The sequence below is a fragment of the Cibotium barometz genome, chromosome 50 (assembly GCF_041138505.1).
Source record: "Cibotium barometz isolate CiBa-2024 chromosome 50, ASM4113850v1, whole genome shotgun sequence".
Classification (NCBI taxonomy): Eukaryota; Viridiplantae; Streptophyta; class Polypodiopsida; order Cyatheales; family Cibotiaceae; genus Cibotium; species Cibotium barometz.
In genome coordinates, this window is record NC_141095.1 from 16,697,722 (window position 1) to 16,769,810 (window position 72,089).

Consider the following 72,089-nt stretch of genomic DNA (forward strand, 5'->3'; position numbering starts at 1 on the left):
GTGGCCAGACGGGCGCCAGTCCAGAGGGCGGCCAGGCCAGCGGGCGGCCATACGGGCGGCTAGCCCTTGATGCCATCACATATGGGCCTGCCCAGCGCACAGCTGGCAACGGGCGGCCAGCCAGAATCGTGTGGACACTCCCCACGGGCGGGCGGCCATGCCCGAAGCGGCGAGGGCCGGCCCGGCCCGTTATTTTATTTTATTTTATTTTTTAAAAAAACACAAAACAACGGTACACCCCACGAAACAAACCCAACACGGCCGTCGCGCCGTGTGGCCGTAGTGCCCGTTTTCCACGAAAGAGACCCACCGCACACGGCCGTAGCGTCGCGTGCAAAGAGAGAGACAAATCCCACGGCCGTAGTGCCGAGTCCTTCGAGAGAGAGCCGTTCTATGGCCGTTGTGCCTAGTGAACACGTCTATGGCCGTAGCGCCTCGAGGGTAGCACATGTGGTGATCACACATTTGGTTCAGAGAGACTAAATTTAAGCTCAGCAGTATTGACCATCAAAGTCACGTAGTTTGGCTATAGTGTAAATGTTGCCATATACATAGGCAGTGATGTGTGTGAACACACTTAGGACCGCCGGGGCACTTTTTCCCTCTTTAGGAGGTTTTTTCCCCCGGCTTGTATATACGCCCATCCTTCTAGGGCTAACTTATCTTTTGTACATTGACACAATCTAATACACTTTGTGTTGTGTGCATTCTTGCTTCTTCTTCTCCAAGCTTTGTGTGCTTTCCTGCAACCCTAATTCCAACAATTGGTATCAGAGCAGGCATCGGCTCCCAGGGCTACGCCGACAGCACCCTCCGACTCACGTTCTCTGATTGAGGTGAGCTTTCACTAGCGCTTCCAGGTCCCTTAACTCTACAAATAAGTCCGTAGGGGCTTTGCGTTCTCAGAATTTACATCTGAGGTCGTTTCGGGCTCCGTTTTTGCATTTCAAGTTCTGCACAGGTGTTTTCGTCATTTTCTGCAGAAATTTCGACAGTGCAGATTTCTGCAAAACAGGCATACGTACTCCATTGTGGACCGTGCTACATAGCACGAGTTGTTTTCTGTTCAATCTTTGCTTCATTACAGGTAGCTTTTGCATTAGTTTCAGTCAGTGGCCATGGCTGATAACAGCAATGATGTATTTCGCATGTTGTCTGCTGAAGACAAACTGGATGGAGACAGCAACTACCCACTTTGGGCATACATGATGCAGCATGTTTTGGTTGCAAAAGGAGTGTGGAACATTGTGCAGGGTACGGATGTACGTCCAGGTTCTGTGGATGTAGGATCTGTTGAGGATGTTGCAGGTTCTAGCAGCTCTACTGTTGCTGCTGTTTTACCCACTGCTGAACAAGCTCGTTGGGATGGTAAAGATGCGCAGGCTCATGCCTTGATTGCACTTTCTGTCAAGCGTAACATCACCCCACATATTCGTTCAGCTAAAATAGCAAAACAGGCTTGGGATATTCTAGCTGGTTTGTATGCAGGTCGTAACGAGGCAAAAATCGCTTACCTACATAAAGAGCTAGAATTGAAGATTATGCAGGAAGATGATGACATGAATGTTTTTCTTGCTGAGATTAAAGATCTCAAAGAACAGTTGATTTCTGCAGGTGAGATTATTCCTGATCATTCTCTTGTGCAGACTGTTCTTGATGCTTTACCTGAGACATATCAGACTTTTGCTTCCACGTGGAGACTTCTTAATGAGGACAGACCTGATGCTGTCAAGTATGATACTTTAGTCAACAAGCTCTTGCAAGAAGCGCAGTCCAGGCAAAACAGGGCCAGGCAGCGTGCAGTTGATCAAGCATTTATGGCTGCCCAGCAGCAGAGAAGAAGTGGTAAGGCAGCCCCTCCCACTGTTTCTTCTCCTATTAGTAGGTCTGCAACTTCTTCTACTTCCACAGGTAGCAACAATAAGTCTGAGAAGGCTCTTGATAAAGGCAAGAAAAAGACCAGGTGCAACTATTGTAAGGCAAATGATCATGTCATTAAGAATTGCCCTAAGCTAAAGGCTAAAGAGGCAAAGAAGAAAGAGTCAAATGCAGCCACAATAGCGGATGCTTCTACAAATGCAGATTCTGCAAATGTTGTGCAGGATACAGAATGGGCGTTTAGCGTGTATTGCCAGTATGACCCATCTGTACATGATGCATGTTTGGCAGTTTCTGTTGACTCTCATGTTTGGTATTTTGACAGTGGTGCTACAAAGCACATTACCTCGCATCGTGATATGTTCACTTCTCTTGAGGCTGTCCCTAATGGGAATACTGTCACATGTGCCAATAATGCTTCTTACCCTGTGAAGGGCGTTGGTAAAATTATGCTTACTGCTGCAAATGGCAGCGCTTTCACACTTTCAGATGCTTTGTATGTGCCAGGGATAAAGAAGAATCTATTGTCTGTCTCTGCGCTTGCTAGACTTGGACTTGTAGTCAAATTTGTGGATGACAGATGTACTGTTCATGATTTGACTTCTGGTGATACGATTATTGTATCTGGCACCTTGTTTCGTGGGCTGTATAGGCTCAATTCTTATGACAAGTGTGTGGAAGATTCAGCAAATGCAGTTTCTGATGAAAAGGCAGTTTCAGATGCAAAACTATGGCATGCTCGTTTTGGTCATCTGAACTTTGCTAGTTTGCTGCGTTTACAGAAATTTGATATGGTTGCTTCATTGCCCCCTCTTGAGGCACCATTGAAACATGTTTGTGAAGGCTGTATTTTGGGCAAAATGCAGCGTTCTGCGTTTCCAAAGGATGGTTCTGTGCGTGCCACTCGCAAATTGCAACTTGTACATAGTGATGTATGTGGGCCTATGCAAACTCCGTCATTTGGTAAACACTTGTACTTCGTGACTTTCATTGATGATTACTCAAGGCATACATGGGTATATCCACTGAAGGCAAAGTCCGAAGTGTTTTTGTGCTTCAAACAGTTTTTTCTTATGGTTGAAAATGTATCCAATTGTACTGTGGGCACCCTCCGTTCTGATCGAGGGGGGGAGTACTTGTCTAAAGAGTTTGATGCATTTCTGGCTAGTCGTGGGATAAAACACCAATGTACAGTGCCATATACCCCTCAGCAAAATGGTGTTGCTGAGAGGAAAAACAGGTCACTTATGGAGATGGCACGATGTATGGTCAAGAGCCAAGCTTTGCCACATGCGTTTTGGCTTGAGGCTGTCATGTGTGCTGCATATGTACTCAACACGTGTCCCACTAAGGCCTTGCAGTCTATTACTCCATACGAAGCTTGGCATGGCAGGAAGCCTTCTATTGGTCACTTGCGTGTCTTTGGTTGCTTGGCCTATGCTTTAGTGCCTGTGCAACAACGCAGAAAATTGGATGATAAGGCTGTCAAATGCATTTTTGTTGGTTACAGTGCTGAGAGCAAGGGTTACAGATTGTATCATCCGCAGTCAAAGCGTATCTTGATTAGTCGAGATGTTGTTTTTGTGGAAGATGCTGTGCAGCCTTTGTTATCATGTACCAAAGAGACAGGTGTGAGCTCACAGGATGTATTTGATACATTGTTGCCTCTATTTACAGGTGGGAATTCAAATGTAAGTCCTAATGAGGCAAATATTCAGCCTATGCAGATTTCAAACGACATCATAGATCAGCCTATTTCTGATGCAGATATACAGGATATAATTCATGAGGATAGGGCTGAAAATGAACAAGCTAGAAATATGCCTAAATGGCTGGTGCAAACCTTGCGTGATAGTAAAATTGATGCATATGTGTGAAGAGGAAGAACCTCTTTCATTTGATGAGGCACAAAATTCAGAAAATTGGTTGGCTGCAATGCAAAGTGAATATGATGCTATAATGAAGAATGGTACATGGTCTTTGTGTGATTTGCCTATTGGTAAAAAGGCCATTGGATGTAAGTGGGTTTTTAAGTTGAAACGAAAGCCAGATGGTAGTGTGGATCGCTATAAGGCTAGACTTGTTGCAAAGGGTTATGCTCAAGAAAAGGGCATTGATTTTGATGAGACCTTTGCTCCCACTTGTCGTATGACTACCATTCGTAGCATTTGTGCATTGGCAGCTCATAATGGTTGGAATGTACATCAGTTGGACATCAAGACTGCATTCTTGAATGGAGATTTGCATGAGGAGGTGTATGTATCGCAGCCTCGTGGTTTTGTTCAAAGAGGGCAGGAAAACAAAATGTGCAGGTTGAAAAAGGCTTTATATGGTTTAAAGCAAGCTCCACGAGCATGGTATGAAAAGATACATGCATATTTAACTGCACATGGTTTTCAGAATAGTCCAACAGAAAGCACTTTGTATGTTAAATGTGTGGATGGTGTACATCTAATCATTGCTCTCTATGTCGATGACATGCTGCTCACAGGACCAAATGAGAGTCATATTGCTGATTTTAAGGCTGACTTGAATGCCTCTTTTGAGATGTCAGATTTGGGGCATTTGCATCATTATTTGGGGATACAATTTAAGCAGTGTGATGGAGGTATTGCTTTGTGTCAGACAAAGTATATTGAGACATTGTTGCGGAGATTTGGCCTTGAAGACTGCAAGCCTATTGCTACTCCAATGGAGACAGGTTTGAAGTTGAGTCTTCATGATGCTGGAGATCACTTTGATGTCACACTCTATCAGACAGCTGTTGGTTGCCTCATTTATGTATGCATTACGAGGCCGGACATTCAGTTTGCAGTCTCACAGGTGAGCAGGTTTATGCATAGCCCAGGGTCTCAGCATTGGAAGGCAGTTAAGCGCATCTTTCGCTACTTGAGTGGCACCATACATCTTGGGTTGTTTTATCCCAAGGGGGGATCATTGCCGCCAGATTTACATGCTTTTTCGGACTCAGATTGGGCTGGTTGCTATGACACAAGAGTGTCCACAAGTGGTTTTTGTTTCATGCTCGGTAGCTCATGCATATCTTGGTTGAGCAAGAAGCAACCTACTGTGGCCACTTCTAGTTGGGAAGCTGAGTACAGGGCAGCTTTCACAGCTACGGTTGAGTGTGTGTGGCTCAGACGGCTTATGGTGGCTGACTTGGGTGTTGGACAGGAGTCTGCCACCTCTATCTTCACTGACAGTCAGAGTGCATTGGCAGTTGCGAGAAACCCAGTTTTTCATGCTCGCACAAAGCACATTGAGGTGCATTATCACTATGTCAGGGAGAGACTCTCAGCAGGAGAGATCAGCTTGGCCTATGTGCCAACACAGGACAACCTCGCCGATCTTTTCACAAAGGCGCTTCCTCGTGAGAAGTTCGAAGCTTTCCGCAAAGCTTTGGGCTTGCTTCCCTTTGTGGACTGATCTACTTCGGGCATGGCACTCCCCTATACATGAGTGCCAGCTCTCGTTCACACCATCACTCCCAGGGGGGATTTGTTGCCATATACATAGGCAGTGATGTGTGTGAACACACTTAGGACCGCCAGGGCACTTTTTCCCTCTTTAGGAGGTTTTTTCCCCCGGCTTGTATATACGCCCATCCTTCTAGGGCTAACTTATCTTTTGTACATTGACACAATCTAATACACTTTGTGTTGTGTGCATTCTTGCTTCTTCTTCTCCAAGCTTTGTGTGCTTTCCTACAACCCTAATTCCAACAGTAAATCTAAAACTGCGGTGTGTTTTACTTGGGCTAAGAGGACCGGCAGTGGCGTCAGTTGTGCCCAAATTAGACGAAGATCACGAGAAATCAAGGTTACAAAGTTCATGTGCGTGTAAACCCTATAAGTCGTATGACCTCTGGGGAATGAGTGGAGCATTTCTAGGATTTAATAAGGTTTTACATGGCAATAGTGAGTAGTATCTCACCCCAGACGAGCCTGGTTGTTGTTAGTATCGGATCCGACATATGTAGTGTACATAAACTCGGGCTGAGTTAGGATAGGAGGCTAAGCCGGAGAGCTTAGTGGTAAATCCTACTGTATCTAGTGAGTTTTGACTTAACTGGAGTGTTAAGAAGTAAACTCAAAGTCTGGGGCTGAACTGGAGTGTTCGGAGGCAGACATATCTTTGGTTAAATCGGAGAATTTAGCAACAGATGAGCTTGGGGTGAACCATGGTACCCAGGAAAAAAGCTCTTCACACTAAAATAGTGCACAATAATTTTAGGGTGATAAAAATCCATCGCAAGGATGTTTTACAACTTTCCATAGATGATAGATGAAGACCATGTACTTTACGGAGTTAAAGTACATAGGTGGTGACTTCGGCGCCACATTTTTTGTAGGAAGTCACCAGTAGTGTGGTTAGGTCAGCCGAGACTCCACAAGACCTATGCACTAGTTTTTAAGTTGACCTCTATGATAAGGACGTCCAAAAATTCGTGTTGTAATACCAGAGATTGTACTGCAATGTGCAATGGATGGGTCAATTTGTGTAGTCACTTCTTAGCAGTAAGTGACTTAAGCATCTTGTTATAGATGGTTGTATATGGTACTCCCACTCGGGGGAGGTACGCCATTGGGTATGGAGTTACTCACAGACTAGTATGGAGCTACTAGTGTGATGATAGTGGGTACGTAGTTACTCACTACTAATACATAGCTGCTAATAAAATTAAGATCCTCGAGTGAAAGATACTCTAGATCAACATTTTAAATTACCGAACCACAATCCATGAGTATCGAGGTACTCATAAATATGTTGACGTTGCTCAAATCGAGGGACCGATTTGTTCGATGGTATGGAATAAGTAAGGAGAGTGGAGTAACTTAAAAGTTACACATCACTAGTCCTAGTGAGTTGTCGAGGTCATCCGTAGTTTGATGATCCCCTCTACCTAACATTCAATTTTGCAAGCCCTAGCATTTAATCCGTAGTGATTATGAGTTTGGTGTGAGATATGGTTATGAAGTTCTTACAAGAGTACTCGTTTATTTGCTTGTCATTGGTTATAGCTTGGTAGAGATTGCCACCTGTGATGGGTACGTAGCTTTGCCGCTATAATGAGGAGGCAGCAAATAATGTTCTCATAGTTATACTTCATACCAACACCAAACAGGGATAGGATGAAATTCCTAAGTTCATCATCACGAAGTACTATGATGTTTGCATTTATATTGAATGTATGATGTAATGAGACATTGGGCTTGTGTAATTACCATCAATTATCTAGCAACCTATGGCTTCGCAGCAAGCTCAGTCATTATCTGTGGATTGATAATGTGGTTATTAGTAGTTTGGAATTTTTCTTGATAGATGGTACAACCCACCCAAATGATTCATAAGTGTGTAACCGCTTATGAAGGGTAATAATATGCAACAATGAAGCACTTTGTTACAAGTGTGAAACCACTAATCTGTTGCAAAGCAGTTTATCAATAGTACCACCATATGTGCGTAGACACTATACCACATCTTCGTTGCAAGATGTTTAAAAGTTTCTTGGAAGGACTCAAGAACATAACATATGATATTAAACACGGTCTAGATTTGTTCTTGGACCTATGACACTAGCGCGTAGTCCGCTTGAGAGTAGAGTTTTTGAGGACAAAAACCTTTCTTGAGGGAAAGGAGGGATATCCTCAAATATCACATAAACTCGAATAGTTCTGTGAGTCTAGACAATACTTGAAGGGATGTGTCTGGTAATAGCAACAAAGAGTTGTAAGTGATTGGATGTAACTCCAGACACCCGTAGTGGTGCAAGAATCTTTATCAAACATCTCCACATACTATATGGGCTGCCCCCGCAGATATAGAATGGCATAAGAGATAGGAAGTTTGATTGTTATATTTGAAGGGAAATCTTCAAAACTTACATTTACTCTGAGTTAGAGTGGAGTTTAACCATCCGTAGATTGATGGTAGTTAGAAACTCAACAAGATTCTAGAGCATATGCTTGTGCAAAGATGTTACTCTAAGAGAGAAAGTATCTCTCAGCTTTGGAACTAATCCTTGTGATGCATGATTAGATTGGCTCTAGTTTATTTCTCCTATGGCCGTAGAGCTTTCCAAGGAGAAGTTTTAACAAGTTGGTGATGCAACATGGTAGCGTAGTCTATAAATATCTAGTAGCATAGTCTAAGAACTTGCGCTACTAGAGTGCTCTCCAGTACATTAGCTTCTGTGCTAATGACATGATGCAAAATCAAGGCATGAAATTTGCCTTGGGGTTTTGGTTGAAATACCAAATCACGGCTTGCGTGAGTACTACTAGACATTTGCTTACCAATGACTTCCCCAGTTAATGGCACGTCGAATTGCCCGTAGCGGCGGTCGAGCTCGACCGGACACGTGGGAGAAATATGCTAATTACTCCATTGACGACGGGTACTTACTTTACAAGGGTAGAGTATGTGTACCAACTATTGGTGACTTTCGGGCCCAAATTCTTAAAGAAAGTCATGATAGTCAAAGGGATTCAGAAGACCTATGCACTAGTAAAAAAAATAGTTTTATTGGCCTAGTTTGTTTAAGAACGTCCAGACTTATGTGCTGAAATGCAGTAAGTGCCAGGTCAATAAACATGAACGTCTTAAGGTTGGAGGACTACTCCATCCGCTGGAGATTCCTCAAGGGAAATGAAAAAGCATTTCCATGGATTTCATTACCGGTTTACCCAAGACGAGTCGAGGGAATGACTCGGTGTGGGTGGTAGTGGACAAGTTAACTAAAATGGCAAAGTTTATTGCCATGAAGAAAATTGTAAAAACGCCAGAGTTGGCAAAACTATTTATTGAACATCTCTACAAGCTATATGGCCTGCCCGCAGATATAGTGTCGGATAGAGATAGAAAGTTCAACAGTCATTTTTGAAGGGAAATCTTCAAAAAGCTGGATACTACTCTGAGTATGAGTACGGCGGACCATCCGGAGTCTGATGGTCAAACAGAAAGGGTTAACCAAATACTCGAGGATATGTTGCGTTCTTATGTAAGTAAGAAGCAATCAAATTGGGAAGAATATTTGCCCATATTGGAGTTTGCTTATAACAGCTCCAAGCATTCAGCGAACGACTGGATTTACACCATTCATGTTAATGTATGGATTCCAGCCGAGATCTCCGATGGCTGTAGGCCTAGAAAAGGAGAAGATTCAATCTGTCAAGGATTTCCTTGAAGATATGAATGATATACTCAGAGCCGCACGTGAGAGCATTCATAGCGCTCAGGATCGCGCTAAAACTTATGCGGATAAAGGACGTAGAAAGGTGACTTTGTATTCCTCAAGGTTCTTGCGCAGTCAGAAACCATGAAAACGGGAAAGTGTAATAAACTTTCTCCGAGATATTGTGGTCCTTTTAAAATCCTTAAGAAGATTGGGGACGTAGCATATAAACTTGAGTTACCGGAGAGTTCTCAAGTCCATCCTGTCTTCCATGTTAGTAAACTGAAGAAATCAGTTCACGGGTTAGAGAACACAGATTCTCGAGATTTTGGTGGACTTGATAGAGCCACCAAAGATACCACATGAATCTGAAAAGATTCTATAGTATCGTGACAGACAAACCCGACATAAAGTGTACCAGGAGGTACTTGTTAAATGGACAGATAGGGATGAGGAGGTGGCAACTTGGGAACGCCGTAGTGCAATTTCCAAAAGGTTTCCCCAGTTTGTTTTCGAGGACGAAAACTCTTCTTAAGGGGGGGTAATGTCAAGTAGGCTGTAATGCCCGTGTGACCGACGGCAGACCGGCGGATGGCCATGTCCGGGGTTCAGTGGGAGAGGACGCCCATGCGGAGTCATGGGCGGCCAGGCTAGTGTGGACGGCAGGCCACACACTATATAGCCTGGGGGATGAGGGGCAATCCTCATTCTTCCTCTATGGCTGGGTGGTGAGCCAGCGGCCGTCCCCTCTTGTGGTAACGCCCGTAGCGGCGTTACGGATATCTAACATTGAATGCTCATTAGCCTTAATGAGTTATGTGAAAAAGTGATTAAGGATTAATCTTTTTACTAATCTTTCCTTCTTTTACACTAATCAAGGACTCTAATTAACCACTAATCTCTAATTAATTCACACAATTGAGAACATCATTAGATAGAGCAAGGGAATGCTAATCTTTGTACATTATCAAATGTGTAAATTAATCTAAAATAGGAGATTAATTAGACTCTTAATTATGGTCTCCTCTTTTAAGGCAAAATTAAGCAAAGAGAGTCAAACTTTTCAAATTAATGAACAAAGTGATGTAATTAGGTGTTTTGATGCATCTAGATGCTCTTGAAACACTCAAAAAATACTAATTTCGACTACTCATATGATCAATTTAGACTCCAATTAACACATTTTCTAATCTTTTTGCCCTCTTGAATAAGATTAATCACCCTTCATGACAAAAACCTGTCCATTAAGAGAAATTAGTCAAATTCAAGGATTTTTTTATGGTTTTAAGAATTTTTTTGAAAGATTAAGCTACTCCTAATGCTTGCTAGCACTCTAATCCAAATAATTTTGACAACAAACACACAATTAAACTAAAATTAATGATCTTAGTTCTATGTTTAACCCTAAAGAGAGCTAACATTCACTAAAAATTACATTCTATTGCATTGTTTGATGCAATGGATGCCAACTAAGCCTAATACAAATTATGTGCAAGCCCTAAGAATATGAAAAACCACAAAAACAACAAATTAATCTAAAAATTAAGTAAAAGGCATTCTTTTCAAAAAAATAAAGAGAGCTATTCTACACCAAATCTCACACAAATCGCCATCAAATCCACATCTTTTTCATGGGAATACATTAATCAAGATAATGGGCAATGAGTAATGCATAGATTAGAGGAAAAACGATGGAAAAAGCCAAGAGATGGCTCCCCGGGCAGCGATACCAAAAATGTTATGGCTCACCCTAACCCTCTTGAGACACATCCAAAAAGAGATTACGTGGTGAACCACAACTGTCGTGAGGATATTTCCAATGGCTGAGCTCTCCCACGAGCATTGTCACACCGCTGCGTTGCACTTATGGGTACTTTGCACTATAGGGGGTACTCGTCCCTCCTCTCACCTCACTTCACTCACACACACTCACTAGCATGCATTAGGGAGAGAGATTAGCAAGAGCAAGACTCAATTGTACAATGGAAGAGTATGTTGTATTATGAGAGATATTCACTTATATACATGGCCATAAGTGTTCACACGCACTTAAACTGTGGGGCCGGCGAGGCACTTTAGGCTCATAAGAGGCCTAATGCTATTACAATGACTACTCTCATAATATATCTATGAAGTACATCACTTAAGACTTCATCCTAACTTTCTACCACATGCTCTTGAAGCGAGAATCGCCATAATACTCCGTCACACCATTACGGGCGCCCATCCAAGATGTAGGTTTAGACACTATTGCTCCATATCTTGAATGTATGAATCTTTGGTGTATCTACCGTGACTCCTTGATGTAAGATAATGGCGGTAGCTCTTGTTAACCCTAAAATTAGGTTAACTAAAACATATACTAAAGCTTAAAACATAAATAAATTCACAAGAAAGAAATCCAATTTTGTTAAGAGACACAAAGCTTGTGCAAGCAAGAAAACATAATATAATTAATACATCAATCAAATGTGATAAAAAACATATGCTAAAGTTTAAAAACACAAAGAAAGAAATTCAATTTTGGTAAGATTCACAAAGCTTGTGCAAGTAAGAAAACATAATATAATGAATCAATTGTTACCCTAAGATGGAAAGGAAGCATAATAGTGTCCCACTAGTGCACCTTATTACTCATCTTTTGCATAACCCAAACTACTAATTGCTTATCAATAGGACAACCCCAAGTGTCTAGAGACACACCTTTTATTGATGACCCCAAGTGTCTAGAGACACACCTTTTATTGATGACCTAACATTCCCAAACCACCAATTGTTCCCACTCCAATAGGATAATCCACGTGTCTAAAGACACACCCTTTATTGATGACATGATATTCCCACCTTCATAGTACAAAAATCTCATCCTCATTCAAGCTAATCATCCTGGATTTTGTCTACACCTAGAACCTGAAGCACTTCACTATAGCTAAAGTCCTTCTCACATTCTCCTCCTCGACATGAAGGAAGAGCAAAGAATCATCAGCAAAACCCATAATAATAACTACTTATTCCCCTCCAACTTCAGCCTCACTATTTGCTAACCCTCTTAACAACATCCAACTCCAAAAATAGAATAAGAGGATGAGTAATCACAACAAATAAAAGAGGGGAAAAAGGACAATCTTGTAAGAATACTTTTGTTGCATGAAAATATGTTTAAATTTTTTTCAATGTCTGTGTAACCTATGCATTTTGAGTCAGAAGAAATGAACACGAATTAGAGATTTTCTAATGAATTATGAGAGGAGGAATTAAATCATCGAGAGGGAAGCTCCTAACCAACTTCATTCAAAAGTAGACTAGCCTAGGATTCATAATGTAAAGAGTAGAAATGAGCTTTGCAAACCCCATTTTTGCTAAACATTCTATGTGCTTTGCAAACCCCAATTTACTAAGTATAAATGAACTTTGGAAATCCCATTTTTGCTAGCATTCTACTCAAGAAAGACCAATGAACCTTATTCGTTGTTGCCAAACATTTTATGAGCTTTGCAAACCCCATTTTATGAGAGTATAAATGAATTTTGTAAACCTCGTTTTTGCTAGCATTCTACTTAAGATAGACCAATGAACCCTATCATAAGCTTTCTCAAGGTCAAGTTGAAGCATAATACATTTATGTCCTCCTTCACAACCAACACATAATATATATTGCCCAAAATAGATCCCCCTTTAATATAATTGTGTTGCCTTTTAGACACACATGCTTGTAGGGAGAGGAGGTGTCATCCTAATAGCAATGATTTTGGCCCTTTAATAGATCCCCCTTTAATAAAACCATATTATCTTCTGGACACACATGCTTATAGGAGAGGTGTCATCCTAATAGCACGAGCTTGGCCAAGAGGCACTGGTTAAAAATGGTGGTTGAAGGCCTTTATCTAGAGGAATAAGGCTAAACAAAAACCCTCTCAGTGGTTAGTCAAGAGAAAGTTGTATCCTCCTAAGGATTTTTTGGAGGCTTGGGTACCTTAGACATACAAGTACTACATACTATTGCCAGGCTTGATAATTTGGAAAGTTTGATGATTAAAAGAGGTATGGATAGGCTATAAGACTTTCTCATATGTTTTATAATGGGGTATGGAAGGACGTGTCTTAGATGAATAATTCCTTTCCTCTCCCCCCCCCTTAAAATACAAAAGCTCTCCATTCTGTATTTTTCTTCTCAAGTATTGGAAGAGTTTTTTTTTTGGCCATGTTGAATGGCGTGGATCTTAAAGCAGCATAGGCAAGGGCAATTCCATGATAAGTCAACACATGTGGTGGTCTATGTTATTTAACACTCCTTTGGCTCTACTGGATCCTAGAGGGGCCAAGAGGCTTGAGAGATGCTCAATAAGTCAAAGTTATGTTCAATGTGGCAAATGCTAATAGTAAGCTTATCTTCCAAGTATTAGACAAAGTGAAGGAAATGCTAGTCTTAACATATCTGTCAATGGGTTTGTCTCTTGGGATAGGGATTTACAATGGTCTAGAGGGGCTCCACTTAGTAAGGCTTGAAGTCTATACATGAAGCTAGTATAATGGAATATATCTCAAAAAGATTTGGAATTTAAGGTGGTTTGATGTGGCGTGAGTTGGAAGATGGAACTCTCCCTCCTAAAGGTTGGAGAGTGAGAGCTAGTTCTAGGTTCAAAATGATTTAGAGGAACATAGCATTTAGTAGATGCCCTAGGTGTAAAGCTAAGCTAGAAGACACTTGGCACTCCTTTTGGGGCTATCCTGACATTGGGTGTATGTGGACAAAGATGAGGAGATGGACAATGGGATTGTTGGGGTACATGCACATTGATTTGAGTAAAAAACTAGGAATTGCTGATGAGTGCAAACTCTTTTTTGGGATGACTAGATATACTTGCTTATGGGAATTTTGTGGTGCATTAATATTTGGTGGACCTGCTATCCAAGGAGTGGAAACTAGTCAGCTCAAGTGCTTGTGTATAGCCTAACATCAAAATTTTGGTTCAAATAAATGGGTGGAACTCTATCGGTTATGTAGTGATGCTAGACAAGATTTCAATCTCTTGAACATAATTGCATCATTATTATGTACATGATAGAGATACACATTTTAATGTGGCATAACCCCAAAGGGGATATGAGGGTCGTCTCCTTTACAACAATAAGAAGGGCTAGGAGAGCTATTTTAAAGTCCACCTAGGTGGCTTACGCTTGATTGGAAGCAGTTTGTGGGCTTGAAGGTCGCCCTCTTAGGAATACTAGTTAGATTGGGATCAATTAATCGTTGAAGAAACTTTTGTGTTGATATTTTAAGTCAGCTGGCCCTAGAGGTGTTCTACTTAATTGCACAAGTTTTGGTGTAGAGAGGATCTCCTATATTTATATATGTGCCACCTTTTATGGTGATCTATTGAGTTAGCTAGCCCTAGAGGTGTTCTAGTTAATTGCATAGGTTTTGGTTGTAGATAGGACCTCCGTTATTTATATATGTGCCACCTTTTACACAATGATCATATGTTTTCATCTTAGGGTTTGAAAATGAGTAGTAGGCATTTGTGTTGGGGTGATTGTTTGCTAATATGACTCTTTATTTATATACATGATATGGTTTTGTATGCTACCTGTATGTTGTAATCACTTATTGTTAGTTTGGGCCATGCCTTATTTTACTAGCAACAATTTAAACTTAGCTGGTTGGTTAGTGTGGTTGTAATTTAAGGGATTTTGTGATTGTGATGTGTAATTGTGATGGTTCATTATAATACCTAAATATATACTTTTAAAAAAGAGAGTTACGAAGCTTGTCACATTCCAAAGTTGTTGGCGATATAAGTCTCTCAAACATGGATGCATAATTTCAAAGTTATTGGTAACATAATTTCAAAGTTATTGGGTGGTGATACAAGTCTCTCAAAACATGGATGCATAACTTCAAAGATATAATTCTTTTAAAACATGGATGCAATTCTTGTCCTTTGGTGGATTTAAAATGAACAAAAGGGCTAAAATTACTTTTCAATCTTAGGTGGTTTGCAATTGAATACATCAAACTACTAAAGTCATTTCGAATTATAGAGATATTATTAAACCTAAAGAACAAATACTACACTTGATCCTTCTACATGGAAGTACTGAAGAATAACTTAGTACTTTTTACCTTAAAAAGAATACATTAAACTAAAACAACATCATGGGATTTTGATGAGGCTTGAACTTATAAATATATAGCTTATAGAAATCACTAGCCTTTATGTTATAGACCTCAATTAAGTAGGGTCTAATGTCCCGATTGAACAATTGAGTGTTTCCTTTATCTTCACTACTCTTATGATAATCGATGTCCTCAAGTCTATAGATCGAGCGAAGAATGCAAAAATTAACTTGAAGGTTTCTTCAAGTGCTGAACTTATAAATATATGGCTTATAGAAACCACTAGCCTTTATGTTATAGACCTCAATTAAGTAGGGTCTAATGCCCCGATTGCACAATTGAGTGTTTCCTTTATCTTCACTACTCTTATGATAATCGATGTCCTCAAGTCTATAGATCGAGCGAAGAATGCAAAAATTAACTTGAAGGTTTCTTCAAGTGCTGATAACATCTAGAAAAGGAGAGGTTTATTAAGGTGGAGATCTAGCCATGTTGCTTTACACATAATACTTCAAGTGTGTCTAGGAGGCTACAAAAAAATGTATACGAGGCATGCTTAGAACTTGGTGACCCTTGTGAAGGCACGATATAGTTTCCCTTATCAACGGGGTGCCCGAGGGGGCATGTAGGCCGCCCATAGTAAAGGATGGACTACCTACCTTGGAGACTTGGTGGGGCTTGATGCATATGGAGACTTACGTCTAACAAAGGTTGTAGAATTGCATGGCAAAGGTGAGCCTATTGAGGCTTGCTTGTTATGGGGCTCTAGAGGTCACATAAGAAATTGCTACTTGATTTTGGCAAATAAGAAATTATCAGGTTTCTTTCTGTCCTGGCTTTTGACCTTCGTGAGAGAAAACGCACAGCGACCGTCCTCTCTGTGCAGATCTGCCACAGCACCTCCTGGTATGCGAACCTGCGTATTCTTAACCTGTTTCTAAGAAAGCAGCGAGAAAGCCGTGAGCATTGCCTCAACTGCGCGCTTGTGTGTGTGTCGTGTGTGTGCGTGTGAGAGAGAGAGAGAGAGAGAGAGAGAGAGAGAGAAAGCATTATTTTTACTTCTGTGCGTGCATGCGTGCGTGCGTGTGTCTGTCTGTCTGAGACAGAGTAGAGACAGGTGAGAAATTAGCAATTAAAGCGTTTGCAACTTGAGAAATTTGGGGCTTTTCTCCAATATGGACAAATTGGAGATCCAGTGTCCACAAGGATGTGGGGTTTTAATTTGTGCATACACAGGTTCTTTGTCTTGACCCTGAGCCTAAAAGGATAGCCTAAGTGTCCATCGCTTGGCAACACCGATGGAAAAAGGACATATCTTCATCAGCACATCACTGGAAGTTTCTATACTTACAAAAATCTATCTATTTCCAGTTATTAGTCATGGGTTCTCTGTCTGGGAAGTCCCCCAAAGTTGTAGTCATGGGTTCTTTGCCCAAGAAGTCCCAATATTTCGTTTTTTTTTTTTTTTTGGTAACACTCCATCATCACCTTTTTTATCCCTACTTAGAGCAAGGGGAGGTCATCTTGATGAACAGATGTAGGTTGTCTTTGTCTCCCAAGGCAGGACATGACCTTTGAGTCTTTCGAAGAGACCGTGCTTATTAAGCCTTTGAGCCATGCTTACTAGCCTCTGAGTTTGAATGTTACATGCAACTAGCTAACGCACAACAAGACCTTCTTTATACCTTTATGAAGTGAGCATGAAGCAATCTTTTTTACACATGAGGTAGAATTGGAGAGAAATAGAGAAGAAGCAGAGACAACACCGGATTGGGTCCCAATTTACCCACTGAAGGTGCCCCCCCCCCCCCCCCCCCCGCTTGCAAGCAGGAGTATCTGCGTATATTACTTTGGAGAAGTGTTACACTGCCAAGAACTTATTGAGAGTTGACTCATGAAGACTGCCAAATGCAATGATATAGAGCAGACATCGGCTGAACCATCAAGCGGTATGAAGCCAACTTTGAAGCCACTTCGGATAGCCTTATGCACACCCAGAGCTGCTGAGGGAGATGCACTACTGAATGTTGGCTACCGAAGCAAACTTTGGGGCTGCCTTTGGACTGAAGCACTGGGTGTTTGGCTGTGATTTATGCTTGCAAAGACCGAGGTCTTCAAGCATTCGGATCTGCATTGAGTTCTATGAGAGAATATTGATTTTATGAGATGCTTTACGCAATGGGCTTAGGGGATGCATTTATATGAGTCTAGGTTGCCAGTAGGTGGAAATAAATGGCTGTCGGCCAGTTGCTCCAGCCCACAACCTGCTGAATATGGCCTTTAATTGTTGTGCTTGCTGCCAATGCTCATAAATGCTGAAAATAATTCCCCACGTGTGGCTGTTCAAAGCTTGTGCTGGTCGACAGGGAACCAATCATTGCTGGTTGATGGTTCACAACATTCAAGGATTGGCCGAATGGACACTCAAGCCCATATCTAGCCCTTTTAGATGTTCCATGGGATGCCCATGGGAAAAAGGACCCTTAGCTGGCCCTAAGACAAGCCTAAGCCAATGCCCTACATGCTTGCTATATGCTTCTATGTGACTGACCTAGCATAGGGTGACCTACAGGCTGGGAGACTTGTCATGTGCACAGTGTCTATCTACCGTGTGCTATACGCACACAAGACTAGCTTCGAGGTTTGGGGAAGCTTGGAGCTAGGCAGGCTGATTGGCGAGCTGAGTTAGGGATAGACTAACGGGTGGACACCCAAGTATGGACGGGCGGGCGCCCAAGTGTGGACGCCCGATGACCGGCCAAGAGCCTATAAAAGGTTAGTCAATAATCATATAGAGTCTTGCATGTTTTGTGAGAGCTCTATGGTCTGGAGCCTGGATCTAGTGCAAACGTGCACCTGCTTTACGCAGCCGAGGCCGGCAGCAATCTCGAGGCCCGCGAGGGTAGCTTCGTGGCAGTATGGGACGTCGCGAGGTGGAGATTGGTCGGTACGTCAACCTAGTTAGCTCAGCTCGTGGCTCGGTGGGGACAGCTAAGATTGTGGGCTCGCCCACGGCTGTCATGGTTGGGAGGTGAGTCAGGCCTGTATCCCCTTGTTGTTTGTTTGTTTGCAGGTTTCGAGTCTTGTATTAGGAACGTTCCACGAGGAGATCCGGTGGGGATTTGATAGTGGTATCAGAGCATGCCTCGTGAACGAGCAAGTCAGTGGGTAGAGAAGATGAGGTCGAAGAAAGGTATTAGCTTGCTATTTTGTTTATGCATGCTGTTGTTTTTTTTCAGTCAGTATGTGCTTTTTCATCGAAGAAATCCATGAAGATGGAGATGGTGGTCTAAGAAGGGTTGGTTTGTTTGCAAGAAGAAAGCTAGATTCTTGTTTGTGCAGTTGCATGAATTGAAGAGAGAAAACAGAAAAAAAAGCATGTTCGTTTTTTTTTGATTGAACACGGGAGGGAGAGCGAGCGAAAGATGCGCAGGCGGATGCTTTTCGGGTGCTGCTGGTCGAGTGTGCTGTTGGTCACGTGTTGCAGGCGCAAGTATGCAGTCGGCCAAGCCTACGTAGGCAGGCGCCCAGGCCTACGCAGGGCCATGCCTACGCAAGCAGGCTGGCGCAGACAGCCACGCATGTCTAAGTGGTGCCGACAGGACAACATGGATGGCAGTCAGGTGGCCGATGACAGCAACGTAGACGTCCGACAGCACTAAATCCAGGAGGAGGAGAAGAGAGAAAAAAAATAGTGAAAGCATTCGCCGATTTGGGATTGCTTTCCTTTTTTTTAAATTAATTTGAAAAAAAAAAGAGTTAAAGGTCTCCTCCAAGGTTTAAAGGTGTTTGTTTTTTTTAAAGAAAGCAGAATATATATATATATATATAAACACAAAAGCAAAAGCTCAAGTTACTTTTGGGGAACGTTATATAAACCCCTTAAGTGGGCTTCTTGCCACACATCTCTCAAGTTTTCAAGCTCTCAAGCTCTCAAGTTCACTCGCACTTTTATTGTGCAAAGATCGAATTTTCTCTCCACTTGCCCTCTTCACGATGTCGACCCAAGAATCGGAGTTGGAGCCCCTTGTCGAACGCGAAGGCTTGTCGACTACGGAAGATACCAATGCCGATCTTTTTGACGATTATGTGTCAAAATCAGATTTCCATGACCACTACTCTCTCTACTCTTTCGGGTATGGATACCTTGGCCTCTGCTTTAGGCCCCAACATTACTCCGGAACCGTTTGGGGACGAGCAAAAGCAGTGTACCAAGGATATTGTGGACACATGGCTACATAAGTGGCAGGTCCATTTTCAGCTTCATCTATATGATGATGGAAAAAAGATCCAGTTAGCAGCCGGTTTCCTCTCAGGCAAAGCTTTGCTTTGGTGGAAGGAACTCAACCCTAAGCCAACAACTTGGGCACAATTCGAAGACGTCTTCAAAAAGGAATTCCTCAAGAAAGAGGATGATTATGATGTTGTTGCCTGGTTTACAGCTTTGACCATGACCTCGCAGCACCTCACTTATGAGGTCTACCTCCAGAAGTTTAGGGACTTGCAGATGAAAGCTACAAAGATGGATCCCACTACTCTTTTGGGGTTCTTCGTAGCTGGTTTACTAGACTCATACCGTTTATAGGTTAAAAATAACAAATGCAAAACATTGGACGAGGCCATTCATTCAGCTGGTATCTATGATGATACAATGGTCTCTTCTAAGTTTAAACCCGTTACTGAGCAGGGGAACAAGCATAAAAGAAAGTTCTCTGCACCTATGGCTAACACGACTGAAGGAAAGTCTTCGGACCAACCTTCGAAGAATTCCAGTTCGACACCAACGAAGAAGAAACGACTCCTTAAGACTTTGAAGCTTAAGAAGGAGAGACGTTGTTTTATCTGCGAAGAAAAAGGACACATGCGTAACGAGTGCCCGAAGCAAAAGGGTACAAAGACCAACGCAGGACCCAAACCAAAGGCAGCTAACCAGTTGTCTTTGACAGGTACGTCGGTTACTGTACTTTCTCGCCCTAGTTCATGTTCTGATTGTCTGTTCAACTCTAAAGTATTTGGCTTGCATGATCTTCTCCGAGTTTATGGAGAAGTGAATGGCCATAGAATTCACATTCTTCTAGACCCTGGTAGCTCACACAACTTTGTTAACTACAAACTTGTGCAGAAATTGAGTCTTGATATGACACCCAGTGATCATACCTATGAGGTACACCTACCTGCGGGAAGGCAAGTATGGGATCGAAAGGTGGAGATGCTACCAATTCAGATTCAGGACTACACAGATACTCTAGAATGCTATGTTATGCACCTAGAAAATGTAGACTTGTTATTAGGGATTGCGTGGTTTAAGACTCTTCAAGTCTAGATAGATTAGTCTAGTCATATTTTTTCTTTTCAGCATAGGAACACCTAGTATAGTATTTTAGGTGATTGTATACATCTCTCTCAGGGACCTCTTGTAAATACAATTGATTTTGAAAATATAATGGATTCTTCTTTGTATACCGCTTTCCATTGTGTATTGATTCCACTTTCTTCATTTCTCATATCTTCCATGGATGTTAATGAATTAAGTGTGTTTGAAAGCAAAGAATTACAGAAGATACTTGATTCGTTTCAAGATGTGTTTCCTAAGGAACTGCCATCGGGCTTACCACCTGAAAGGGCAGTAGATCATCGTATTGACCTGATCCCTGGTGCTCATCCTGTTAGTATTCCACCTTACAGGATGAGCCAAGCTGAGGAAGATGAGTTGGCTAAACAACTCGAAGATTATTTGAGGATGGGTCAGATCCGTCCAAGTAAATCACCTTGGGGTGCACTTGTGTTGTTGAGGAGAAAGAAGGACAACACCTGGAGAATGTGTAGATTACAAGAGATTGAACAAGCTGACAATTAAGAACCGTTATCCTCTCCCTAGATTAGATGACCTGATTGACCGGTTAGGAGGAGCGAAATATTTCACGAAGATAGATTTACGTACTGGCTATCACCAGATACGTATTCATGAAAGGCATGTCGAAAGAATCGCCTTTCGGACTAGGTATGGTCATTACGAGTTTCTCGTATTATCTTTTGGGTTAACCAATGCTCCAGCCACTTTCCAGCAAATGATGAACGATCTTTTTCGTGAACATTTGGAAAAATTTGTGGTGGTGTTTCTAGATGATATTTTGATATATAGTCGTACTCTTGAGGATCATGTTAGACACCTCACAATTGTCTTACCTATTTTAAGACAAAATTGATTATATGCTAAATTAAGTAAATGTTGAGTTTTTTTATGACAGAAATCATTTACTTGGGACACAAGATCACTAGAGATAGATTGAGCATTGACTATGACCGAGTTCAGAAGGTTCTGGACTGGCCTATACCGCGAACAGTGAAACAACTTCGTTCTTTTCTTGGTTTTGTTGCTTTTCTTCGGAAATCTGTGCGGGAGTACTCTCAGCTCACACTACCGATGACCGACTTGTTGAAAGGTCATGGACGTAAGTCAAATCAGCCTATCACTTGGAATAACGATTTGGATATGGCCTTCAGACTTTTGAAAGATAAAGTCAAGGAAGCACCTATCTTAGCATTACCCGATCCTAGTCGGCCTTATGTTCTTGAAACTGATGCTAATGACTATGCCATCGGGGCTGCTCTATTTCAAGATGGTAGACCGGTTGCTTTTGAAAGTAAAAAGCTAGACGACACTCAATCTCGTTAGCCAACCCTTGAGAAGGAGCTTTATGCTGTGTTTCATGCTCTCAAGGTTTGGAGACATTATTTATATGGCTCTAAGTTTGTGGTATTGACCGATCATCAGTCAATCAAGTATGTGTGTGATGCGGACGATTCGAGAGGAAGGAAAGCTCATTGGGTTGAGTTAATGCAAGATTTTGATTTTGAGATTCGTTATTGAAAAGGGTCCATGAATAGTGTTGCAGATGCGCTTAGTCGAATTAGAGAGGTGAATACTTTGTCGTTCACTGAGATTTCTACCGACTTATTTCAGTCATTGAGAGGGCTTTGCAGGACTGATAGTTATTTTGGTCCATTTTGGCAGAAGATCCAAGACGGGAGCTCATTGATTGACCAAGACTCAATGATTGAGCAGTCTACCATTCAGGCTGCAGGAGGCCAGTGGATGATTCGGAATGGTTTACTATTCTGTAATGACAAAATTTGTGTACCACAGATCCCGAATATTAGGTCCAAGATTCTTAAGGAGTGTCACGACGCCCCTTCTGCTGGACACCCTGGGGTACACACAGGACGCTCTCATTAGTGAGACTTTTTATTGGCCAAAGATGAAAGGGTATGTAGAAGGTTATGTTCTCAAGTGTCAAATTTGTCAAGCAAATAAAGCTGAACGCTTTAGACAGGCTGGGTTGTTGCATCCTTTGCAAATCCAAGGTAATAAATGGGAAAGTATTTCCATGGATTTTATTACCGGATTGCCAAGAACACATCAAGGCCACGATTCTATTTGGGTTGTGGTAGATCGTTTGACAAAAATGGCTAGATTTTTACCGACCCCGAAGACTATTACAGCTATGCAATTAGCACGGCAGTTTATCAAGCAATTGTTTAGACTGTACGGGTTACCGCAGGACATAGTCAGTGATAGGGACTCTTAAGTTTACGAGTGATTTTTGGAAACTTGTTTTTGAGAAGTTGGAAACAACTTTGAATTTGAGTTCCTCAGATCATCCTCAATCAAAGGGTGGCCAAGGTTAGTCATTAATCATATAGAGTCTTGCATGTTTTGTGAGAGCTCTATGGTCTGGAGCCTGGATCTAGTGCAGACTTGCACCTGCTTTATGCAGCCGAGGCCGGCAGCAATCTCGAGGCCTGCGAGGGTAGCTTCGTGGCGGTATGGGACGTCACGAGGTGGAGATTGATCGGTACGTCAACCTAGTTAGCTCAGCTCGTGGCTCGGTGGGGATAGCCAAGACTGTGGGCTCGCCCACGGCTGTCATGGTTGGGAGGTTAGTCAGGCCTGCACCCCCTTGTTGTTTGTTTGTTTGCAGGTTTCAAGTCTTGTATCAGGAACGTTCCACGAGGAGATCCGGTGGGGATTTGATAAGACTGACCTATGTAGCTCGTGCCTGAGATGTGCTCATCCACAGTGCTATACTTATACAGATGTTTAGTACCTTTTCTAGGATTAATTGTCGTATGTCGTGGCCCCATTGTGAGTCCCAGTCCGGGCAGTGTGTCACATTGCACCTCAGTGCATGTGACATTCCCTCCTCATTAGCTTGGCGGTAGTTGCATGGCCTCCAAGTAGCCCGCCAATAATGGAGAGTACTCCTGGAAGAAATCTTCGTCCAGCCAAACGGCTTCGTGAGTGCCTCGGTCCTTGAACTTTGTATAGAGTTGTCTGATTCTGTGATCGGAACTATGCTTCCACTTATGGAGGAGAATCTACTCGGGCTTGATGACTTTTGATTTGTCGACCACTTCAGGTTACTGCATATACGGAACCTCTTGTAAGGATGGTCCAATGTACGGCTTTAACCATGAGACGTGGAAGACATCATGTATAGTACAATTGCCTAGTAACTTCAACTTCATAGAGACATCATTGAGCTTCTTTATAATAGGGAAGTGGCCGAAACTTTAGAAAGAAAGCTTGGGACAACGCTTGCCCACTTGCTTTAACCGTTGCTTCATGATGCGGAGAAATACGCAATCTCTCTCCTTCTAGTCGATATCCTTGTTGCTGGACTTGTTGGCTTGCCTAGTGTTTGTTTCCTGTGCTTTAGTTAGGTGCTCCTTTTGTTACATGCAGAAGCTCTGAGATGCTTCTTTCAGCCCTAAACACCATCTAGAACATGCTGATGCAAAAATGCAAGGCAGAAGGGAGAGTAGAGAGAGAGAGATAGCTGGAAATTCAGTATTTCATATGGTACAAAAATACTCCCTTGTAGCCATGGATTGCCTTCTGGAAAAGGTACACAAACCCTAACCCTAGTCCTATGTCTAGACCCAACTCAACAAGGAGTTGAATGAATAAAACAATGAGCAAACATGCCTTTTATAGGCCTTGGACAGCTAGAAATCTGGCCGACTGCTGGTCGGTCGCCTGGACACAAACATAAACAATGCATATTCCGACCTGCTCTGCTGCAGTCGACACAGCCATATCTTGTTCTCCATGCAGTCGATAGGTCCCTGAGTCCACTCCAGTCCATCCCTTGCCTAAACTTGCACTCCAATGCTCCAAAATGTCTGGTTCTAGTGAGTCTTTATCATGTTGCCTCTAGGATTAGCCCTGAGATTAGCATGTACATGTGTGTGCACATGACATCCCCCTCGGGATTCCAATCTACTTTTTGGATGACTATTATCATCCCATTTCATTCCAGAAGTCCTTTTGTCATCCTTTCAACTCTGGCAACCTTTTCACTGAATACCCGGTCGAGACTCCAAATCCACTCTTAACTCTGAAGAAGATCTATGCATTTGTTCCATCCGGTCCCCATTCCGTTCTTGCCCTGTCCCTAAACACCGTCTTGGTCTTCATTCCTGAGAAATGAGTCTAGCAATCTCACTCCATCCCTTGGAGGATCATCCTCCTTTGGAACCGTTGCCCGAAAGCCTTTCCTGGCTCACAAGACTGCCATCCCCTTTGGGCTTTGTGGAACACTACCACTCAACCTCTTGGGAGTTCTTCCCGGTCTTGTGTTTCCTGCCTTGGGCCTCTTACTTGTGCAGTTTTCTGTACCTTGGACCTATACACCTTCATATGGGATTGAATCAGTGTTTAGCCTTACTGAGCCTGATGCTCTGATACCAACGTTACATGCGGAAGCTCTGAGATGCTTCTTTTAGCCCTAAACACCATCTAGAACATGCTGATGCAAAACGCAAGATAGAAGGGAGAGTAGAGAGAGAGAGAGAGAGAGTTGAAAATTCAGTATTTCATATGGTACAAAAAGGTACATAATCCCTTGTAGCTATGGGCTGCCTTCTGGAAAAGGTAGAGAGTAGAGAGAGATGTTGGGTTAAAGCCCTAAATGACCCCTCAATGTGTATATTGTACATGTATTTTAAAGGCTTAGAACATTTAAAGCCTTGGCCATGTTCACATTGGACATGGCCACATTATTTTTAAAGTCACTTGAATAAAAGGAAAGGCCAACAATACAAATCGTATGGCTATTTTCCCCCAACCTACGAATTGCTCTCCTCTTCTCAATTTTCGATAGCTCACGTCCCTCCTTTTCTCTGCTCACGCCTGTGTTCTATTGCCTCAACCTTGCACGCCTAGTCTTGGTCTACCACCTGGTGCCTTCTTCTCTCCACAACAACTGGTATCAGAGCTTTAGGGTTCCAAAAACCCTCTGTGCAGGCTGCTGGACAGTGAAAGAAAGATGCTTTTCCGGCGATGTTTTTTGTTTCTATCGCGAAGAAGAGGGTTCCCGGGCTCAAGGGGGGTACCTAGAGTACCAAAACAGCCCAAAACAGGCTGTTTTTAGGTCAAAAACAGGTTATGACAGCAATACGCAGGTGTACCAAATCGTTTAATTCACATGTATAAGTGTTTCCCCTCATGAAATTGACCAAACAGGTGAAAATAGGCACTTGAAAACGCAGTTTCAGTCGAAATTTCTGCAAATTTCAGATTCGGACTGCTTTTATGTACGATATTTGTGGTCTTATGTACGCAAACATTGTGGTTGCGCCCAATTGCTGAAATTTTCAGCGTGTTGCATTCCTCGTGGTACATAGTCGCAGTGAGTCATCATGGCCGCCACTTCCTCTGCATCTGATGCCAAAAGTTTGATGGAGATCAAATGCTTTGATGGTACAGGTTTTGATTTGTGGCAGGATAGAATGCAGGGCATACTGTTTCTCAAAGATTGCGATGATGCTCTTTTGGAAACGAAGCCTGCAAACATGCCAGATGAGGATTGGGCCAGACTCAACAAGAGGGCCAAAGCCTACATAAAGATGGCAGTGAATGATGACATTCTTGTTGACATCAAGGGTTTGGACACTGCATTTGCTATATGGCAGAAAGTGAAGGCCACTTATGAAAATGCTACGCCTGTCAATCAGGTGCACTTGATGCGTAAGCTGGGTAACATGATGCTTGATGAAGCCAAGTCGGCTTCTGAGCATTTAAGTGCCTTTACTAGTGTTTTGAGTCAGTTGCAGGACACAGGATTACAGCCATTTGATGATAAGCTCAAGGCTATCTTCTTGCTTATGACTTTGCCTGACTCATGGGAAACGCTTGTGGTTTCTCTGAGTAATAGCCCCAGTCTCACTTATGATGGAGTGAGAGGCTCTATTCTCAATGAGGAGATTAGACGCAAGGCCAGTGGGGAAGGTGGCAACTCTGCCTATAATGCAAGAGGCAGGAGTCAAAAGCGAGATACAGGTACAGGTAACAGGACTCAAAACAGGAGCAAAAGCAAGACAAAGGACAAGGATGTAACTTGCTATCAGTGTGGCAGAAAGGGCCATAAGAAGCCCGATTGCAGGTACTTCAAGAAAGAGCAGGAAAGGAAGAAGGAAGCGCAGGAGAAGAAGAAGAAGGACGAGAAGAAAGGGAAAAAATCAGCAGGTGACTCTTCCAAAGATGCGGAGAATGCAAATGTATCCTCTAGTGTTGTCATTGAGGAGTTGTCAGACATTGAGGAGATCTTGGTTGCATCTTCATGCCCCTCAGATTTTATGCTTTTGAATGCAGAAGACATGCTTATCTCAAGAAAGGATGTCATTGATGCATTGCTGAGTGCTAATGATGGCCTATCTCAGTCTTGGATAGTAGACTCGGGTGCCTCTTTCCATGTTACTCCATCTTTGGAGTGTTTTGCTACATATACAGCAGGCAGGTATGGCAAAGTTTACCTCGGTGATAACCATGCTTGCAACATTGAGGGAATGGGCACCATACGCTTGGCTCTTAAGAATGGCCAAGAGTTTATGTTGAATGATGTCAGGTATGTTCCAGGCATTAAGAAGAGTCTGCTGTCAGTGGGCCAATTGGATGCACATGGCTATACGACCATATTTGCTGGGGGTTCATGGAAGTTGCTTAAAGGTTCTATGCTCATTGTCAAAGGTTGCAAGAATGGTACTTTGTATTATTTACATTGTAAAGCTTTGCCTGCAAGTTTCTTGCAGTGGCTGACATTGCCTCCCACTTGGAGTTATGGCATAAGAGACTTGGCCACATGAGCCAGAAGGGTATTGATGTGCTCTCCTCTTTGAAGAGGGTTGATGTAAAGGGCACAAAGTTGGACTTTTGTAATGATTGTCTGTTTGGAAAACAAAAGAAAACTTCTTATTATTCTGGTGTCTCTCGCAAAGCTAATCCTCTTGACCTTATTCACTCCGATGTGTGCACTATGCCTGTTAAATCTCATGGTGGTGCATTATATTTTGTGACATTCATTGATGATTGCACTAGGAAGGGTTGGGTGCATTTGTTGAAAAGTAAAAGTGAGACGTTTAATGCTTTCAAGAAGTTTCATGCTTTTGTTACCACTCAAAAGAATGCTAAGGTTAAATGTCTCAAATCTGATAATGGAGGAGAGTATGTGTTTGCTGAATTTCAGCGTTTTTGTGATGATAACGGGATTAAAAGGGAGTTGACAGCCCCTTATAATCCGTCTTCTAATGGTGTGGCTGAGAGGTATAATCGTACTTTATGTGAGAGAGTGCGTTGCATGTTGTCCACCGCTAATCTCCCTCAAGAGTTTTGGGGAGAGGCATTGAAAACTGCAGTTCATATTTGCAATCGCTCTCCTAATAGTATGCTGAAAAATTCCAGAGGAGGTTTGGTCTGGCAAACCTGCCTCTTATGATCATTTGAGAGTGTTCGGCTGCGAAGCTTTTGTTCATGTACGTAATGACTTGAGTGTTGGGGTAAAGGCGTTATGCCCACCCTTATAGTGTGTACAAGCCCATAAGTTATAGTACATAGTACACTTAGTACTTTTAATGTACTAAGTGCACTATGTGTACTAGTGCAATATACATGTGTGATAGGGGAGTCACACACTCATGCCTCATGAGTTGACTTATCCCCACAACTCTCTCTATGTGTGATAGGAGAGTCACACACTCATGCCTCATGAGTTGACTTATCCTCATGATTGATCGGGCTATAGAGCTGGGGCGGTCCAGGCGCCCCAAGATGAGAGGCCCATCTCGACACCGGCGAAGACTACAACAGAGGATCAGGACCATACTAGCACGGCATGGGAGACGTCCAGTCAGAGTACTCACCATGGAGGACATTGAGGATATTCGCCATCGACCGATGAGAGACATCTTTGGATAGTGATGTGTATGATGCTTACCTTTGTTGCTGGAGTTTTCCTCCCAGATGTTATCCATTAGGAGCTCCTGGTACCGTATTTTTCCTCATAGTTGTTTCAGTTTCAGTTAGTTGTTTAGTTGTTTTTAGCTTTCCTTACACAGACATTGTATCAGATCCACCAATTGTTGTAACCTTTTTGGTCTCATAGGTCATTTTGGCCTTTTGAAGACGTTAATATATCATTTCATTTCATTTCATTTCATTTCTCTCTCTCTCTCTCTCTCCCTTGTTGTTTCTCTGTGTATGTCTCTCACATGAACATAACCTAACCCTAATTCTGTTTCTCTCATCAACTGGTATCAGAGCCTGCAGGTCGACTAGGGGTTGACGCTGAGTTTCTTCAGAATCGCATAGCTGAAGCTGAAGCTGGAGCAGGCCCGGCCTCTCTCTTTGATCGAGCAAAGAAAGCCTGTGTAAGCTGAGTGCTGGGCGTGAACGAAGGCAGCAAAGCGAGCGTTAGCCATTGAAGGAGGCGCAGCCAATCAGGCGGCGAAGGCTTTAGTCGACCGCTGGTCACCGAGCGAAAGCCTGTGTAGGCTGAGTGCTGGGCGTGAACGAAAGCAGCATCACCACCCCCCTTGCGTGTAGCGCCAGCGCTAGGCGGCAGCAGCAAGTAGCCTACGCTGCCCAACAGGCCAGCCCAAGTTGCGTGTAGCGCCAGCGCTAGGTGGCAGCAAGAATTACAGGCGTGTCAGCGCTGCCAGGCGCCTACAGTAGCGCTCGCAACAGGGGGCCCTTTCGCTCGCCTGAGAACTGGTGGCTGACGCAGTCGAGCCTTAGCCACAAGGTGTAAGTTACTAAGCGCTTCGTCGATTTGATCACACCATCAAAACGTCACCCTTCTCGTTTTCGATACCCCGCCACTCCTTCGATTGAAGGTGAACCGTGTGCTTGACCGTGAAGTGGCAACTCGACCACCTCTCTGCACAGTTGCTGCAAATAGGAGCCCTCCATTGGCTCAGTCTTCTGCAGTTTGCCTGAGGAGTCCTTCACCTGCACAGCTGCAGCAGCATCAACACGACCCTCCTCTTTTTTGCAACAGAATCAGTAGTCAACATCAGAATTGCCCCTCAAATTCAGCCCAAATTAGAGGTATTTTGCTTCAATTTCGGGAATTTTTATGTCCATTATTTGCAATTGAGCAGGTACAGGTGCCAAATTGCTCAAATTTTGAGCAAAATTGGCAAAATTGGGTGACATTGGTCACAATCAGGATCAATTTGCAGGACATTGGTCACAATCAGGATCAATTTGCAGGAAATTGAATGTCGAAATTTGGGGCTTTTGATGTAATTGTGCAATTAAGCACTCATACATGCTGTATGATGTGAAAAATCGCACATTTGGGCAAAATTGCAGCAAATTGCAGTGCAAATCAAGGGGCTTTTGTGCCGATTTGGTTGATTTGCATGCAGGCAATCGCATTTGATGCTGTGGATAATGTGTTGATGCCTTACAAGCACTCAATGTGCCTGTAAATCAAGGGGGTTTCATGTATTTGATGTATATGTGGCCAGGGGAAAGCATCGTGAACACTCTGGATGCCTTCATGTGCGTCAATGTACCATGTATGATCAGAAATTGATCTGTAAATCAAAGGGCTTTTCAAGTTTTTATGCTTGTTGAGCTTGGCAAAGCAGCAGGCAAGACATTTATGCCTTGAATCCTCAAAAATCAGCTTGCAGTCAAGGGGCTTTTGCCCAATTTCTGTTCGGGACTGTTGTATGCAGTGTACAGGACTGTAAAAGTCTGATTTTCACTCATTTGGACAGCCAGGAGAGCATTTATTGCTATTGTACCTGCTGGTACAGATTTGGCACAGCTTTGTGCATGTTTTGGCATGGCTGTACACTGTTTTGAGTGACCAAAAGGTTCAATTTCAGCTGCTGTACTTGCTGGTACAGGTTTGGTACATCATTGGTGAGCACTTAGTACTGCTGTACAGTACTTTGGAAGGGCAATAGAGCACATTTAAGGTGCTGTCCAAAATCTGCAGCAACCAGATTTTGGTGATTTCATCACATAAAGTGGGAGAAAAGTTGCATTCTTGCTTCCGCAGTGGGAGATAAAGCTTGGGAGAACAACTGTGAGCACTTTGTGTGCTTTTGGTGCAGTGTTTGCACATTTTGCAGGGAGTCAGGCATTGACAGGTTGCATATTGCTATGGCAACCACAGGTGAGAGCTCTTCATTGCTTCACATCAAGAAGCTTGAAGGCTCGCATAATTATGATATTTGGCAAACCCAGTGCTACAACGTGTTGCTTCAGAAAAAGCAGCACAAGCCTATCAAAGAAAGGGGTGTAAAGCCTGCTTCTCTTACTGCTGAAGAGTGGGAAGATATGGATGAGCTGGCAAGATCTACTATCATGTTGTCTGTGTCAGACTCATTACTTTTCAGCATTCGTGAAGAGAAGATAGCTTGGGGAATGTGGCAGAGATTGCAGGACTTGTATGCCCAACAAAGTGCCTCAAGCAAAGTGTATTGGTTGAAGAAACTCATAGGTCTTCAGATGAAGGAAGGGGCGTCTATGACAGCCCATCTAAATGAGTTTAATGGTATTGTCAGCCAGGTCATTAATCAAAAGTTGGCGATGGACGATGAGTTCAAAGCCACTTTTCTCTTATGCACTTTGCCAGAGAGTTGGGACACATTCAGGACAGCCACTAGCAATTCGAATGCTATGCTGTCATATGCAGATGTTGAGGGTGCTTTTCTTCAAGAAGAGATGAACAGGAAGAACAACTCTGTTGGAAAGTCCAATGCAATGAATGCACGTGGGAGATCCCAGCAAAGGGGAAAAAGCCAAGAACGGGGAAGGAGCAAGTCTCGCTCCAAAAAGGATTTGGAATGCCATTATTGTGGCAAGAAGGGACACATTAAAAAGCAATGCTACAAATGGAAAAATGATCAAAAAGAAAAGGGAAAAGGCAAAGACAAAGAGAAAGATGAAGCCAAAGATGTAAAGCCAAAGGGCAAAAGTGGAGTCAAGATCGAAGAAATCAATGTGTCACATGCAGGTGGCAGTGAGGATGAGGTCCTATTTACGTCTTCACTTGATGCCCATTCACTTCTTACAGGTGGTCATGGTATGCACTCATGGATCATTGATTCATGTGCCTCCTTTCATGTCACAGGTTGCAGAGACTTGTTTGTCAGGTATACTGCTGGCAATGAAGGAGTGGTTTATTTGGGTGATAACCATGCATGCAAGATTCTTGGCAGAGGTGATGTGAGGCTTGTGTTTTCAGATGGCTCACAGCTTATGCTCCATGATGTCAGGCATGTGCCTGAGATCAAGAAGAATCTGCTTTCTACTGGACAGCTTGATGATGCTGATTATGTTACCACATTTGGTAGTGGAAAGTGGAAAATTAGTAAGGGCTCACTGGTTGTTGCCAGAGGCTCTAAGGTGAACACTCTTTACTTTATGCATGCAGGTGTTTGTCACCATGCTAATGTAAATGCAACCGAGCTGCCGGAAATTTCTATGTGGCATAGCCGGTTGGGACACATGAGTGTCAAAGGAATGGAGCAATTATCTTGTTTGGGTTACTTGCCTTCTCTAAAGTTTTCAAGTTTTCAGTTTTGTGAGCATTGTATATATGGTAGGCAACTACAGTGCCCCCACAAGAAAGCTCTTGGACAGAAAGATGCTCAGTTAGAGCTTGTGCATACAGATGTATGTGAGATGCCTCAGCTTTCTTTGGGAGGGACAAAATACTTTGTGTCTTTTATTGATGATGCCACACGCAAGGTGTGGGTTTATCCTCTTCGTTTGAAGAGTGATACATTCTCAGTGTTTGAGAAGTTTGTTGCTCTTGTTGAGAATCAAACTGGCAAAACACTGAAGGCTTTGCGTTCCGACAATGGTGGAGAGTATATGTCCAAACAGTTTCAGGACTTTTGTGATGCTAAAGGCATCAAGAGGGAGCTCTCTACTCCTTATGATCCTCCACAAAACGGGACAGCAGAGAGGATGAACAGGACCATTCAGGAAAAGGTCCGTTCTATGTTGTCACATGCTGCATTACCTCATGGTTTTTGGGCTGAAGCTGTTATGACAGCCGTTCACCTTATAAACAGGTCACCTAACACGAGGCTTGGTGGGAAAGTGCCAGAGGAAGTATGGACAGGGAAGCCTCCGTCATACAAGCACTTGAGAGTGTTTGGTTGCGTTGCGTACGTGCACATACGCAGGGAAATGCGCACCAAACTTGATCCTAAGTCTCACAAATGCATATTCCTAGGATATGGTGACAGAGGTGAAATGGGGTATAGACTTTGGGATCCCATGAATAGAAAGATTATACGCAGCAATGATGTCATTTTTGATGAAACATGCATGTATAAGGAGCCTGCAAGACAACAGGAGCCTGGCAGAGTCATCTTTGATGATGATGGACATCATGGATAACAACAAAGGGCTGTAAATCAGCCATTACAGCAAGAAAACCAGCCCTTAAATGGTGCCAAAAATGGTCCAAATGGACAGCCAGAGATGGCAGAAGATATCCCTATGGATATACCACAGTTAGAGGAGATACTGGGCATGATTTTTCAGCCTTATGGCATGGAACAGGAGCCACCAATGGGTGATATGCAGGCTGGACAGCAACCTGCAAATGATGGTCATTGGGTACGGCGGTCCACTAGATCCTCCAGAGCCCCTGACAGGTTTGTTCCAGGGGTTGACTACTTGATGCTTACTGACTGTGGGGAGCCCTCATGTTATAAGGAGGCTTTACAGAGGGCAGACAAGGCTCTTTGGGAGTGTGCCATGAAGTCAGAGATGGATTCTCTGCATAAAAATGGAACTTGGAAGTTGGTGCATTTCCCTACAGGCAAGAAGGGTTTGCCATGCAAGTGGGTTTACAGGCTCAAAGTTGCACCAGATGCAAAGCCAATATACAAAGCCAGGTTAGTGGCTAAGGGCTTCAAGCAAGAATATGGTGTGGACTTTGAGGAGATCTTCTCTCCAGTGGTCAAAATGACCACACTTAGAGCTGTGTTGGCTTTGGTTGCGCATGATGATCTGGACTTGATCCAGATGGATGTGAAGACTGCTTTTCTTCACGGTGATCTCCATGAGGAGATATATATGCAGCAGCCAGAGGGTTATGCAGTAAGTGGAAAGGAGAAGCTTGTATGCAAGCTGAAAAAGAGTCTTTATGGGCTCAAACAGGCACCAAGGGAATGGTATCATAAATTTGATACATTCATGAAATCTCAGAAATTCAGGAGAAGTGACATAGATCACTGCTTGTACACCAAGAAAGCTTTGGATGGCAGTCTATTGATCCTCATCTTGTATGTTGATGATATGTTGATTGCCGGGAAATCTCGTAAAGAGATGGATGCCTTGAAGCAGAGGCTGCATCAAACCTTTGATATGAAGGATTTGGGTGATGCTAATCACATCTTGGGTATGCGGATACTTCGGGACAGAAATCAGCATGTGTTGTATTTGTCTCAGAAGGAATACATTGGCAAAGTCTTGCAGAGGTTCAATATGGACGGGGGAAGAAGACTAGTACTCTGCCTCCATATGTGAAACTCAGTGCTATGGACAGCCCACAGTCGGATAGAGACAGGGCTGATATGGCCAAGATTCCGTATGCTTCTGCTTGTGGCAGTCTCATGTATGCCATGGTTGCTACTAGGCCGGACATTGCATTTGCAGTGGGAGTGGTTTCTAGATACATGGCCAACCCTGGCAAGAAGCATTGGGAAGCAGTGAAAGGTGTCATGAGATACCTGAAGGGCACACAGGATATGTGCATATGTTTTGGCAAACAGGATGCATTAGTGCATGGTTACACGGATTCGGATTATGCCGGTCATCCAGATAACCGGAAGTCTACTACCGGTTATGTGTTTACACTCACAGGAGGTGCTGTGTCATGGATATCCAGGATGCAAAAGTGCACAGCCTTATCTACTACAGAGGCCGAGTATATTGCAGCCACAGAGGCTTGCAAGGAGGCATTATGGCTATCTCGGTTAGTGGTTGATTTGGGTTATACAGGGGATATTCCATTGTTGCATTGTGACAGTCAGAGTGCCATCCACTTGGCAAAGAACCCTGTCTTTCATGCAAAGACGAAGCATGTGGATGTGAAGTATCACTTCATCAGAGAGGTGATAGAGAACAAGCAAATTCAGCTTGTTAAGATTCATACGGATGACAACCCGGCTGATCTGTTGACAAAGAGTTTGCCTCCGGAGCGGTTTGCTCATTGCAGACACTTGATGGGCATTGGATGAGGCCAGTTTCAGCCTTGATTTGGCCTTGTATATTATCATGTACATGCTGATTTTTTCTTTTCCTTTACTTAAGGGCACTTTGCCTTTAAGTGGGAGGTTGTTGGGGTAAAGGCGTTATGCCCACCCTTATAGTGTGTACAAGCCCATAAGTTATAGTACATAGTACACTTAGTACTTTTAATGTACTAAGTGCACTATGTGTACTAATGCAATATACATGTGTGATAGGGGAGTCACACACTCATGCCTCATGAGTTGACTTATCCCCACAACTCTCTCTCTCTCTCTCTCTCCCTTGTTGTTTCTCTGTGTATGTCTCTCACATGAACATAACCTAACCCTAATTCTGTTTCTCTCATCATTGAGAACAAAGCTTGATATGAAGTCCATTAAGGGACTCTTCCTCGGTTATGGGGAAGAAGGTGAAATGGGCTATAGAGTGTGGTTACCACAGTTTAGAAAGGTAATTCGCAGCCGTGATGTAGTATTCAACGAGATTAAGTTGCTCAAAAATGCTACATCTGCTGAGTTTGACAAGAAAAGAGTCAAATTTCAGCCTCTTGTGCCACCCATTGGTGTTGAAACAGAGCCTCATGATGCATTACCACAGGCTGAAATTGATAATCAGCCGGTTAACCTTGAGCCAGAAGAGGTAGGACATGATATTGATGCTCCTAATGAGGATGGACAGCCACCTGCATTGGCTGAAAATGATTTTCAGCAACATGAACAAGCTGAAAATGAGTTGCCTCTCGATGTGGAACCATTGCCTGAGAATGTAGATCATTGGGTACGCAGGTCCACTCGTTTGAGAAGGCAACCGCAACGTTTTGATCCCTCTTTGCATCATATAATGTTGTCAGATGAGGGTGAGCCTCTTACTTACAAGGAGGCAAAGTCATGTGAGTTGAGTAGCAAGTGGGAGCTTGCAATGCAAGAAGAAATGAAATCTTTGCATGCAAATGATACTTGGGATCTTGTACCATTGCCCAAAGGGAGAAAGGCTCTTCCTAACAAATGGGTGTACAAAGTCAAGTGTGTTGATGGAAAACCCAAGTACAAGGCAAGATTGGTTGCCAAAGGATATGCACAGAAGGAAGGGATTGATTTTCAAGAAATCTTTTCCCCTGTTGTGAAGCTTACCACATTGCGTGTCCTTTTTGCTCTCGCTGCAATACTTGATTTGGAATTGAATCAAATGGATGTGAAGACAGCTTTTCTTCATGGTGACATTGAAGAGGACATCTACATGAAGCAACCTGAGGGTTTTGTTGTTCCTGGAAGAGAGGAATTGGTATGCAAGCTGAAAAGAGCACTGTATGGTTTGAGACAGTCATCACGGCAGTGGTATAAGAAGTTTGACACTTTTATGCTGTTTCAAGGCTTTAAACGCAGCCATGCAGATCATTGTTTGTATACGAAAAAGGATGAGGATGGAAGTCCTATTATCCTTGTTCTTTATGTGGATGATATGTTGATTGCTGGGAAACATAAGACCAGTCTTGATGCTCTCAAACGCAAGCTGAATTTAGCTTTTGCTATGAAGGATTTAGGTGATGCAGAGCATATTTTGGGCATGCGTGTTAAAAGAGATAGAAAGCTGAAATTGCTGTTTTTATCTCAAGAGAAGTACATTGCTAAAGTACTTGACAGGTTTAATATGGTTGATGCTAAGCCTCTTGGAGTACCTTTACCTCCATACACTAAGCTTAGCAAAGCAGATTGCCCGAAGGATGATATGGCAGTGAAAGCTATGAAGGGAATCCCTTATGCATCAGCTTGTGGTTCCCTCATGTATGCTATGGTTGCTACTCGTCCTGACATTGCTCATGCAGTGGGAGTTGTCAGTAGATACATGTCGAATCCTGGCAAAGCACATTGGGAAGCTGTCAAATGCATTTTGAGATACTTGTTAGGTACGCAATCAAAGTGTATCTCTTATGGCAAAAGTGACCTAAAGTTGCAGGGATATTGTGATGCAGACATGGCAGGTGACTTGGACACCAGGAAATCTACCAGTGGCTATGTCTTTACTATTGCTGGTGGTGCAGTCTCTTGGTGTTCTAGGTTGCAGAAAATTGTGGCATTGAGTACTACTGAAGCTGAATATATTTCAGCTACTGAAGCTTCAAAAGAAGCCATATGGCTGGGCAGACTTGCAAAGGAGCTTGGCATGCCTGTGAGTACTCCAGTCTTGGGATGTGATAGCCAGAGTGCTGTCTATTTGGCCAAGAATGCCATGTTTCATGCTCGTACCAAGCACATTGATGTGCGGTACCACTTCATACGACAGGTATTGGAGGATGGTCTAGTCACCTTGACTAAGATCAACACACAGGATAACCCTGCAGATGTTCTCACCAAGAGTCTTGCTAAGGCTCAACATGAGCATTGCATACGGATGGTGGGAGTTGGATAGCTTAAAGGCGTCATTTATGCCTTTAAGTGGGAGGTTGTTGGGTTAAAGCCCTAAATGACCCCTCAATGTGTATATTGTACATGTATTTTAAAGGCTTAGAACATTTAAAGCCTTGGCCATGTTCACATTGGACATGGCCACATTATTTTTAAAGTCACTTGAATAAAAGAAAAGGCCAACAATACAAATCGTATGGCTATTTTCCCCCAACCTACGAATTGCTCTCCTCTCTCAATTTTCGATAGCTCACGTCCCTCCTTTTCTCTGCTCACGCCTGTGTTCTATTGCCCCAACCTTGCACGCCTAGTCTTGGTCTACCACCTGGTGCCTTCTTCTCTCCACAACAAGAGAGAGTTGAAAATTCAGTATTTCATATGGTACAAAAAGGTACATAATCCCTTGTAGCCATGGGCTGCCTTCTGGAAAAGGTAGAGAGAGAGAGAGAGAGAGAGAGAGAGAGAGAGAGAGAGTTGAAAATTCAGTATTTCATATGGTACAAAAAGGTACATAATCCCTTGTAGCCATGGGCTGCCTTCTGGAAAAGATAGAAGGGAGAGTAGAGAGAGAGAGAGTTGAAAATTCAGTATTTCATATGGTACAAAAAGGTACATAATCCCTTGTAGCCATGGGTTGCCTTTTGGAAAAGGTAGACAAACCCTAACCCTAGTCCTATGTCTAGACCCAACTCAACAAGGAGTTGAATGAATAAAACAATGAGCAAACATGCCTTTTATAGGCCTTGGACAGCTAGAAATCTGGCCGATTACTGGTCGGCCAGCCGCTTGGACACAAACATAAACAATGCAGATCCCGACCTGCTTTGCTACAGCCGACACAGCCATATCTTGTTCTCCATGCAGCCAACAAGTCCCTGAGTCCACTCCAGTCCATCCCTTGTCTAAACTTGCACTCCAATGCTCCAAAATGTCTGGTTCTAGTGAGTCTTTATCATGTTGCCTCCAGGATTAGCCCTGGATTTACTTTTCTTTCTCTCACTGGTGGGCCTGAAGTGTTCGAAATTCACTCTCCCTCTTCCGTTAAGAGGCAGCCGAACCTTCTACTCTCCTTTCTTCACTACTGCGTGCAGAGGGAGAATCAGCGGGCTGACCCCATCACGCCTATTCTCAATCTTCCAAGGCTGCACACATAGAGGAGGGGGACAACGTATCAAAATCTTCTCTTCTCCATCAAGCAATTCCTGCACAGGGCTGTGTATCAACAGATGGCATCATGGCATTGTGGCCAACTTTAATTCCCTTTCTCTCCCTCTACAGGACTGTTTACAGGGTGGTACAGCAGGCCACAAATTTCATCAAATTCCCCTTTTGAGACAACACCTATATGTACCTTGAAGGGATGACAAATGGAAGTTATGTATACTGAAAATGATGTTACTGCAAATGTTTTCATTTGGTAAATGGACCAAGTGACCAAGGCTCTGTACGAGTATCTAGTATAGTGTGAGACTAGGAGTGCTTGAGAGATCCACATAGTTGACTATGTCAGACTAGGCTTTTCTTGTGAGATCCACACTAGGTTGGTGTGAAGTTGGAAACACCCCTTGTCTTGGGCTTGGGCGGAGGAACTTGTTTTACTTTGTTTTCATTCTTGATACTTGGAAATCCGGTGCAAGAGCACCCTTCTTGCACCCTCTACATGTATCTATAAAAACTCCTTGTAATAAAGTTTTATTTATAGGGGGGGGTGGGTGGCCGGCCCATTCTGGACCCATTGTGTTGTCAACTACTCCAAATCTTTTATGCTCATTAAGTGAGTGTGGTTGTAACCTGGTGAAGCTATCTGTACTTAGTGTCTTTAATGTGAAGTTCAATATTCTTTGAAATTTGGATTGTACTACCCACCACGGTTTCATTGGTATCAGTGTCCGGTTTCCTTGCTCATACCTAGGTGGAATATGAAAGAATGGGGACTATGCTGTGATACCCACAAAGAAATGTTGCTAGAACTGTACAACACTGTATATGGACAACAAGCATAAAGGAGAAAAGAAGATCACTGCTGAATATCACCAAAAAATGTAGTACATCACCTGGAGTAGCATGAGGGAGGTCCTGTAGATGCTGCCATCACTGCAAAAGTTGTAAAGAGAGATAATAATGATGCTAAGCCTAGCCACCTTTATATAGGTGGGAGAGGAGCTGGTCGGCTAGTAGAAAATCAGAGGACTGGCCGACAATGCAAAAAAATCTGAAATAATGTCTAAAAATAGGCAAAAAAATATGTAGTGCCTAGATGCATATGCAGGGCTTCGTATGGAGCCAGATACAAGCATGAATGTGCATGGGAAAGTCCATTTGGGGATGAAATAATTTCCAACACCTCCTCTTCAGCTAGATGGGTGGACTAATTCCGGCATGTTACAAAAAATCCTCCAAAGAGTATGAAGGAACAACCTCCTCATAAAAGGCACAAAGCTCGCGAAGGTACATCTGAATATTGAGGAGGTCTCCGGAAGAAGCCACAAGAAGATCGAGAAGATATCGAAGACGAAACACCAGGATCAATCTGGAGAGAGAAGCCCTCAGGAGATGGAACCATAGATGGCTCCAAAAAATGTGGTACCTCCTCTGCATCTGCAACAAGTATCAGGACCGAAGTAGAATCCTCCTCTGAAGAAGAAGAAAATGAAACAACCACTGGAACAAACTGATCATCAGTGATAGTTGAATTTGCCAAGTTCGAAGTAGGAACAAGCTCCAAGATAGTGGAAGATGCCTCCTTTGAAACATAAGAAGGAGAAGCAATTGCCAGGAGAGAAGCGGCCAAAGTAGGAAGCTCCAGAATATGTGAGGATATCTCAACAAAATCATCCACCTGCTCTGTAGAAGAACCATTATCCTCCTTTGAAAGAGAGGAGAGAAAATCTGCAATAATAGCATCAGCATGAAACAACACAAGGGAAGGAAATACTCATCCAAAGGGATTAGAGGAATTGATAAGGTCTCTGCTAGAAACTTCTGTAAATAATTCTCTTTAGCGGATAGGGCACTGACTTCTGAATCAGAAGTCTCCTGTGTGACCACCAAGATGGACGCATCCTGCTCCTGTGAAGATGAAAGAAAAGGGGGATCATAGACAGCAAGAAAAGCATGAGACTTTGTCTGTCGTTGGTGAAGTATCTTAGCCATTTGTCGTGTGTGAACTGTCTAAGCCATCGGAGGAGGACTCCTGCATTGCTTTAGCTTTGCGGGAAGCAGCCTGTCGGGCAAAACATTTGGCCTTTGAAAGACCATGTCGGCCACAAAACTCACAAGAATCCTTCATCTTGGAACCCTTGATGCTGTTAGAATTGTCAGAATCGTCGTCGTCAGAAGATGACTTTGTGGTGACTTTTTGCTTGTTGTTGTTGTAGTTCCCTTTTCCACCTTTGCCTTTGCCCTTGCCCTTGTCAGAGGCAACAAAAGCAGGCTCCGACTTGCCTCGTCCGGGAAGCATGCACTTGTCGTGGAGATAACTCACGACTTCCTCAAAAGGGGGAGAGGATCACATAAATAAATATTATCCCTGAAAGAGTCAAAGGAAGCATGTAACTTACCAAGAAGTTTATGGATGGGATTGTTGATGGTGCTCCCGTACTCCTCAAGTTGCAGCTTGATACGGGAGAACTCTCCAATCTTCTCAATCAAGTTATCTGACTTAGTGATGGTAAGCTTCTCTAGATCTAACTCTAATTTGGCTTCACTTTCGAAACTCTCCCATACCTCCTCTGGATCTCTGTCCACATCTGATGAGCATTACTCCGAGAGTTGGATGATGATAAGACGAGCCCAAGCATCCAATATGCTTCGCAAAGCAGGAGGTGTGGAGATAGCCATCCACACACCGGCTCCTTCCAGCAACAACTGAGTGTAGAAAGACCAAGTATGATAGTTGGTTGCTGTAAGCGTCATGGAGTCATTGACTTGGGGAGGATTGTAAGATGGTATGTGGGTAGGGGTGGGAGCAAGACCTGGATGAGAGAAACTCAGAGACAATAGGAACCACCTGTGGAGTGGCGGGAGTAGGGGCTCCAGGTTGTGATGGAGTGGGAGAAGAGATAGGAGAAGGAATGGCTGTAGAGAAGTGGTCTCTTGAAGCCATGTCTGCTGAGAAATAATCCTCCTCTGTCTCAGGTGATCTGCTGACAACTTGCTAAACACCACTGCTGCAGTGCACAAGAGTATGGAGAAGTACCGGGAGCAGAGAATACTCTAGTAGCCCTGTCTTCTGACAAAGAATCCTTCTCTTACTGAAGTGCGCTGTTAAAAAAAACATCAAAGTACCTCCTCTCAAGCTGTGCACAGCAAGAGAAAGAAGAAAGAAAGGGAAGGGATGGTGGGAATCTGAAAATAGAAGAAGCAGACTATCTCAGGAAGAAAGTGTCATCTCCAGAAGTCATCACCTCCAAGAGCCCAAGCCTCCTTTAGAAAGACTAGAAGAGAGGGTGGGTGGGAGGGAACTAGAAAGAGAGGAGAATAGAATGACTCTCCAGTGGTAAAGGCTGTAAAGCAGCTCTGTAGAAAGAAATTGCAGCACTTGAAGCAGTCCCGAGTGAAAACGCAACTCCACAAAAAAAACGCAGGTTACTGATGAAGAAAAAGCAGCAAGTGAACAGCTCCTATATGTTGTAAACAGTCAACAGCAGCATGGGAATAGAAAACGCACGTCCCTGTAGATGTTACCCGCTCTGATACCATGAAAGAATGGGTACTATGCTGTGATACCCACAAAGAAATGCTGCTAGAACTGTACAACACTGTCTATGGACAGCAAGCATAAAGGAGAAAAGAAGATAGTACATCACGTGGAGCAGCATGAGGGAGGTTCTGTAGATGCTGCCTATCATCGTAGATGTGAGGATTATGTTGTTAATCCCTCATATTGTGTACTAATTACTACTTAAGTACTTAACTTAGAGAACAAGAGACTTCAGGAAAACACTTGAGAGAAGATTGAATTGAATTGATTAAACTGAGTACAATAGGTCTCTTATATAGGAGATGAAGAGACACATTTAAAGAGGCATGTCCTTTGACGAAAGGACATGACCATAGACGAAAGGATACAACTTTAGGCTAAGGGATGCGTCTATTCGATGTAGAGGCACAACCATTCATCAAGGGATACAACCATTCGTCGAAGGGATGTAGCTATTCGATGAAGAGGTACATCCTTTGGCGAAGAGTCGCAACCAGTCAAGGGTAGGGGTTCCCTTGGTTGGTTACTCTTTGTATCTGCAACAGGAATTAGCAATGACGAGAGAATCTGATACATACATACATCACAATCGTGACATTCCCTCCCATTTAAAATAAAACCCATGTGTCGAATGATAGACATCCGTTTGTCAAAGAACTCACGAAGAAGATTAGGGTACTGCTGCATGTCTTCATCTGTTTGCCAAGTGGAATCAGACTCATCCAAATAATCCATCCACTTCACAAGAAATTCTGTAGTCAACTTTCTTCTTGTTACCTTCTATCGCATGCCAAGAATTACTTCTGGAACAAGGATAATATGGTCATCTTCAATTTTTGGTACATATGAAGATAAGTCTGGAACAGGCGAATCTCCTTGAACATACTGTTTGAGCCAAGAAATGTGAAAAGTCGGATGAACCTTCCTCCATGAAGGTGGAAGTTTCAACTTGTAACTGACAACTGAATTTCTATTAAGAATCTTGAAAGGCCCATAGAAGCGAGGTCGCAACTTTGGAAAAACTTACTTCACTGTTTTGTAGCGGTGAGGTGCCACATACAACAAGACCAAATCTCCTTCTTGAAAATCTGCATGGCGACGATGCTTGTTGGCCTGTTTTTGATATTTTTGTTGCACATGGACCAATTTATCTCGAACTTGGACAAGCACATCTTGCATCTCCTGAACCAATTGATAAACAAAGTTTGTAGACACAAGAGGAGTATGCCCATATGCTGCTTGAAATGGAGTTAATCCAATTGCTGAATGATGGGAATTATTAGAAGCAAATTCCACAAGCGGCAAATAATCTTCCCATGATGCCAAACGGGATTGAATGTAATGTCGAATCATTTCTTCCAAAATTTGATCGACTCTTTCAGTCTGTCCATCTGTTTGAGGATGATAGGCTGAACTGAACAACAAATTCGTGCCAAAAGATTTGAACAAAGACGTCCAAAAATGTCCAGTGAACTTTGGATCTCTGTCAGAGATGATGGTCTTTGGCAAACCATGCAATTTGAAGACATGTTGCACAAACAATGACGCTACATCTGGGGCTGAAGCAGCTTTCTTGCAAGGAATGAAATGCGCCATTTTGGAAAATTGATCAACCACCACAAGAATTTGAGCATTGCCTTTGGATGAACGAGGCAAAGTGGTAATAAAATCCATACTGATACTTTCCCATCTCAACCCTTGAGGAAATTGTCGAGAGGCTTTCATTATTTGACACGAATGACAAGCTTTGACAAATTTGATAACATCTTGCTGCATCAGAGGCCAGAAGTATGTAGCAGACAAAAGCCGATATGTCTTGTTGATACCAGGATGAGCAGCATAAGGAACTTCATGATGCTCTTGAGTGAGAATCTTCTGCAATGAAGTATTGTGAGGCACACAAATGCGATCAAAAAAGAACAGCAACTCATCTATGATGGTGTAGGCTGCAAACATGTTCATTTCTGCAGGACTGGGATTGGAAGATTTGAGAGTACGGAACGCATCTCCATAATCTCTATCAGTCAAATACTCATTTTTGAAACAAGCAAGGATTTCCATTTGCACATTTGTGATGGCAAAATTAGTGGCTCGAGGCATGCGGCTCAAAGCATTTGCAACCACATTCTGAAGACCAGGAACATACTGGATAGTCATGTGGAAATTAGCCAAGAATTCAACCCGTCGGCCTTGTCGAGAGTTCATAACAGGCTGAGTGAAAATGTACGTTAGAGATTGATGATCTGTACGTACAACTGAATCTGCTCCAAGAAGATAATGTCTCCAAGTCCGATAAGCATGCACGATTGCCAAAAACTCCTTATCATACACAGGATACCTGCCTTGAATGGCTAAAAACTTCCTGCTGTCAAAAGCAATGACACGATCATTCTGCATCAAAACTCCACCAGAAGCACGATCTGAGGCATCTGTCATTACATCAAAGGGTTGGGTGGGATCTGCAATGGCCAAGACCGGGGTTGTCGTCAAGGCATGCTTGAGATCATTGAAGGATTGCTCAGCTTCAGAAGTCCACTGAAGTTTGTCCAGCTTTGTTAATTCTGTCAAAGGGGCAGCAATCTCTGAAAACCTATGCACCTTGTTGTGATAAAAGTTAGCAAGTCCCAAGAAAGATCGAACATCTGAAATGGTGAGAGGCAAAGGCCAATCCACAATTGCCTGAATCTTCTTAGGATCTACTGCAATCCCATTAGCAGAAATGATGTGACCAAGATATTCCACATGGTTCTCGAAAAATTCGCTCTTCTTCTTGTTGATGTACAGCACATTGGTGCGGAGTACTTCAAAGACAATCTGTAAATGCTCTTTGTGATCGACCATAGATCGGTTAAAAACCAGAATATCATCGAGATAAACGATCACAAACTTGTCCAAGTACGGCCCCAAAAATTTCATTCATAAGGGTCATGAAAGTGGCAGGGGCATTGGTTAACCCAAAAGGTATGACCAAGAATTCATAATGGCCATATTTTGTCCGAAAGGCTGTCTTGTATTCATCACCATTATGGATACGAATTTGATGATAGCCGGACTTCAAATCAATCTTGGAAAACACCTTTGCACCAAGCAGCTGGTCGAACAACTCATCGATGCGAGGCAAAGGGAATTTATTCTTGATTGTCAGCTTGTTGAGAGCACGGTAATCAATGCAAAGCCGCATTGATCCATCCTTCTTTTTGACAAGCAAAACCGGAGCTCCGAAGGGACTTTTGCTGGGGCGGATGTGACCTTTGTCCAGCAACTCCTGTAATTGCCTTTGTATCTCCTCAGATTCAGAGTAAGAAACACTGTATGGAGCTCGGGTTGGAGGAGGTTGACCTGGGATAAGATCAATCGGGTGATCCACAGGACGACGAGGAGGCAATGTCGTCGGAAGATCATTCGGAAACAGATCCTGAAAAGGCCTGAAGAAGGGTTGCTCCAAGTAAGCAGTTGTTGATGACGAGGCTTGAGATCGCTCACTAGTTTCTGCTTCAATCTCCCATAACATGACCAAGGATGTTGTACAGTCACGTTTGCGGACGAGGCGTTTGACTTGCAGGGCAGAAACAACAGTGATGGGTTTGGCACTGAAAAGGCTACGAAGTTCCAACTCTCGACCATCCTGGTATAACTGGATTGAATGAGAACGAAAGCTGATCACTGGATCATACCAGCCAAGATTGTCCCAGTATCATGTCATAATGTGACAACGGCATCACTGAAAAATTAAGGTGATCTTGATAATCTTGAATCTGGAACTGAAGCTGTTGCACCTTTTTGTTACAATTAAGGAAGGAACCATTAGCAAGCTCTACTTGAAAAGCATCCACAAAATGTCGGGTCTGTAGGCGAAGCTTGTGAACCAAAGAAGTGCCTACAAAATTAGTGGAACAGCCACTGTCCACCAGCACATTGATGGGATGGTCGCCAATGAAACCCAGAAGACTAAGGACCTGCTTGGAAAGATTCACCGGAACAGGGTTGGTACTTTGGCCATTAAACATCAGGGTACTGACAACTTCAGAAATGCGAACAGAGCAAGCTATTTGTCTGTTTTTGTCTTTCACAGGAGGCGGGTCACGATCAGCATGGTGGCAATTGTCCACCTGAGAATTGCGCCGAGTGTTGGAGGGTTTAGAGCGCTGAGGACATTCATACCACCGGTGATCGCCAGAACAAATTGTACAGAGGCCTGGACGACTAGGTTGGGATGAAGTGGCAGTCGATGAAGAGGTTTCTCGCTTGAAGCTACGCCGATCATTGCTGCGGCGGTCCTGTCAGGACCGATCTCGGTTTCTGCTGCCAGAGGATTCGGTCTGAGAGGATCCTGCGTTTGACGCGGGAGCTTGCCCGGAGAAGCGCGACCGGAAGGACTGTTGTCCAGAATATGTTTGCCTAGAGTTTGGTTGTCCAGGATTGGGACGCTGGGGTTGGCTAGTCGCATTGGGTCGATTCCGCTGGTAAGAACGGGCGCCGGAGGAAAAGTTCTTGGGAGGACGTTTGTAATCACTAATGCGCTCGACATACGAGATTGCTTCATCCAGGGTGGCAGGATTGTACTTATGGACTTCGTCTTGGATCGTGGGTTAAGCCCGTCAATGAAGCTATGAAGCTGGTCAGAGGGGCGGAGTGTCTCTATCTCGAGAGCCAGTTTTTGAAACTCTAAGATGTACGCGGCCACGGAGCCAGTTTGACTCAGGCGGCGGAGAGAGGACCTGCCATGAAAGTTCGCATTTGCAGGCTCAAAAGCAATTTATCCCACGTCGGAGTAGACTTGCCATCTGAAATCCTGCTTCGCCACCAAAGGAAGGCGGTATCTTTCAAGAGGGTACTGGCCAATGCCACCTTTTTATTTTCGGGCAATTCGGTATTTGAGAAATAAACCTCCATCTTGTAGAGCCAGAGATCGATTAACCGCTTATCGCGGCGGCCATTGTAGGGCTCAGGTAACTTGATATCCATCTTTCTTGTCTGTGCTGTGGTCATTAATTTATACAAAAGTTTGAGTTCAACATTGTCTACCTCGGCGGTCGGATCGGGAGGAGTTGAGGGATCGCCCTGCTGGCCCATCGAGGATGATGATGAAGTCGGTGAACGCGATCGACGCACTCGCTGTGACTTCCTGGATCCCTCGCGCTGGTGTTGGTGCCGTTGTTGCATATCTTCCATTTGTGATCGCATTGATGCCATACCGTTGAAAAGGGCCCTTTGCAAGTCCTCCATCTGAGGATCGGTGGGTGGCACGTTGTCGTGCGAAGTCGACATCTGGAGAACTCAGAGAGAGTACTGAGAGGTGAAGCAAGAAAGGTCCACCCGAGATGTAGGATGGAAGGAACAGCTGTTGGAGAGGCAGTAACGGGATCCTCGTACTCGAAGTCGGGGTCCTCCACTTCCTCGGGATCGTCCTCGGAGGTTACTCCACTTCCTCGTTTGGTTCCACCAAGGGGCTGGGCACCGGAGATAATGGAGTATAATCAGGGACGAAGATCTCGCAGTAGAATGTCACAGGAGGGCGCGTGGAGAGGATATTGAGGAGGCCATTTACACTGCACTCTAGAAGAAAGTGTGCCAACTGAGGATACCGTGACAGAAAGTACTCGAAATGAGCAAGGTGTAATGGCTCGCAGGTGAGGAAAATAGTCCAGATCGCCCAAGTGTCGGGTTCGGTTACATGCGGGCTGCTGACATGTATGCGGTACACCTGTGAGGCCGGGGCTACTGGGATAGGAGAGTCCGGGAGACTTGGGATCCACCCAGCATTGGCAGAAAGTGGCACCGGTTCCGGGGTGGGGGCACGAAGAGGGTGTGTTCGGGAAGGAGAGCCTCGGGAATCTCGTCGATGTAACTCAGGTAGGGGATGTGCATGTAGGGCTCCTCCGGAAAATTGTCCATGAAGCATGCACGTGGATGGCGAGAGCGCACACACAGTGTGGCGTGGGCAGAGCCGGGAGAGAGGATGAAGGGGAATGTGCAGTTGGCGGCATCCTGACAGGGGGGAGGGGGGTTCGCCGAATCGCCAACGGAAGGGGGGGGGGGCGCTTCACACTCGCGCACACCTTTTTTTTTTGTATTGATTAGAGGCCCAAATGCCACGTAGCGTGCCCATTTTTTTTTATAAAAATGACTTAAGGGTGACGATGGCCTGGATCACGGACCCGACTGGAAGAGGGGTGCGCCGCTTCGAAAAGGCGCTGCCAGCTACAATGCGAAGAGGGGGGGCCGGTCGATATTCAGCGGCGAGGGGGGCTCAGGGCCGGCAGCTGCACGAAGCGAGCAAGGGGCTCACGGCCTGCAGCAAACGAAGCGAGGAGGGGGGGGAGGTTCTTGACATGCAACGAACGACTACCACCACCGGCAACAGAGCAGGGAGGGGGGTAATCCAGGTATGCAGCAAGGGTTCCCTCTCTGAAACACACATGGTGCGCGTGTATGGGTGTGGATTTTTTTTAAAAAAAAACATCACCATGGGCAAAGATTTACGCCAAGTCCACCATCGCTTCGCTGCTTCCATACAACACGGAGAAGAGGGGTGGACGAGGGAGTGCCGCGGAGAGGGTGAGGGCTCCACAACCCACGGGTAGGAAATTTTTTTTTTTTTGCTCTGATACCACTGTGAGGATTATGTTGTTAATCCCTCATATTGTATACTAATTACTACTTAAGTACTTAACTTAGAGAACAAGAGACTTCAGGAAAACACTTGAGAGAAGATTGAATTGAATTGATTAAATTGAGTACAATAGGTCTCTTATATGGGAGATGAAGAGACACATTTAAAGAGGCATGTCCTTTGACGAAAGGACATGACCATAGACGAAAGGATACAACTTTAGGCTAAGGGATGTGTCTATTCGATGTAGAGGCACAACCATTCATCAAGGGATACAACCATTCGTCGAAGGGATGTGACTATTCGATGAAGAGGTACATCCTTTGGCGAAGAGTCGCAAAATCAGTCGAGGGTAGGGGTTCCCTTGGTTGGTTACTCTTTGTATCTGCAACAGGAATCAGCAATGAAGAGAGAATCTGATACATACATACGTCACAATCGTGACAGTAGAAGCTGAAAAGAGAGATAATAATGATGCTAAGCCTAGCCACCTTTATATAGGTGGTGGGAGAGGAGCTGGTCGGCCAGTAGAAAATCAGAGGACTGGCCGACAATGCAAAAAAATCAGGCAAAAAATATGTAGTGTCTAGATGGATATGCAGGGCAAAAGCCACATTTATGCATGATAAAGGCAAGGTGACTAATGTAAATGCTAAGAAGAACAAAGGGGAAATGTGTGGTGGTAATGCAGGGCATAAGGATGCAGGCAAAGGAAAAGGAAAGCTGGATGTATGTATTATGGAAGATGCCTTATCCGAGGACTCCACTCCTAAGTATCAAGGGAGTGTACAGTTTAAAATAGATAATAAACGGGTAAAATTTGATGATTATCATGGGGATTTGCATGTAGACAAGGCATTGGCTTTTATATCTCAATTTGAGATAGCCTTTATGGAAGAATACTATACAGAGAAGTCAAAGCTTCGACAAGTGGGTCATCATCTTAAAGGAACTGCAAGCTCACGGTAGTTAGTCAAAAAGCTTTTGGGCATTGCAATTTGCACCGAAGACTTGGACAGAATTTAAAGAGACTTATTTCAGAAAGCATTTTGCTCATAAGGGATCATTCTTGCATACTTTAACTAAAAAGAAGGCAACATTCATTTGGGAAGAAGCAGAGTCCAATGCTTTTATAGCACTCGAGAATGCCATTGCAACGGGACCCGTGCTTATTGTGCCTGATCTACATAAGCATTTCTCAGTTGAATGTGATGCATCGGGAGAATATCAATAGAATTGTTCATGAATCCTTTACCAGCAATATACCTGGCGGGATTCCAAAGGCTTTTTAGTACTAGGTAACCTACTTGGGAGGTCCTCCATAGCTCTCTCTCTCCTTAGCAACCTCACTATACTTAATGGGGGATCGAGGACGATGCATTTCCAACTTGCTCCAATAGCGATTCCAATTTGCCAATTGAGTCTCCTCTCGTAGGTGGGGGTCCGATCTCTTCTCTTTTGCCCAAAGGCACTGCTTTAGGAGTAGAACAGAAGGTTTTAAGTGCTTGTGATTGCGCTCTGAGCTAATCTGAAACAGGAATGGGTGTACAATGCAGATTTGGTTGAGAACTACTGATTCATCCCTTGGTACCGCTATTGCTGAAATATTTGAATGGGATTAGTTTGACCACATTACTTGAAAAAAGACTTTTTGCCAGTTTCCTTTGCCGTCTTGCCTTACCTCATCCGTCAACCCATATCTTTGTCACGCTTATCATGCCCCCTTTTGCTTTGTATCTTCATTGTTATGTACTAGAGGCTAACCCTAGGGTTAGGTTGACTAATCCTAGGGTTAGGTTGGGTAATCTATGGGTTAAGTGGCCCAAGAAGACTAGTAAGCAGGCTGATTATAAGGGTTAAAGCTCATAAAAGCTTAGTAGTTAATAATAAAGCTTAGAAGTTAATAATCCCATTAGTACAGCTTTTATGAACCTTAACCCTAATAGTCAGCCTGATTACTAATCTTTTAGGTCCCCTAACCCAAGAAATTAGCCAACCTGACCCTAGGATTTGTCAATCTAACCCTAGGGTTAGCCTCTCAAGGATTCACGCAACAGAATCCCCCCAAGATCTCCTAAACACAAGACAAATACATGGTTAGTTCCCAATTAGGGTTTGGCAGGCTAGCTCACCACCCAACCATAGATCCGAGAATGTTGGATCGCTCTTGAGCATAGGGCTAAGGCTCCGTGCATGAAGACCACACCAAACTAGACTTGGCATCCCACACTGCCATGGCCTGTCCTAATGGGGCCATCGGTGGACTGTCTGCATCACGGTGGACTAACCGGAGTGGATTAGCTCTCATGGCCTAGGTACAGACTCCATGTGCACAATAACACAGTACACCAATAACTCACTTATAACCCACACTTGTATAGCTTTTGCTAATAGCCAATAAAAGCTATGTACTTATGGGACTATTAACTTATAAGCTTTTATGATCCTTAACCCTTATAATCGGCCTGCTTACTAATCTTTTGAACCCCTTACCCACATATTCGCCAACCTAACCGTAGGATTCGCAACATAACCCTAGGATTAGCAACCTAACCCTAGGGTTAGGCTTAGGTACATAGCGTTCATAGTCCTCAACAGTGATCAACCGAAGATGCTCTTCTTTCTCCCTCCTTATAGTTTGCTTGCACTAGGGATGCCTTTCTAACTATAAATAGGTAACTTTTGTAATTTATTAGCACCTTGAAAGGACAAAAGTGCATATTTTTTCAATTGCATGTGCTATTTAAGATGTTTATTTTTCTGAAGTTATGTTTTCTTGCTGCATTGGTTTTGATGGACAACACTAGGGAATATGTAAAAAACAGAAAACAAAAACTAAAGCATGGGGGCTAAACAAGAAGTTGTCTGCATGCAGAAGTTCTGTATCATCTAGAGGAATTGTATTGTTGATTCCTAGGAATGATGTACAGTGGCAATGCAGTGTATCGACAAAGAAGCTACCATGGAGCGGTTGTGTTAACAGGTTGTTAGACAAGTTGGTGCCTTATATGGGTTACTGAAAGCTTATTTCTGGATAGCCCCATTTGCATGGGGTGTGTGTCTTCTCTTGAACATTTCCACTACCGATGCATGGATTATCACCATCAATTACTTACTGCACATGTCACTATATCACATGTTTTGGGGCTTGTAACAGAACAGTAAACGTGTTGGAGACTGTGCAAAAGCTCCATCCAATGCTGTGCTAGAGAGGTCATCGAGAAAACACAGCTCAAGGAGGCATCTACGTGGATACACTATATCTTACAAGGAGTTGTGGGCAACTAGCTCTGATGAGATGGACAACAACATTCCAAATTCCAGGTCATCCCAGCGAACTGCTTCCACAGTGACAGGGGCAGGTCCTAATCAGGAAAGCAGAACATCAAACAGTAGTGCCAATGGCACTGCTTTTGTAAATCATGGTGAGTTTTCTTCGTGTGTGTGGTGAGAGCATATGCTTAAATTCCTTTAACTTGGACTACATACTGCAGCTCTTCGCATTTTGATGCAGTCGTATGGATTTTGTGTGGTTCACTGGCTTTGCTATGATGTCAAAAGACACTGGCATTTGTGTGTGCGGTGGTGTAATGATTTTTGCACTGGACTCCTAGTTGAGAGATCTCAGGTGCAAGTTTCAGGCTTTGCACCTCAATGCCAGCAGTATGGATGCTAAGATTGAAAGATGTATCAATGTCATGTTATGTTTTGCAGCTTTATTGCTTTGGCAAGAGAGGAGGAGAGAGTGGGTCGGCAATAGGCAAGAGCCACGGCCTCAAGTTCCTCGTGAACCGGTGTTGAGGCATGCTCCTTGAAACTGTGCATTCTTGTTTGTTCGTTCGTTTTATGGACTCTCTCTTCAACTTCTTACCAGAAATTTTACTGCAGCTGGACGACAACGTATGATGACTTGCTTGCATCCAGCCGTCCTTTTGTCCGACCTATACCTTTACTGGTGAGTGATAAGAGGGTGTCCCACCAGGGAGGCTTCTAGGCTGTTAAGACCTCTCCAAATGAGGCCCCATCTCTGCACTTATATGTCAACAATTCCGGTTGTGTTGGTATTTCTCTGTTAGAGGTTGAATTTAGAAGTTATAAGTCCGATTGTCTGAACACATGTAGTTTTGGATTGTGTCACAGGAAATGGTTGATTTTCTGGTTGATGTATGGGAACAGGAAGGACTTTATGACAACTAATAATAAAAAATGAAGCTTGTGCACTCGTTACCTTGACATTCGGTAAGAAAAGGTGGCAGCTATTTTGATGAAACTATGCATGCACTTATTCCCTTGAAAGTGCAAAATTGGCCGAATTTGATATCCTAGTCTTGAACTGTGAAGCATGTTGTACACTGCAAAAGCATTGCTGTTGGTTTTCAAAGGCATTGCTTGGAACCATAATAAGCTTGTCATATTTTTTTGTGGTCTCTCCTCTAGTTCAAAGATCACCAGAGGAGATGCTCCAAGAAAGCATGAAAAATTTGAAAAACAATTTCTGGACAAAGGAGTTTTCATGTGCTAGTTCTAAATTGGTTTGTGCATACCTGTGCTGTGCCTTGGCCACTACTTGTTCCAAGTTGAGTTTGGGCCTTAAAACGGGTAAAATGGAAATCAAAACATGGCTTTATGTTGTCTTCTTTGAGTTGTATTATGCATGGACATTGGCAACCATGTGGGTTGGTTCGTATCACATCTCATGAGAGGAAGTTAGGATAGCTTCCATCTACCTAAGGACGGATGGTGTGAAAGCAGCAAACACGAATACACAAAAGTGAAGGATAGAAATAAAGCATTGCTTCATTCCGTTGGGGTAAAATTCTAACCAAGGTGCTTGTCCTCTATCAGCATAGGGAACACCATCAACTTGTACACATGGTCAGGGTATGCTTCTATGAAGGTTACTCCAGAGGGTACACCAACTTCAAACCCAACAAGATCCGCCAGCCTGCAGAACACGGCAGCAGTAAAAATATAAGCATCTAATGGCAAAGATAGCCTTGACAATAAGAAAGCCTGTTTTGTGTTCAAGAGTTTCACCTGAAGGGGCCCATTGGCATGCCAAAAGCAGTGATTACATTATCTATTCTTTACACATCCACACCCAGATCTACCAGAAGCAATGCAGCTTGCGTGCCATGGAAAGAATGTCCAGTTGACTGCAAAACCCAAGCAGTTTCCCACGATGTGATCTTTCTTTATCCTTTTACCGAACTCCAAGAGATCGACCATTACTTGTGGTGCCGTGTTTCTTGTCCGGATTATCTCGTACAGTGGCATCACATGGGCAGGACTGCCAATGAAAAAATATTGCGTAAGTACGATCTTTAACATTGACCCCTCTCTCTCTCTCTCTCTCTCTCTCTCTCTCTCTCTCTCTCCATGTTCACATGCCCCAAAAAGATTACCTAAAAAAAATGTGCCCCTGCTGCTTGATCCTTTGCTTTAACCCGCTCCCCAACCACGTTTAAGTCTATTGTAGAAGTATTTGATGCCACGACACATGTTGGAGAGCAAACTTTTTCAAGGTCACTAAAGATCTTTTGCGTCAAAGGGTTTTCGATGACAACCTGAAACAAAAACGTGAGACAGTCAGGGGTTACACAGATGTGTTTGTACATGAAAAATTAAAGCATGCTCGCATTACCTCAATGACAATATCTACGTTTTTGGATTTGTTGTACTCAAGTGCGCCTTCTAAGAAGACCAGTGTCGTATCAAACCTCTCCTGTGTCATCTGGCCCCTCCTCAGCCTACTGTCTATCATAAAAAATAAAACAAATAACTCGGTATCTCAATCTTTGTAAAAAAGAAGTAACACCCTAACTGTGTGTTTTCTCTTCATGCCTTGCCCATGGGCACCCCCACTAGTTTATATTTGCCACAGGCAGCCCCATCCTGGCAATTAAACTTGGACCTCTTTCTTACCTTTGATCCTGTCCAACCCAGCTTGCAAGAATGTAGCGTTCACCTCTTTGATTACCACTGGTATGCTATTCAAGATGCAAGCAGTGGCAATTCCAGAGCCCATAAGCCACACCCACTTTCCTAAGGGATCTTGGTTATCAATCCCAAGTCTGAGACACCTTGAACCTGCAGTGCCAAAAGACTTGTCTAATGAGAATGATCCAGCAATGTTACACAAAACAGATACTTGTGAGCATAGCATGCCCTCTTTGAACAAGAATCCTCACCTTTCCTGTCGCTCTCTGGGCAAGGAAGTTGTGCACCAGAGCATTTGCTGTGTCTGAGAGAGGCACACTCTCTGAATCCCCTCTCCTTCCGGAAAATAAAAGAGAAAACCTATGGGGCAAAATACCCTTTCATGCGTTTCAGAAAACTGCATGTGCATGTGAATGCCCACAAGTCCGCCCAAGATGATGCTGTCTTCAACAACATCTAAACAAACTAGAGGATGTTTGAGATTGGGTGCCCTTTTCTTTGTTTGCTCTCTTACCAACTTCAGAATCTGCCTCGCCAAGAGGCTCGAGCTTGTCTGTCCGGTGGAGGGTACGAGTCCATGGCCTGTGAAACCGTGCAATATCTAGAGCCCACTGTCTTGCTGTGGCTATAAGCTCTTGAGCTGGGACAATGGAATCAACGAGTCCCAACTCTGCTACCTCCTCTGAACTGATAGGCTTGGAGGTGTGCAAAAAAACACTACTTTATAAAGGCTCCTGATAGGCTTCCACTGAGGATCTGCCACTTACCAGCATCATCTCTAAAGCTTTGGTTAATCCAACAAGTCGTGGTAGACGCTGAGTTCCTAAGATGAGAGTAATGTCACTCTTAGGGGGCCACAAGGGGTAAGCAATGCTTTCTCATTTACAATCTAACAACTTTTTTTTAAAAAAAAAAACCCATAAGTTTCTATAATAATAAATTTATTAAGCTTCTATGCTATAGTACATATTTTCTACTACTGGAACCACCCCCCTGCCCCCCATAGCCAATTCTGACCCTGCAAGACCTTGGATGGTAGAGTGAATGAGGGTTTCTTTGCACTTGAAAAAACATCACATGGTATTAGCACCAGCAAATATGCAGGCAAACTTGAGCCTTCCTGAACACCCTAAACATTAACTTTCCATCAGATGTGTTTGAAGATCCACTGAGACAAATGAAATCTCAGAGATATCACCTGTCAAACACACACACATACACAGAAAGCAAGACATCATAAGTAACAAATCAAACAAGGTTGTAAAATCAGAAGATATAAGAAAAATTAGGCTAATGCTAACCCTTTTCGTGAAACTCTTTTAGAACCCTCCTGAAAATTTATCGGCAGCACTTGCCTCAACATTAATCGTAGGTCAAAATCTACATGGCAAACCTCGTTGATCTTAGAAAGACCTTCTTTGTGCGTATAGGAATTAAGACTTGGAAGTGACCCCAAAGGATGGATGTAAATTTCTTTTACCGATTACTCCTGGAAATTTGTTGCTGACAGCTCCGTTTCAACTTTTGTTAGGAATATTTGAGAAGACTTTGTTAGGATATGTGTGGTTGGATGAATTCGACTTGCTTGGAGTTTTGATTAGAGAGTTGTGATGCCTCATTAAGCTTGCAATGGTTTACACTGCTTTGGATATAAGTACGGTGTATATTGTTTAAAAATCTCGCTTTATTCTTTGGATGTTATATTTTTGTGATGCATATGTGTTTGTTTGTGGAAGCTTGAGAAGGTACCACACATTTATGGTGAATTACCAAATGTGGGTGTCATCCAGGGGATGCATCACATGAAGGCGGTCATCTGAGACCTTGACCCCTCTTGGCCGAATGTGGGTATCCTCCTGGCATAATTGGCGATGGAAAAGAAGGCGGCTTCGAAGTGAAATAGGAAGGGTAGTGCTTGATGGCTAAGTATGCATGTTGGTACCATATGTGGCTCTTGACCTCTCGGTACCAAGATTATTCATGCTTCTAAGATAGGTGACAATTGATAGAAGTGACTCCTAGGATTATTTGGCACTTGTGTTGAGGTGGATGCGAGACATATAGGCTCCTTTGATCATCACGGTGGTCTAGGAGTGCTTGGGCTCATTGGTGTTGTCTTGGTCTAAGGATCACGGTCGTAGTGCGAGGTGATTTATGATGATGATGTAGACACAGCTTCTGAGATTGATGTGGGGCTTTCATCCTTGACCAAACGGTTAAGTGGCTCGTCGAGCTTCCAGGCAAACTGCTTTTAGAAGAGTAGCCTCATCCATTGTAGGGATAAATGCAAAAGCCATTAGTACTCTTCAATGGTTTCTCCTACCTAGGCTAATTCTATAAACTCACTTATTTTGTCTTCATGAAACTGTGGGGGACAAAAGCTTTGGTAAAGATACTTCTTTGTGTCATTCTATCCCAATTGACTTTGATCTATGCCATTGGATTCACAAATAATTCCTCCATCCGGTTCGAGCTACTCGACACGATCTTCAGCCAGGCCATTTTTCTCCTCTCATTATACCCAATTACATCATCAAAATACTCATCCCATAGAATTAATCCAAGTTTCCACTAATTTGCCTAGATTACTTCTTTCGCCTTTGAATGGACCAAGTTGATCTTTATAGAGCGCCTCCTTGACATAACTTTCAATTGGTTCTTCAGTGAGGCTAGGTGGCATGTCATGATTCTTGAATCGTTACATGTGAAGTTAATTTGTAAAAAAATTAATTTAGTTTAATTTTTTCTAGAGCATACAAAATTCTATGGGTTCTTATTAGAATATACAAATTAATTTATATATCTGCAAGAATTATCACAAAAAATTTACTTTTTAGGCTCTGCATCCAAATAGTTTGAAACAACGGGATATATATTTATATTCAAACTTTATACATGGAAGGTATAAGCTAATGATGAAGCCTAGAAAAACATCGAGTCATGGAAAATGTTCACTAAATCGCGTAAATGTGCACTCAAGCCTGTTTCTAAAAATAACCTTTAAAATGGCTTGTTTTTTGAAAAAAATGAGAAAAAGTATAAATTGGTCTAGATTGAAAAAAACACTAGTTTTCTTTATTTTTTGAGCATAATTTATCACAATAAATCAACAAGAATGTAAAAAATGATCAACTTTACGCAAGAAAACAACTTTCTATTCCATGTCAATAAAAATACAAGAAAATATTTAGTACACGAAAAAATCATATTCTCTTCCTTAGAATGAGGAGAGATCTTTTACCTTTTGATTTAAAATCTCAATAGTTTTTTTTTTTTTGCGCAAGTGACTAGATTTTTTCAAATCTAATCCATACACAAGGATTTCTACACAAGGATTTCTACATCCTGCAGATTAAATGTGTCCAAACGTTGATGACTACCACTTTTCTTTTTTTTTTGCTTTGTTTTAACATCTCTGGATCATACTTTCCTTTGAGGGGATCTTCTCCTGTTGTTCGGTACCACTGCACTTCCACAACACTCAAAAAATTGCATTCCTTAAAAACTTTTGTGACTTTTGCCAACCAGAATGGATGATTGTTCTCATCGTGTGACAAGCACAGTAATCATTGTTCCTTCACTCAACTCATTTACATTTCCTTCCCATATTTCTTTCTCTTATTGTCGACGTTTTGTGGTGACATGATGCCGTTGACTAATGCTCCAACCACATGAAGTTGGATAAAATTTCCTTCCTTCAAATTTTTGGGTGAACGTATGAAGTGAGGCAACATGGTTTTCTTTTGATCCATTGCATGAATGACCAAGCCCAAGTACTTCTCCTTTTTCTCTAAGCATCTTTTCCTATGTTTTGCTAATTTATAATGCTCTGTGCTTTGTTGTTCTGCAGTCAAAATTACCAACGGAGCTACAGTTTAGAAGCTGAAATTCAGCCCAGAGAACAATTCTGTTTTTGCTAGGCGTATCATTACTTTAAAACAACACATTGGTACATATGAGATTTACTTTCTTGTTGAGCGAGAGAACTCTTCAAAGTGTGCCATTAGTCTCTACATGAAGGACTTTTAAGTGGACGAGGAGGTCAACCCACTGAACACCAAAATTACAATGACTGATGCAATTAAAACACAAGGACTAGTAAGTTTTACTCATTTGTTGTTTTTTCAATCTAGTTAACCACTTTTCTTTCTCTTTTCTTAACATTTAGTTTTATCTCTTGATGCACTCATGTGTTCAAGCTTATTGTGAGTTAATGGACAACCTTTTTGGTGATGAGAAGTATTTAAGTGATTTTGAAGAAGAAGAGGATGCCAAATATGAAGACATGGAGGACTCTAGTGCCTCTGAGAGCGAAGAAGAGCACACAGCCCCCCTAGGAACATCTTTGAGCACTTCTCATGTTGATTCTAAAGATATCAATTGACGTGATTTTGCAGGCTGAGAGTCATTCACCTGTTCCTGAGACACCAAGTAGAGGTTGAGAGTTATTCACCTGTTCTCCTAAGACACCAAGTAGAGGCCGAGAGTATTCACATGTTCCTGAGACACCAAGTAGAGGCAAGAAATGGAGCAGAGCTTCGAATAAGTCTAAAAGAACCTGAGTTCCTAAGTGAAGCTGAAATTGTTCCATCTGGTCTGAGGGCCCCATTACCCAACACTAGGAACTCAAGTTCTTACAACAAACTATGAGAAACGATCAATGAACAAAACAAGGCAGATCCCTTGCCTTATCTCTTGCCAATTAGTGTGATTATTCGGCCACCCATTGATCCTCAAACTGGTAGTGTGTAAGAAAACCATGTGCATAATATAAAATGAAAAATGAAAAATGAAAGCAAAACCTTCAACCATGGTTTTACCTCTTCTAGTTTTTGTGGATCAAGAAATGTGTCCAAATAAGCAAGCATGAAAAAAATCAAGAGCAGAGTCTTATAAATACTGGGTTCTTGGTGGCAATCATTCACATTGATTACCAAGTATAAGGTTCTCTAATTTTATACGAATAGATGAAACAGAATGTATTTTCTGCAAACGTTCAATTTCATACAATAAATAGTTGCAGATATATGTGACCATTAGATTTGTAGCCAAACCACCATTGGAAATGTTGTCCATTGGTTGTTTGTTTTTTGGATGCTTGTGGCCCAACCCTTTGAAACATCATACGATGTAAAGAATGATGTTGTATGCATGCAAATGAAGATGTTATGTTATCATCACACACATGATTGTAGATATTTATTTATTATTTATTATTTATTATTAAAAAAAAGACAAGACCACCTTAATTCAAGTAAAAACTTGAATCAATTGGAGATAAGAAACCTTTTGATAAATGAAGGCCTATCTTTTTTGGGGCATGTATTTTTTACATGTCACCCTAGGAGAGTTGTTCCCTATGCTCCTTATCTTTTGAAATTCATACCACCTTTTGCTTGGGTATCCAAATCTAAGTGTTTTCTTGGGATAGACCTTGAGAATGGAGAAAATTCTTTAGTACCCAAGGCTTGGAGAAAATTCTTTAATACCCAAGGCTTGGAGCAACTGTTGAATTCAACTAATGGTTTCCTATTACTCATTATTATGGTTGATGGGGTAGATTTTTGAGATTTAGGCACCATATCTTCAAAATATCCTTGAGCTTTAGGCAGCTTCTTTGACACCATCTCTAATGGCCAACTATCTTGATGATTTTCTACTTTCATTGTTTGTTCATAATGTTGATGGCCTTTTCCTACTTTCTTGTTCGGAATGTTGATGGCCTTTTGGAAATACAAACTTTATACTGACCACCACTATAGATTAGTAATGCCTTCATTCCCTTTGGAACCCATTGTTGTGAAACTTTAGGAATGTGCACAATTAGCAAGGCTAGGCTGGATTTTTTGGGTGTGGCAGAGGTTTCACTACATAAGATTGTAATCTTGGGTTCCATAGGCTTTATTGGAGATATGGTTGTCGATGATGAAGCTTTTATCCCTTTAATATTGGTTACATACTATTTCTTATTAAGGGATTTTAAGATTACCGATGTTGAGGATTGATGAGAGTTTGGAACTAACAACCTTTAGGTGAAGTTGATCATGAGGAATTTTGGGGATTAAGAAACAATTCATGCCCCAAGGTTAGGGACAATAGGGGCTGATGAATGAGGATAGCTCTTTTAAAGAGGACTTTGTGTTCTTAGATTTCCTCATCCACACACAAAGGAACAATCACTTCTTTGAAATGAATCAACAGAGATACAATCACTTCTTTGAAATGAATCAACAGAGATACAATCACTTCTTTGAAATATCAACAACAAAGGGGATGTCTCCTTATTCCAACACAAATGTGAAACATTGGATTTCTCCTATTTATTCCTATCCAAGGATCACTTCTTTAGAGAGGTCAACTGTCTCATCAAAGGACATGCATTCTACAATCGACAAGGTTAGTTCCAACATATAGAGATTATTTATAATAACCAATGCATGGAAGTGTAGTATCACCAATAAATTGAATATATTCAGTGTGTTGGTTTTAGCACGAATATTATCCTATAATGACTTCTAGGTCTCAAACCTCATTACATTCAATTTATGTCTACATAGTTGTTTACTTCAATTCAACACTTTTATGGCTCAAAAAGTGGCATATACAAAACAAATTCATCTATGATCTCTTTCTTTATTGACATGATTGAAAAACTTAAACAACTATTGTTCAATTTATTATATCAAATTCATCACCAAACAATCATCTAGCCATGGGGTGCATCTTTCATGTTTTCAAATCGACCTTTTAAGGTTTAACTATCCATTTTGAGATATACATGATCAGTTGGACCAATCATGCACAAGTGTCATTTATATTATCAAAGGTCATCCTAATATCACATCATATGAATATGGTTGTTTCAAGAAGGTCATCATCACACATGTATGACGAAAGATGAAAGAAAAGATTTTAACTTTGAGATCATGTATGATACCCATTAACTCAGTAGCCATTCTGTCGATTGTTTTAACAATCAAGTTAATGCATTCCAAATGTGGTTTACCCAATTTATTTCGGCAATGCTTGTTTACAACTATAACAAAGCCTTTCATAGATGGAGGAGCATATTTTCTTTATATATGTGTATGAGTTACAACTACGACTAGTCTAGTTGGACCAAATCAACCACATCACCCAAATGGGGTAATATTAGACTAAATATGAGGTCAAAAGTCCTAATGCAGCTTCCAAACCTATTTGAGGTCATTTGGATACCTGTCTAAGCCCCTCGTAACCTGAGGACACTATGTCTTGGGAAGATCTAATTCTACCATTGAGTATGGTCTTCCCCCCCAGCCTACACTTACATGTAACCTATTGAAAAGTTTATCGCATTGCATGTCTCTAGTGACTTTTCAACATCATATACAAGGGGTAGTGTCATGGATCCAATACCATTACTCTAATTGACAATACAGCAAATATATAAAACTTTATAAAAAAATTTTATGGCGCCTTTTACCATTGAGAGAGAGAGAGAGAGAGAGAGAGAGAGAGAGAGAGAGAGAGAGAGAGAGAGAGAGAGAGAGAGAGAGAGAGAGAGAGAGATTTTAGGTTTCTTTGAAAACCTAAAAAAGCCAAAGCTCCAAGCATGGTAAAGGTTATTTATACAATCATTACTTGTGGTTGGTATAAAATTAATGGTATGACATGGTAAAAAATAGTGTACTTTACTACTTTACGCCATGAGATATAGAAATCAAAATATCAGACTCAAGGAAGTGAGCCCTAATATTCACATGGGAATGTGTTTCTCATCTTATGCCATTCCCTTAGAGGAGAATATGCTACATTTGACTAGCTAGGGATGTATCTAGAAGATCATCATTTCATGCTCAAAACCTCCAAGCAAGTTGCCCCATTGTCTAAGCAATTCTATGGAGGCATAGTTGGATCACCACTCAAGGAGTTGCTATGGTCAAGGTGTATAAGTGTTTTACTATTTGGTCAATAAGACGAAGGCTTAATCTTGAATTTATATCAATTTTAGAGCTTTCAATAAGAGAATACTCAAAATTTGGTTCCCCATGGTCCATATCAACTACATCTTAAAAACGTTCAATGGTGCAAAAACTTCTCTAGATATCACCAAGAACAAATAGTGGAAGGCAAGATCCTCAAGACTTTGTTTCAAAAATAACATGCTTTACTATATGTTACTTAGATTTTCTCAGAGATTCCCTTGATTCTTATGGTATGCTTTATCAACATTGGTTTCCATTATGCTCCGACAATCGGCTTGAATGCCCCTTTTGAATTTCTCCTACATACTTTTGCTAAGAAATGAAGGTTTCATCTGACTCTTGCTAGATCTCAATCCCCAAACAAAAATGTATAAGCCCAAGGTATGCCATTTTGAACTCTAAACTCAACATTTCATGTACCTACCCGATCTTCTCTTCATGGTTCCATGTCATATAATAATGATCATGTATCTGTTGTGCTCAAAGAAAATATAGAAATTTGCATCTGCTAACGGGATTTTAGAAAGACCAATACTTACAAAGAAAGTATCTATTCGTTGTTGGTACCATGCCTGAGGGACTTGTTTCAACTCGTACAATGTCTTCTGAAGTCTCTGCACTTTGTTTTCTAAATCAGGTATCTCAAACTAGGGTAGTTGTGCCACATAAACCTCCTCCTTGAATGGCTATTCCTAAATGCTAACTTCACATCCATTTGCAATACTAACCTCAGACCGGGGTGGTTGTGCCACATAAACCTCCTCCTTGAATGTCCATTCCTAAATGTTGACTTCACATCCATTTGCTATTAATACCAACCACTTAGCATGAGCAACTAAGGCTAGTACTATACAAACAGTCAATGTTGTTGTGGGGGCAAATGTCTCCCGAAAATTGAACCCTTCGATGTGGCACACCCTTTGTCCATGAGCCTTGTCTTATAATTATTTCCAAACCCACTTGGTGCTAAAAACCTTGCGTTTTGCAAGATCCACAAGAACCCAAGTGTGGTTTCTCAAAATTGAGCCATACTCTCACTGCGTGGCCCCCCTCCAGGTCGGATCTGCCAATGCTTCTCCTCTAAGCTAGTTGGCTCCTATACCTTCATTATCTCAGCCAAGGCCATATTGATAATGTGAGTGGAGTCCCTCTTCTACTCCTCTATTCTCTTAGATCCATGACTGAGATCTACAAATGGCTACTAGCTCTTCTGTGATTGTTATAGAGGAGCTTTCCCATCTAAGAGCTGCTCTCCCATTTAGGATATGATACCTTCTATGGTGTTGCAAAGGCTTCTCTTCTTCATCATCTGAATCCACCTTTTGTGGAGTTTTGGTACTATTCACTAGTGGTTATGTCTGGTTATATCTGCTAGGCTACTTCTTTGTAAAGGATAGTGTGGATGGAGCCTCAAACATCACATCAGAAGTGACACTTGTCTTTGTTGCCCTTGGGTCGTATATTCTGTTAACCCTTTGACTCCATATTGTACCCCAAGAAGATACAAGTGTGGACGAGCCTCAAACATCACATCATAAGTGACACTTATCTTCATTGCCCCTAGGTCGTATAGTCTACTAACCCTTCGACTCCATATTGTACCCTAGGAAGATACACTTCTTGCTCTTGGAATCCCAGCAATGGTGGTGCTAAGAAGTTGTCCAATGTCCTTTATGTGCCAGACATCGAGAGGAATCTGATGTCTACAGCCCATCGTGACTTGAAAGTTCTCTTCAAATCACGTCTATTTCCATAGTTAATCGTCGTGACTTGAAAGTTCTCTTCAAATCACGTCTATTTCCATAATTGACCGTGACTTGAAGGTTTGTTATGTGCCAAATATCGAAAAGAATCTGATGTTTATTAGTAGCCATAACTAATCGCGTAACTTGAAGGTTCTCTTCGATAAGGCTAGTGCAGTAATCATAGATACCAATGATAATGCCATTGGAAGAGAATTTCGGCATAACAACTTGTAGGAATTGTCGTCTTTTACAACCCTAGTTGATGTTGAGAGAAACAAGCTATGGCCACCAGCGTAAGAGATTTGGGCACTTGAGCTTTGTTGTCCTAAAAGAGATGCAAAGGAATAGGATTGTGATACATCTACTAGCATTTTCAGAGATGTCAAATGTTTGTAAATTGTATGATGGGTAATAAGCAGCATTAGCATGCATTCCCACAAGTAAGAAAGAATCGCATACAAAGGCTCCTCTCGAGCTTGTATATGTGATTCTTTGTGTGGTAAGATGCCAACCACTGCATTAGGTGGTTCTTCCTACTTTTTGTTACTAATAGATGACTTTAGTAGGAATATGTGAGTGTATTTTCTTTGGGATAAGGCTGAAGCTTTTGGAAAATTCAAAATATGGCATAGCTTGGTAGGGAATGAGCAGTAAAGAGACTGAAGAAGTCTTCAAGAAAATTCACATTAATTGAGTTTCATGTCTACTGTGGAAGGAGCACGAGATCAAGAGAAATTTGATAGTTTCTCATACTCTATATCAAAATGGTGTTGCAAAGTGCAAGAATCACAAAGTTATGGAGATGGTTTAGAGTATGCTCAAAGGCAAAGGAATGTAGAATTCTTTTTGGGCCGAGGCAGTTAACACTAGAACACATATCCTTAACACAAAGTTAGTGAAGGGCATGACACCTCAAGATGATTATTCAGGTAAGAAAGCATATTTCAAGACATTTAGACATGATTATTTTGTGCATGTTTCAGACTCATCCAAAACCAAGTAGAAAAAAAAAGAAAGAAATGGTACCTAAACCTATGGCTGGGCATTTAGAATTATTCACAACCTTGACTCGAGGGAGGTATACCATCCCTTTTGACTAGTCATATGTGGGGATGCTCCACTGTTGATAATCCATGAACTATTGGATGTTAAGGAATGTTCTACCTTTACACATATTTCTGCTATTGCCACAAATAACTCCAATTTCACTCTAGCATTGTTCCCAGACTCTTTCTTCAAAGGCTTTAATAGTGTTCCCAAACTAATCCTTTAAAGGCTTTAAAGTGCCATTCTTTTCATTCGCTTCCTTCAGTCCACATGATTTGACCACATAACCAGGCTTGTCATAGTAGGAGCACTTTGCCTTTGATTTCTTCTTCTTTTAAGAAGCATTGGGGTACCAAAGCCTTCCCTCCTTTGCCTTTCTTTGCATTTGGGGAGAATGCAGTATCATTACCATCTCTAGATTTAAAACGCATCTCCTCCTCCACCAACATTACACTAGACTCCTCAAAAGTAAGAGGTGGGTCGTGCACCTCCGTGTTGACTAAGATCACCAAATTGTCATATTTTGCGGTCACATAGCCCTCACAAGCATGCATCCTACTTGGCAGAGAGCCAACTATATACAAGCCATCTCCTAACCATCTCACCCCACGATCCAGTGTCTAAACTAAGGATTGCGGTGCTCACCACAATGGCTACTCCTCATATAGGTTGCCTTATAAAATAGAGCATATCTGCCATCACCCCAAAAACAACATAAGGGTGGAGCATTGAAAAATTCTTTTCCAAACAAATCCTAACCAGGTGATACACGTGCTCGCGGTTGCTAGGACACCCATGCATATGTTGAGGAAGATATGGATGGACTAGAAAGGAATTATCTATGTGAGCTGGAATTCAAGATTGGATCTCGTTGAGTCCAGATGATATTTTTGTAAAACAATGGATTTGATATTTTGGAGGATTATGATCAGTAATACTATGGTTTCATTAAAAGATTGCTTTAAAGACAGCCGAATCTGTGAAAAAGGCAATTTCATATTAGGTGTGTAAGTGGTGTGACTACCTTGAATTTTGCTTGAAGCGTCGGCTAGGGGGCCTGGGAACTCTTTTCCCCTTGGTACCCGCCGCGACAAAACATAACTAAATTTTTATATAAAGGGATCCCACCAATACAGTGGTTGGGCGGTTGGCCCATGGGCCCCGGTTGGGCTAGATCGGTGGATTCCTGTGATACGGTCAGATACGTCAAGTTACGCTAGTTAGAATAAGTCTCTCTAGAAGATTCTTGTTCTGTGGGAAAGAATCGCCTCGCCTAAGGGGGGGAAAAGCGGTGATTCTATGAACCAAGTGCAAGTCTCTTCCTTGATCTGGCCATGTGACCTACGGGTTCGGTCGGATCAGATTGGATAGTTAAGGCCTTGACCTATTAGATAAATCTTCCGTTAGATGATTTTCCTGGTGTAATCGCCCGTGCCTTCAGGGCGAGGGAAGTTTTTCCAGGTTCGGTTTCGAAGGAACTGCCGGGCTAGTCTCTTATTCGGATATTCATGGTGGGTGAGGCCCCGAGTGGGAATCCCTGCCCTGTGCTGCAAGAGGCTACTGGTTTCGCTGCCAACGCCTCCCGCACGGAGGGGACGGGGGTCTCATAGCTGGTATCAGAGCATTGTTGAAGGCTTAAGAAGGAAAAATGAATTTTATCAGAGATTTAATAAAAAACTCAGAAAGAGCATTTACATATTGTTTTTCATTCCTTAAGCTTCATTAATACTTTTAATCGATGAATCAAATTTTATAGATGGAAGTTCCATGTTTATCTGGTATTCCCGATCTCACTCCATCTCAGGATATGATTGCTTTCGCCTTTGAGCATATCCTCTCTTCCGCTACGTCTCAAAGGAGCTCAAAGGAGCAGAGCAAGGCTCCAAATCATTTTGAGGAATTATATTTTCTTGACCCAACGCACAGAGACGTCAGCAGAAGTGGTATGCAGGGAAGTATGTCCACGCCTCTTTAGCTAGCGCTTGATGCTAAGGGTGAATATCTCTTTGACCATGATCTTGTTGAAGCTAAAGGTGGTTCTTGGTGTGATCCTGTATCACCCCACGCCTCCTAATTTCAGGCTTTCTTGCCATATTTATAGACTTCTTAGCTATTTTATTCTGAGAAGAAAGATTATAGCACCCTTAGTACAGTAAGAGAACAATTGTACCACAGCATGTCAGTAGCCCAGTAGTATCGCCGTCTCATGCGTTTCCCACAGAGGTTTTGACTTTCTAGAGCTAGGACGCTCTATGTACATATTGCAATCTTTATATAAATAAAGAAATGTTTTGTGAAAAATTTCCAGTTATATAAGTGATTTGTCTATTAGATGACAAGTTAAAGAAATAAGATCTATCCCTCTCTCGGACGCATGTAGATTTTCAATAAGATCGATTATCTTGTTTAAGTTATTATTTCTGAACCTCTTAAGTCTTAGGATCTCGATGACGAAATCAAATTGAAATTTAACGATGTATCATTTTGTGGCAGAATCATGAGATGCGCAAACCGTGGTCGCCAGCCAGATCCTCTCACAGATGAGGAAGAGCTTGAAATTAGGGTTGCAGGAAAGCACACAAAGCTTGGAGAAGAAGAATCAAGAATGCACACAACACACAATGTATTAGATTGTGTCAATGTACAAAAGATGAGTTAGCCCTAGAATGATGGGCATATATACAAGCTGGGGGAAAAAACCTCCTAAAGAGGGAAAAAGTGCCCCGGTGGTCCTGTGAGCAGCATGTCATCGACATATAGAGCAATGATTACATGTACATCATCCACACGTTTAGCATACAAAGTGCTTTCTGTTGGACTATTCTGAAAACCATGTGCAGTCAAATATGCATGTATCTTTTCATATCAAGCTCGTGGAGCTTGCTTTAAACCATATAAAGCCTTTTTCAACTTGCACACTTTGTTTTCCTGCCCTCTTTGAACAAAACCACGAGGTTGCGATACATACACCTCCTCATGCAAATCTCCATTCAAGAATGCAGTCTTTATGTCCAACTGATGTACATTCCAACCATTATGCTACCAATGCACAAATGCTACGAATGGTAGTCATACGACAAGTGGGAGCAAAGGTCTCATCAAAATCAATGCCCTTTTCTTGAGCATAACCCTTTGCAACAAGTCTAGCCTTATAGCGATCAACACTGCCATCTGGCTTTCCTTTCAACTTAAAAACCCACTTACATCCAATGACCTTTTTACCAATAGGCAAATCACACAAAGACCATGTACCATTCTTCATTATAGCATCATATTCATTTTGCATTGCAGCCAACCAATTTTCTGATTTTTGTGCCTCATCAAATGAAAGAGGTTCTTCCTCTTCACACATACTAGACACAGCCAAAGCATAACAATCTGATGCATAAGAGGCATGCTGAAAACCTGAAAGAGTACGACTAGACATAGGTGCATCAATTTGACTATCACGCAAGGTTTGCACCAGCCACTTAGGCATACCTCTAGTCTGCTCATTTTCAGCCCTATCCTCAGAAATTACATCCTGTAAATCTGCATCAAAAATAGGCTAATCTATGATGTCGTTTGAAATCTGCATAGGCTGAATATTTTCCTTATTAGGACTTACATTTGAATTCCCACCTGTAAACAGAGACAACAATGTATCAAATACATCCCGTGAGCTCACACCTGTCTCTTTGGTACATGTCTTTGGTACATGATAACAAAGGCTGCATAGCATCTTCCACAAAAACAACATCTCGACAACGACTAATCAAGATAGGCTTTAACTGCTGCAGATGATACAATCTGTAACCCTTGCTGTCAGCACTGTAACCAACAAAAATGCATTTGACAGTCTTATCATCCAATTTTCTACGTTGTTGCACAGGCACTAAAGCATAGGCCAAGCAACCAAAGACACGCAAGTGACCAATAAAAGGTTTCCTACCATGCCAAGCTTCCTATGGAGTAACAGACTGCAAGGCCTTAGTGGGACACCTGTTGAGTACATATGCAGCACACATGACAGCCTCAAGCCAAAACGTATGTGGCAAAGCTTGGCTCTTGACCATACATCGTGCCTTCTCCATAAGTGACCTGTTTTTCCTCTCAGCAACACCATTTTGCTGAGGGGTATATGGCACTGTACATTGGTGTTTTATCCCATGACTAGCCAGAAATGCATCAAACTCATTAGACATGTACTCCCCCCCTCGATCAGAACGGAGGGTGCCCACAGTACAATTGGATACATTTTCAACCATAAGCAAAAAATGTTTGAAGCACAAAAACACTTCGGACTTTGCCTTCAATGGATATACCCATGCATGCCTTGAGTAATCATCAATGAAAGTCATGAAGTACAAGTGTTTACCAAATGATGGAGTTTGCATAGGCCCACATACATCACTATGTACAAGTTGCAATTTGCGAGTGGCCCGCACAGAACCATCCTTTGGAAACACAGAACGCTGCATTTTGCCCAAAATATAGCCTTCTCACAAACATGTTTCAATGGTGCCTCAAGAGGGGGCAATGAAGCAACTATATCAAATTTCTGCAAACACAACAAACTAGCAAAGTTCAGATGACCAAAACGAGCATGCCATAGTTTTGCATCTGAAACTGCCTTTTCATCAGAAACTGCATTTGTTGAATCTTCCACACACTTGTCATAAGAATTGAGCTTATACAGCCCACGAAAAAAGGTGCCAGATACAATAATCGTATCAACCAGACCAGAAGTCAGATCATGAACAGTACATCTGTCATCCACAAATTTGACTACAAGTCCAAGTCTAGCAAGCACAGAGACAGACAATAGATTCTTCTTTATCCCTGGCACACATACAAAGCATCTGAAAGTGTGAAAGCGCTGCCATTTGCAACAGTAAGCATAATTTTATCAATGCCCTTCACTGGGTAAGAAGCATTATTGGCACATGTGACAGTATTCCCATTAGGGACAGCCTCAAGACAAGTGAACATATCACGATACGAGGTAATGTGCTTTGTAGCACCACTGTCAAAATACCATACATGAGAGTCAACAGAAACTGCCAAACATGCATCATGTATAGATGGGTCATACTGGCAATACACGCTAAACGCCCATTCTGTATCCTGCACAACATTTGCAGAAGCATCCGCTATTGTGGCTGCATTTGACTCTTTCTTCTTTGCCTCTTTAGCCTTTAGCTTAGGGCAATTCTTAATGACATGATCAGTTGCCTTACAATAGTTGCACCTGATCTTTTTCTTACCTTTATCAAGAACCTTCTCAAACCTATTGTTGCTACCTGTGGAAGGAGAAGAAGTGGTAGACCTATTAATAGGAGAAGAAACATTGGAAGGGGCTGCCTTACCACTTCTTCTCTACTGGGCAGCAACAAATGCTTGATCAACTGCACACTGCCTAGCCCTGTTTTGCCTGGACTGCGCTTCTTGCAAGAGCTTGTTGACTAAAGTATCATACTTGACAACATCAGGTCTGTCCTCAGTAACAAGTCTCCACGTGGAAGCAAAAGTTTGATATGACTCAGGTAAAGCATCAAGAACAGTTTGCACAAGAGAATGATCAAGAATATGCGAACTAACGGATTTTGTCTTCGAAGACACCTTTTTACCTGCAATCATCAAGTTGTCTTCTAACTGGATTGCATTGGCAGTGACCGCTTCCCACGTTGTAAGACCTCTAATGACTAGGCCATTGTATATGTCCTCGTGGCGCAATCCTCAGATGAATCTATCAAGCAGTTGTTGGTTATTATTGAAGTGCTCATCGGGAGTGCAGCGAGAATTTAGATGCTTCAATCGACTTATAAAGTCTCTTACTGACTCCCCTTCCTCGCGTTCAGCTTTTTGGAGTTGAGATGCTACTCCCCAAAGCACACCCTCACGTATGTATTCTTTCAAGGACAATCTCTTGAGAGTGGGGTAGTGAGTGCGCTCTTCAACCCTTAAGGTTCGATACCAATCTCCGGCCTTCCCACTCAAGGTTAAGCCTAAGGCTTTACACTTATGCAGCTCATTGTGCTCTTCCAAGGAATCACACACGTGTTCGAAGACTTCAATGTGCTTCCTAACATCCTCGTTACCACTGAAGTTCTGAGTGAGCTTAGCCACTTGTACTGCCTTGCTTCTAGGTTCTCTCTCAGGCATGCCACGCACGTTTTTTACAATAGATCGTCCGATCGTCTGAGCAAACACTGCGAGATTGCCTAGGTGAGCACGCATAGCTGGTGGAGGCACTTCTGGTATAGCCTGGCTGATAGGAGTTGGCGTTGGTCTGGGTATGTTGGCAAATGACGTAGGATATGATATGTGACTAGGCCTAGCTCCTCTTGGATAAGGGTTGTGATAAGGCAGTCGTGGAGCATATGCCATTGGCATACTAAGAGGCGTAGGAGCTACATGAGCATGAGTAGCGATAGGTACATATGGTCGCGATAGACACTGGCACGCACTGTTGTATGTACTGTTCCACTAGGTAGCGGCGTCATACTAACTACAGCGGTAACAGGTGCACTTTCGGTTATGCTCATCATTGGGGTAGGCATTGTGGATTCCTTAATGGAAAGTTGAGCCAAGGTTGGAAAGCTAAAGTTACTGCTCGTGGGCTCAACCTGCATTGAGACTCCAGGTGAAACAACATATGAAGGGTCTATGGGACTCACCGAGGGAGTCTCCCAATTGTGATAGGGTTGGTTGTTTGGCCTTGCCCGTATCCCAAAATTTCATAGGGCCAGTGGAACCGAAGTTCACTCCCCTATGTTGCCTCTCAATTTGGATGATTCTATGAATAACCTCACATATCATTTGTTGTTGCTCCTCTAGATTAGTGGCGCTAGATGTAGATCGTAGGACTTCTAACCAACCTACATGGTATGTGTAGCCCGTGTATAGGTCAGTTAGAGTCTCTGTGTGTAGATCATATTCCCAATTTTC

At 42.6% G+C, this 72,089-nt stretch overlaps 1 protein-coding gene and 1 pseudogene across 6 annotated transcripts; one reads left to right on the forward strand and one right to left on the reverse strand.

Annotated features, from left to right (window-relative positions):
- Positions 1-15,962: 15,962 nt before the first annotated feature.
- LOC147609862 (uncharacterized) lies at positions 15,963-52,964 on the forward strand. Of its 6 annotated transcripts, none has more exons than XM_086787085.1 (6): positions 15,963-16,076; positions 51,336-51,513; positions 51,623-51,885; positions 52,175-52,262; positions 52,349-52,415; positions 52,601-52,964. In XM_086787085.1, exons 2-6 carry the CDS (start codon positions 51,509-51,511, stop codon positions 52,655-52,657), a joined length of 480 nt encoding a protein of 159 aa, XP_086643211.1. In that variant the 5' UTR covers positions 15,963-16,076; positions 51,336-51,508; the 3' UTR covers positions 52,658-52,964. The 6 variants fall into 6 exon arrangements, with proteins under 6 accessions (XP_086643211.1, XP_086643215.1, XP_086643216.1 ...); XM_086787089.1 differs by having other exon boundaries at positions 15,971-16,076; positions 51,336-51,443; positions 51,618-51,885; XM_086787090.1 differs by having other exon boundaries at positions 15,973-16,076; positions 51,618-51,885.
- A 112-nt stretch (positions 52,965-53,076) lies between these two features.
- Positions 53,077-56,382, reverse strand: LOC147609863 (glyoxysomal fatty acid beta-oxidation multifunctional protein MFP-a-like; annotated as a pseudogene).
- Positions 56,383-72,089: the final 15,707 nt, after the last annotated feature.

Excerpts from the sequence above, each read along its gene's own strand:
- LOC147609862 (XM_086787085.1), top strand. Across the intron at positions 51,886-52,174 it reads CACTGCTTTTGTAAATCATG|CTTTATTGCTTTGGCAAGAG; the intron begins GTGAGTTTTCTT and ends TATGTTTTGCAG. Across the intron at positions 52,416-52,600 it reads TCCGACCTATACCTTTACTG|GAAATGGTTGATTTTCTGGT; the intron begins GTGAGTGATAAG and ends ATTGTGTCACAG.